Below are 72,089 nucleotides of genomic sequence, written 5' to 3'. Positions count from 1 at the left end.
CATTTCCTTGAAAAAAGTATGCAGCAGCCACGGTCTAACACCATTGTTCTCAACCCAATTAAACACCTCAATGGATCTAACCTCAATGCTTAGAAAGCTTTTACTTTTCCACCCTATCGCTAAAAAGCACATCGAAAACAATGATAATCGTGCCCACCTCAACTGCAAAGGATTATTTCGCTGCAACTGTTCCTGAGAACAATGCCCTTACCACCCCATCTGAGTCTTTTAACACCCCTCCACACCCGACTTCATCCTTAAACTCCACACCACATACATTAAATTTACCCAACCAAAAACTCTAAGGACACCAAAACCTGCCATTCAATCGCCAACTTCTAAACGGACAAATCCACCATGATCTCTCATCCACTCTTAATTCTTCTTATACCGATCTAATCCACATCAAAGCCCGCATCATTGAATGAAAAAACCAAAATGGACATTCTAGCCCATTTCCTTCCAAACACCAACTCATTCCTTATTAGCCATACCGACCAGCAAGCTGCAGACACACATTCACCGGATCTCTGATGCACAAGGACAACTACTTCCCATTTGGCTAAATAGCATGCCTTTTCGAATCAGAAACTCCTTAGAAGAAAGTCTCATCCATAAGAAATTTCTTGCTCTAGGGGCACCTTCAACTACCAAATTTTGTCAAAAGTGAAACGAAAATCACCACACCTTCTTTGATAAAAAAATTCAGTAAATTCCTCACTAAAAACTCTCCCTTGCATCATGAAACCAAATTAATCTATCCTCCCCCTCAAGCATCAACACCTTACTGCTAACAGCTTCCTTTAAAAAGGGCAAGCATTTTCAACTCCCTTATTAACGATTAAACGAAACGGTCTTGGAAATTCCACTCTCAGAGGCCTGACACCATACCATATAACCTCCCAGAACAATATCGTATAACCATTAGCTCTCTCAAACGACCCACTGCAGCTGCAAATCTAACATCAAAATTATTGACACCCCAAAAACTTCTAATTAAATCCCCTAATACTTCCTCTAACTTTGTCTCCTGTAAAAAGCATACATACATACAGTTGCCCTGTGCAATCTAACTAATCTACTCACCATTGCTACTTTAACTTCTACACCCAACCCCTAAATATGCCATTAAACAATTCTTATATCACCCAACCAAAAAATCCAAAAATCAGAAAATATCAAGAATAAAGACACACCTGTTGATGCATTGGAGTTTTATGATTTCTTTGACACCTTTGCTACTGATATTCAAGCCTCATAATATCCTCGATAACATCTCTTTCATCTCTCCTAACTCTTAACCCCAATTTCTTCCCTACTTCCCAGATCTGCTTTGCTTCCCTAAGAATTTCCTTCCCCCTATTGCTCATGTCTGAGTCCGACAGTGATAAATTCACAATTTTTTCTTCGCTCCTAGACTCTTCTCTGCCCTTTTCTTTTTTTCCAAATTCTATCCCTCTTTTGTTTTTCTTTAGAATTCAGCACCCCGTCTTGAATTGCTCGCATAGAACTAATTTTTTTTATTAAAATGCTTCATATTTCTTCTCCTTCAGATTATTTGTTGAAATTCTTCGTCAATCTCCTGACAAAAGCCCCTACCCCCTGTTTCTGGAACTTCTAAATTATTTGAAGATGTCTGTTCTGCTATCGGGATATTTACTTCACTCAAATGCTACCCTTTTTTTTTCTGATTGAGCCCACTCATTCTTCTACCACCAACTGCATATCTGAATTCCCACTTGGGCCCAAAACTAAATCCATACCCATATTAACAACATCCTCCCTAGCCCGATCCCCTGAGCCCGTAACCAATGTTAGACCCATATCAACTACATCCTCCCTAACCCGATCCCTTCTATTAACTCCAAAATCTTCTCCCGCTAAAATTCCAGAGCTACTAGCATCATGATCACCTTTATTAAATTCTCCCAACATTTTTTGACATTCTCTTTCTACTCTTTCATTTTCAATGTCTTTTTCCATAATTATTTTCGCCAGGATGTTTCGGTTGCCTTCCGGGAATTCTCAATTTTCAGACCAATCACCGATTCTGATTTTGACACACTTTCATCAGCCACCTCCTATCGGCTTTCCATATTCGAAGAAATGTTTTTAGATTCCTTTGACCATCCTTTTTCTCTTACACTGACCGAAAATTTAATATCTCCCACCTCTAATAATACTACTTCTTCTACCTTTTTTAATTGTGTGATTGAGATCAGCATCTCAATATTCTCAAAATTCTTTATTCGTGACAAATTCTCCTCCATCGACAGCAGAGTGCCCCATTTGCCAGCAACCCTTTTAAACGTTTCGTAATTCCAGCAGTGCATAGGAACCCCAAATATTTTGATCCATGTAACCCTATTAGAGAACACTATCTTTTCTGACCAAGATTTAATGTGAATGAAGAATTCCTTCAAATACGACCACTTTCTCTGTTTCAATATATCTAATAGTTCTTCGTCCGAAATCTCAATAAGGAAATAATTTCCTCTAATTCTCTTCACACAAATTTCACCAAGACCCATCTTCGCAATTCTCTCAGCTAAACTCTTTGTTTCACAGAAAGAAGACACCACCAAACATTTCTAAAGTTTCCACAGTAACTCATCCTCAACGTGTCCTTGTACAACTTTTGTTTTATTCGGCTCTCTTGCACTCAATTCATCTCCTATACTTCTTTCAAGCATGTTAGCTTTCCTTGCTTCCTCTAACTCCTTTTCAGCTTCCTTTCTTCTTGTCACATCTTCCACACCTTTATGTTTTGCTTCTTTGATTACCAATGTTTTACGTTGCATAGTTGCCCTCCTCCATATTTCTCTCCTGCCTTTAAATCTTGCTATCTTCACCCAGATTCTACACCCTAAAATCACAAAACCATTTAGTCGTGATATCGTCCTCTGAGCATCTAAGAAATTGATGAATCTAACAAATCCAAATCTTTTGCCACATTTACGTTTTTTCTCCGGTATGAAAGCATCGACCACCTTGCCATGATAAATAAATAATGTCCATAACCCTTTCCAATGCATAGTCACCGGAATATTGAACACGAACATCGTAATCTGATAATCACCCGATTCCATTATCGTGAAATATTTTTCAAATGTTAGCTAAAATCCTAAACCCTAAAACCCTAAACCCTAAACTTTAAAGTCCATTTTGCATCTAACGTTGGATCATCCTTATCCATCCAAGTCGACATCTGACTTTCTTCGTAACCCTATTCACCCCAGAATTCAAGATAATCAGATTAGCTTTAATAGTAAATTTTGAAGCAATCAAATCTCCATTCATTTATTCTTTTTCAAAGATACTTTTTATTAACTGAATTAATTACTATTATTGGATAATGAAAGTCAATCAATAATAACATAATATAATGGTTGTGCTTAATTATGAATAATTGGGTTGTAATCAAATAAAATCATGAAATAAAGTGGAATAATTACAGACTAAGACAAATTATTCATCGACAAATATTTAATTAGATGCATAAAACAACCCAATAATGATTTCTTGCCTATTGTTTCTCATTAATTATGACAATAAAAGTTCATCACAAGAATCATGTTTGATAGTATTATCTTTGGATTAATTACTAATGATCTGATTACTGATTTATGTAACATTACAACCCTACTTAATCTAGAATTTCAAACATGGTAAGCCTCTACTAATTAACATATCAATGAAAAAAAAAAGAAAAGACAGCCACTTTATAGGAAAGGTCAATGGTTAAAAATTCTATCAGAGTATCAAATCAATCAATTTAATCTATTAATATGTTGCATTAAATAATAATTTAAATATAAAATAAACATTAAATTTAATATATATTTAATAAAAGATGTATCTTTGAATTTTGACAGAAAGAATGTATTTTTAAATTTTAAAAATAATATTATTAAAAAATTATAATTTTAAAATAAATAGTAAAACAAACACAAAAGATAAAAATTATCTCACGAAATACTATAATCTTTAATATGTGATGAAGAGTAAAAGATTCAAATGTTTTCGCATATGATATTATTTAAAAGATAAATTAGTTTTTTTCAATTCTTTTAGTTTTACGTGTTTACAATTTCTATAGCTTTTTCAACCAGTTTGAAATTTTATTATATATTTTAATTTTCTATTATGTACGGAACAGAACAAGTCATTTATTATCCATGCAATTGGTTAAATCGGTTCTGATTTTCAAATTTTGGAGCTTTTAACATTTAAAAAATCCGTTCTTATTTTATGTTATGTACCAAACAGACATACATTGGATTTTATTCAACCATTTAAACTTCTTGATCCAATCCAATTTTTTGATATTAAAAAATTGAAAATTTTATTTATTCAATTAACTTTTCTAAAAATTCTGTAAATTTTAGACTCGAGGAATTCGAAAATGGATATTTAAAGATTCTAAACTTTTGCATTAACCAATATTGCCAAGGATTAAAACAAATATTTGAGGTATAAATATTGAATTTATGTGTATAACATTGTTTCTTTCTTTCTTTATTTGATGTTATATACTTGTTAATGTCAACAAGTATAAAATAATCATAAAAACACAAGGGTTTAAATACATAATTTTATATTTTCTTACTTAAAGAAAGGAAATGAAGATTGCAATCGCATGGAAAAAGCATATTCTTGCATGTTCCTTCCTAGACATAATCATTAAGCATTTTCCATCCTTTCTTTCTTTGGATAAACTACTCAGATAATTACACAAAGTTGAGAAAGCTTTTATTTTGCTCATCAATGTTTTATTATTAATTTCTGTCACCTTATTAGGTTAATTTTAAATTTTGTCATTTTACTATTAAAATATATTTGACTATCGAATGAGATATTTATATGGTCAATTTTATTAATATAATAATAAATACATTAATGGTATTATTTTAAATTTCTATTAAAAATTATTAAAATACATCTTCTACAAATTTTAAAATGTGATTGAAAAATGATGAGTATATATTATACCATAAATATGTTTTCTAACTATCTTTTAAATTTTAAGGACATTATATATTTTAAATAATATATTGATTTTTAAAAAATTAAGTATTTTATTATTTTTAATATTTTACAATTATTTTTAATATTTTATAATTTTTAATAATTTTTGAATTTTTTACAAATATATTTTTGAATTTTTTATATTTCTTGCATATTTAGAATCCGGACAACCTTAAAAGAATGTATAAACGTTGAAGGTTAAATTCGATAAAATTTTAAAAATCAAGACTAAATTAATAAAAGTGTAATTTAAAAGGTCAAAATTTATTATTATACCAATAAAAATTACTACGGCAACATTTCGTTTAGTGACTAAATAAAATATAATAGTGGAGTAATTAGAATTTGAAATTCACCTAATAAAATTGATGAAAATTACAAAAAAGTTCGATGAATAAAAAAAGAACACCTTAAAATTTGAGTGACTATCTAATTAATTTATCATAATCATAATCATAATCATCATCATCACCATCATATTTGATGCTGTTCGATGCTGAAAAAGTAGGGGACAAATGTCCCTAAATTTACAGCATTTTATTTTAGCGTGAGAAAAATAATGATCATCATCATGAACATCCTTCATTATAGGCTTAAAACAATTTAACATTTTCACCCTAGTAAAAAAGAAGAAGAAAAAAATTTCTCTATGTGAATTTTTCCACTTTCCCCAAAGTTTGAAAAACAATCTCTATTTAATAATTATTTTGTTGTACTTTTTTAATATAAATGAAAATATTTTAAGATTTATATTAGATAATAAATTTATATGACCTAATTTAGTGACTGTGCATCAAATTTAAGTAATTAAATTAAATTAATATTTGTTATTCGTATAAAATTTATATACAAAAGTTAGTAAAATATGAAGCAACAATTACTTATAAAATAATTATATTATTTTATTATTCTATTGTAGTAATAATTTTTCTTACATATGCTATTAAAAAGGGTTGAGTACAACATACTAATGCATATAGTATAATTAATAAAAAAATTAAGTTTAAATCTTAAAAATAATTTTATTAAAAAGAGTGAGCATAAATCTCAAAAAAATCTCCATTAATTGTAATGCAAACAATGAGGATACCTTAATTAAAAAAATTACATAAACCCAACTTATATTAAACTACTCAACATTTATTTATTTTAATTTTATTAAATTTAATCTTCAAATTTAAATTTTATAAAAATTAAATTTGACCTCAATTAAAAATTTAATATCTATTCCTTCGTGACTTCACCCATAATTCAATTTACAAGCATATAACAATTTTTCAATACTAATTAATAAACTTTTATAACATACTAAAATTAAAATTTTAATATATAACTATATCTCTCAAAATATATATAACTATATAAAATTTAATTCCATTAAACATAAATTTACACAAAATCAAAATAAAATTGTTATGTCTGGAAGGCCAAGAACCAACATTAGATAGAGATGTTGATTTCAAAAAATTAATAATAAGGAATGTTGACTTTTTTTATGCCTTTAAACATACTTCTCTGGTCTCCTCGATCATTCTCTTTGAATGCAGCTATCATTAATTTAATTTCTTTCTATTTTCCCAAGCTTATTATTATAACTATCATCATAAATATCATTATTATCTTCGTCTTCATCTTTACTGGAATCGCCACCATCATCAACCACAGCGTAGTCAAGCAGTCATGCCTATGATTTTCATAGTTATTTTTATTTTTATTTTTATAGTAGAAAGTTCATTATATCCAAAAAGAAAGCAAAATGTTGCTACAATAATACTGATGTCTTCCTACCCCACCAATATCTGTACATTTAAACCCCTGCTCCTAATAAGTTTTATGGTGCTAATTACAATGTGTTTGCTATTAACAAGCTTAATCTGTACAGTCTCATTTACATGGTTGAAAAGATCCTCAGCTTTTTGTTGAGTTCCTCCATGTAGCCTCGAAGTTCCATGTCAGTCTAATAACAATTGTATGAAGACTTTTTCCATTTCCATTAATATACACCCATTGGGTCATCCCCTATTGGAAGAATAGGTTAAAATGTGTAACTCATTAATCTTGATCAATGGCGAGCACAGAGGTTCTGTATTTATACCGATATAATCGGTAATGACTAATGTAAAACAAAATACCCGAATCACACAACTACTGCTAACTACTTAACCATTTCGTAACTACAATACTTACTCTTACATCCCCCCTTCAGGCTTTCGACAAAGGGAATCAGCAGGAACAACATTCATATGATCTTGATAGCGAGTAAAGCCTCCTATGGTTTATGGTTTAGTCAGCACGTCAGCAACTTGATCACATCTAGTAACATAATTTACCTGTAATTGCCCACTAAGCACCCTTCTCTTGAATAAAATGCATGTCAAGCTCTACATGCTTAACTCGAGCACGTAAGATGTCGCACTAGATTATTGGTGTACCAGTGACCTTTACTCCTATCTCATCAAGCAATAAGCAATACCAAGTTAGTTCAGATACAACATTTGCTAAGCTATTATATTCAGCCTAAGAGATGGACCGAGACACAACACTTTGTTTCTTTGACGATCAACCAATTAGATTATCCCCAAGATAGAGATAGAAGCCAGAGGTGGACTTACGATCTTCAAGTGAATTGGCTTAGTCAGCATCAGAGAAACCCGTTAAGGCCACACTGGATAGTCAAAACACTAGTCCATTACCAATTGTGCCATGAATGTACCGAAAGATTCGTTTAACAGTAGTCCAATGAATATCATGCGGCAAGTGCATATATTGGTTGATTTTGTTAATAGCAAACGATATGTTAGGTTTGGTCAAGCATAGGTATTGCAAGTTGCCGATAATTTGTCGATACAAGGTTCCATCTAGAAGAGGGGAGCCAACCAGAGATGTGAGTGTAGGAGAACTTACCATAAGAGTGTTCACAGGCTTGGCATTTGCCATGTGAGCTCACTCAAGTAATTCACGAGTATAATTTTGTTGAGACACATGCACGAATCTCCATATCCTGTAACTTCGAGACCGAAGAAGTAATGTAGCTCCCCTAAATCTTTTAAAGTGAACTTCTTATCAAGGCCTTGAATCACCAGTTATAATTATATCATCCACATACATAAGAATGAGCATATTACTAGATGAAGTGTGTTTCAAAATAACGATGGATTGGCTCGTGAGGTCTGGAATTGCAAATTTTGAGTTAGAAAGCCTCTTGGTTTCTCAAACTAAGCTATTGATGCTTGTTTGAGTCCATATATTGCTTTGTTTAGTCTATAAGCTAAGGGATTCCCATCGCTATCAGGAGCTGCAAATGGAGGAAATTGTTTCATATAAATTTCCTAATAAACCATAAAAAGTAACATGTTTTTAATCCCATTCTTAATGTGTTTTTGGATGATTTATTATGTAAATTAGTGAATTTGATTCTTCTAATCCTTTAAATTCATGTTTCTATACTTAAGCGAGCATAGGGAAGTGAAAGGAGTAAAAAATGGGCCAAAATCAAACAAAAAGAGCTGTTTTCAGGATCCACACGGCCTGGGCATTTCCACACGGGTTGGGCACACGAATGTGTGAGCCACATGGGCTGGCCACACGCCTATGTGCCAGCCCATGTTAATTTCACACCTATTTCTCTTTTATAAGGAAAAAGCCAATTTTTAGGGATTCTGAGCATTCTAAAGTTTATAAATACCTAAAAGAGCATGTAAAGAAGAACGAAGAAAAGACTCAGAATGCCATCGGATTCATTTCAGAAGTAGATCTCCTTCAAGATTGAAGATATCTATTCAATTTCTTTAGAAATTTTATAGGGTTTTATTATGTCTTATTTTTTTCCTAACTTTGAGATGATGTTATTCTAGATTATGAACTAAATTTCTTAGATACCTAGGGAAGATGAAACCTATATGAATTTTATTATTTGATTTCTGAATTACATGATAAATACTTGATTATTGTTCTCAATTATGTATGCTTATTCCTTGTTTTAATATTTTTAGGATATTAATTCATGCTTAATGTGCTTATTTCAGTGGAGTAAAAGTCTCTATTTAAGAGTAGATCTAGCATAATTGAGTGGAGTTGCATGCAATCCTAGGAATAGGATGACATAAATCTACCGGATTAGAGTTAAATCTAATAGGGGAATCCATAGATTGAGTTAATGTGACAATAAGGGTTTTAATTAGAAAGAGATTTCAATTAATCAACCTAGAGTTAGTTGTTTTTACTCTCGAAAGAGATATTAACATAATTTAGGGATTTCTATGGATCAAGGTGCAAATGAATAAATCGTTTAATTCATATTCAGAATAATAAGTGAAGTCTAGGTGGATTCTTTGTTAAGTATTGCCTATCTCATTGGTTCTATTTGACTGATTTTCCTAATTCATTCTCTGTTGCGATCTTAGTAATTATTTTAGTTAATTTTAGATTAAAAGCAATTCCTTCAATTTATCGGTTAGATAGTAATAGAATAGTAAGTACTAGTACTTTTAGTCCTTGTGGATACGATATTCCCGACTCACCATAGCTATACTATTATTCGATAGGTGTGCTTACCTTTGTTGTAATTTTAGTTAGTTTAGTGACCATCATGTCCTCAGCCAATTTCTGTTTAATAACTCATTGTTAACACCCACCTGACACAACTAAAGTAAGAATCGTGTGATTTGTGTTGGCTTTCACAACAAGACTAAACGTCTCATTATAATCTAGACCCAGGGCTTGCGAGGATCATTGAGAAACAAGGTAAAGTTTATTACTGGCAATATTTCCATCTAGATTTGTCTTGAATTTAAACAACCACTTGCAGCCAACAAGTGATCGATCAGGTGGCAAATGAACTAAATCCCATGTATTATTTCTGCTTAATGCTTGTATCTTATCATGGATAGCTACCTGCCACAAGGGAATGGCCATGGCCTCATGAATGTTAGCAGTTGTCATAGAGCTGACAGTGGTAGTGTACGCCTTTGGTTTGTATGTCCTGAATTTGCTTTGAGTTACCATGGGATGAATGCTACTAGTAACAGAAACCTGTTGGACAACATTAGAAGAGGAAGCTAGCCCTCCAACAGGATCCTGAATAGTAACTATAGAAGGCACACTTGTACCAACTGATGAAGAAAGCGGACCTGAATAATGTTGATCAGTAGTTGATCCTGTTACACATTGGGGAGATACAAAAGGGTCATTAGTTGGTGACATGGAAAACCCAGAAGCTGAGGATGCAACTAACACAACTTGAGTATTTACTACCAATGAAACCACAATCGAAAGTGTTATCACCTAGATTTTAGTATCTGGTGCTAAAGTGAAGGTGGGAGCGGTGAACTTAGCAAAAGGAAAATACACTTTCATCTTAATGCACATACTAGGGGATGTAAACTTGGCTAGACTGATCCAAACATTTATAACCTTTGTGATTGGGAGCATAACCCAGAAAGGTACAAAGTGTGGACTTGTACTGAAGTTTGTAACAATTATATAGTCAGAACAAGGGATAATGAACACGCCCCAAAAGCTTTAAGTAGGTGATATTCAGGTTATCGACCAAAGAGCTTCTCAACTGGAGAGATCCCATTCAACAGCTTCGTAAGAAGCGTATTGATGAGATGAACAATAGATAAATTAATCTATCTAAGACAAGAAAGGCAAGGATGCTTACTCTAGCAGAACCAGACTGATTTCTACGATTTGCCGATGACGTTGTTCCACTAGGCTATTTTGTTCAGATGTGTGAGGGTAGGACAAATGATGATCTATGCCAGAATCCTTGAGATACTAGTCAAAGCTCCTAAACTCTCGACTATCATTAGTCTAGAGTTGTTTGAGCTTCATTCCTTATTGTAACTCAGCATGTGTTTTGAAGGACAAAAATGCTTCCAAAGCATCTAATTTCCTTTTAAGAAAATAAACCCAAATGTGCCTTAAAAATTTCATTCACAAATGAAATATTGTAACACCCCGTACCCGAGTCCGTTACCGGAGTCGAACACAAGGTGCACACAGACTTAACTTAATTGTTTTCACAGTCCATAAAAAAAATTTCCAGACTAGCTGGTTACTGCATCACTGTCGCCTTAAAAATCATATCTTGAGTTTTAAAGCTCGAAAATCAGTTTTGTAATTTTTCCCTGAAACTAGACTCATATGTCCATCAACATATTTTTTTCTAGAATTTTTGGTTGGGCCAATTAGTACAGTTTATTAGTTAAAGTCTCCCCTAATCCAGGGTTCAACTACACTGACCTTTACACATTACGAATTGGATATCTCCCTGTACAGGGCTTCAATACTGATTCCGTTTGTTTCTATAGAAACTAGACTCAATGAGGAATCTATACATATATGGCATGACTCCTAATTATCTCTGGTTAATTTACAATGAATTTCCAAAGTCGGAACAGGGAATCCAGAAATAGTTCTGGACCTGTTTCACAAAAACCTAAATATCTCTTAACATACAACTCATATGACCGTTTTGTTTCATCCATATGAAAATAGATTCATCAAGGTTCATTTAAATAATTTATTCACTATTTAATTCCATTCCTGCTATTTTTAGTGATTTTTCACATCCACACCACTGCTGCTGTCAGCATCTGTTTTCAGGTAAACTTTACCTATTTCGTGGTTTCCATGGACCAACTAGAGTTTTGTCATACATAGGCCCACTGTAACACCCCGTACCCGAGACCGTTGCTGGAGTCAAACACGAGGTGCTAACAGACATAATACATTTATTTTCACAGTCCATAAAAATTTTCCAGACTAGCTGGTTACTGCGTCACTGTCGCCTTAAAAATCATATCTTGAGTTTTAAAGCTCGAAAATCAGTTTCGTAAATTTTCCCTGAAACTAGATTCATAATTCCATCAACATATTTTTTCTAGAATTTTTGGTTGGGCCAATTAGTACAGTTTATTAGTTAAAGTCTCCCCTAATCTAGGGTTCGACTACACTGACCTTCACGCATTACGAATTGGATATCTCCCTGTACAGGGCTTCAATACTGATGCCGTTTGTTTCCATAGAAACTAGACTCAGAGAGGAATCTATACATATATGGCATGACTCCTAATTATCTCTGGTTAATTTACAATGAATTTCCAAAGTCGGAACAGGGGATCCAGAAACCGTTCTGGTCCTGTTTCACGATAACTTTAATATCTCTTAACATATAACTCATATGACTGTTTCGTTTGTTCCATATGAAAGTAGATTCATCAAGGTTCATTTACATAATTTATTCACTATTTAATACAGTTCCTAATATTTTTAGTGATTTTTCACATCCACATCACTGCTGCTGTCAGCATCTGCCTTTAAGGTAGGCTTTACCTATTTCATGATTTCCATGATTCAATTGGCCCTTTTTGCATACATAGCACAAAGTGTGATCATGATTAACCATTCCAATGGCTAATCGTTTCAAAACAATTCCGTACCTCATAATGATCAACATACAAACGATTATAGTACTATGCTAAAACGATATAAGCCATTTTCGCATGGCTATCCAAGTTTACACAAAACCGAAAGGTACATGACCTACAACAAAAGGGTAGTCCTATACATGCCATTTCAAAGTTCAACCAAAATTGTACCAAAAAGGGGCTTTGATAGTGTGGGAGACTTCGACTTCCTAAAATCCCGAGTCCGATAGTGACGAGCCAAAATCTATAAAAGAGAACAAAGAAACGGAGTAAGCAATTTATGCTTAGTAAGTTTTAAGCAAAACAAAGTGTTCTCAATCACTATCATTGGTCATTCATTTCAACTGTTCGATGAAGTTAATCTAGAGCTTCATCTCGATCTATAATGTCATTAAACGCAACACTTGGCTGCCACATATATACTTTGAATAATAATGACCTAGATGGTCAAATATTTCCAAAGCACATTCTTCATCGATTATCAGCTTTCAATAATCCTTTCCACTTGTTCATAATCACATCCATACTTAAGCTTACAAATCATAATCCTTACCAATTAGATCATTCTCATATTTGGAGTTATAATATTAATCACATTTACCTACCTCTTTGATACCGATAATTCACCTCGAAATCACTCCACCGATGAGTAAGTGATACGCACTGAACATCTTAAATACATAATACTTATTTGATGGTAACTTAATGCAGATACTCAATATCAAAGTCTTACTTGAATCCTAGCATTTAGCCGTCGGGTCTTTAAAGCTCGGATATAGTACGAGCACGGCCTCACGGACATTAATCGAGATAATATTCTCGCATAAAGCTGCGGGGTTTTAACCCAGATATAGTCACCACATATAGTCATCGGGCCTTAAATCCCGGATTTACATCACAGAGTTACATGCATATTGATTCACACGTTATAGCATTCACATCGACTATCATATTTGTAATTTATTTATCTCATCAAATATCTAATAAAACACACCTTCCGCCGTTTGTCATTTGGCCACAATATATATATATATATATACATCTCATACATATCTCACATTAGCCATTTGGCTTTACCACATATCTATCTCATACACATTTCGCATTAGCCATTCGGCCTTACCACATATATACATGTTCACATTCATCACATTGGCCATATATACATGTTCACATTCATCACATTGGCCATTCGGCCTTATCACACATACGCATGTTCACATTCATCACATTGGCCATTCGGCCTTATCACACATACACATGTTCACATTCATCACATTGGCCATTCGGCCTTATCACACATACGCATATTCAAATTCATCACATAAAATCCTAAATCAAAATATAAATTTTCATGTATTCACATCACAATTATCCAAATATACTTCACATACCACATATACTTTCACGTATACACTTTGTCTTGGCTGAATCTACATCTATCATTTTCATATTTGAATACTTATAAACTTACAATTTCATAATTTCTAATTCACGTATGGGTTTAATCAAGAGCTTATGAGCAACTAAAACAAGTTTTATCAAGGTTTGCAACATAATCTCAAATTCAGCACAAGCTGTTTTTCCTGAGCAGTAGTCAATAAATTATTTATAACTGGAGCTACAAAACTCCAAATCAATTGCCGTTAAATTTCCCTGAATGTAGACTCATGTATATTTCATCCATAAAATTTCTAGAATTTTAGGTGTGGCCAATCAATACCAGATTTTTCTTAAAGTTTCCCCTGTTTCACTGTTTGACTAATCTGACCACTCTTCACTACGAATCAAATTTTTCATTGTACAGAATTCATAATGTGTTTTATTTGATTCCATTTGAAACTAGACTCATTAGGAGTCTAAGCATATAAATCTTATCTCATAACCATTTTGTACAAATTATAATGATTTTCCGAAAACAGAACAGGGATTTCGAGTCATTCCGACACTGTCCCGCACAACTTTAAATATCTCTTTATAGGAAATATATTTGCTTCCACGGTCTCTTTTATAAGAAACTAGACCAACTAAGCTTTGATTACATATTTTATTCAGCCTATAATTCCACACCAACAATTTATAGTGATTTTCTAAAATCACATTACTGCTGCTGTCCAAGCAATTTATTACAATTTGCTCTTAAATTTCCAAGTCCAAACACTTATGAACTTACCATTTGAGTTCAAGACATATCCTGGCCACATCATATCTTATTAAATCAACTCATTATGTCCTGTTATGATTGAATTTACTCAATGATTAATCGCTTAAAACTTATCTCGGATGTGGTCGAACGATTTTGGCGGCTATTCGATCACTTTTTCCCTTCCTTATCCAACTTTGATCCTCTAGGCTCTTGAGCTAAATCAAACAAATTTACTTCTCAATCAAACACATACATACGGCAACCATATACATTTCAAAAACCAATTCATTCAGATCATTTGTCTATATATTAGCTTTTAGCATATTTGATCATTAGAGCGACCTATTTAACTTTCAAGCATTCATTTCTAATTTTAATTAAACAATGCCGAATGCCATTAACTACCAATGCCACACACACACATGTGCATAAAATTCATCCATACATAACCTATAGCTCATTCAGTCATTCATCTCTCAAACCTATCAAAGTTTCATGTCAAACTTCCTGGCGAATACACATAATTGAGCAATTTACCAATTTACCCCTAATATTATGCACTTTTACAATTTAATCCAATTTTCTCAAAACACAAAATATGAAGAATTTGCATATACAATGCTAGGGCCGAATGTTCACTAAGCTTATATAAATCCTCCATTTCACTAATTTCACAATCTAGTCCTTCAATTTAGTATTTTTTCAATTTAACCCTAAATGCTCAAAATTACCAAAATCCCAATACCAAAATGTTAATCTAACACATTTATTTTATTTTCTCACATCAAACGTAAATTTTATCAAACTATTAACAATGACACTTCATGAATATATCATCAATTTCAAAATTTCAAGCATGGGCTTTATAGTATTCAAAGCAACTATCTCAAAAGTGTAAAAATTAACAAAAACCAAACTCAAATCACTTACCTAATTGAACATGCAAGGACCGAAAATATCAAAGCTGAAACTTTCTTTTCTTTCTCTTAGTTTCGGCCAAATAAAAATAAATGAAAGATGAACACTTTCATCTTTTATTAAATATAATATATTAACATATATTAAAGTATACCATAATGCCATAAAATATAACACACAATTCAAGTCATTAATCCATGCATATTGGTCGGCCACCAATTCCTATTTATGGCCAAATTGCAACCTTAATATTCCATAATATAAAAACAATCATAAATTGGCCCTTATACATTAACCCTTAAATTTTCTATTTTACGCGATTAAACCATTTTTTATCAATCGACCTCCAAACACTAAAATTTTTAAACGAAACTTTAATACCATCTTTTTGCCACTTTGTAAATATTTATAAAAATATTTACGACTCAATTTATAGAAATGAGGTCTCGATACCTCATTTCCTAAACCCACTTGACCTTAGGGTCATACCACTTGAACTTAATAAATCACTTATAAAACAAATATCACAATATCAAAAATATTTTTAAAAATCACAATTAACTCGTAAATATTAAATATAATATTTACAAACCTACTCGTCGGGTTTGGTGACCCCGAAACCACTGTTCCAGTTAATCCTAAAAACGGGCTGTTACACCCACCTATGATCATGTTTAGCCATTCCAAGGGCTGATCATTGCCCAACACTTCCATTCCAGTCCATAGTCACATCATGAAACCATATATACATACATAAACACAAATGGTCTAATGCCATACTCCACTTCTACGAGCCATTTTCGCATGGCTGTACACACACACATCACAAAACGTACTCGAAAAACAGCAAAGGGTAGTCCTATACATGCCATATCCAGAGTTCAACTAAAAGAGTACTAAAAGGGCTTTGATAGTGTGGATGACTTCGACTTCGATGATCCCGAATCCGATAGTTAACGAGAAAAATCTATAAAACAGAGAGCCAAAGCAACGGGGGTAAGCATTTTAATGCTTAGTAAGTCTCAAGTAATGAAATCAGCTTTGACTAAAGTATTACATTCACATAGCTAAATGGATCACTTTAGTAATACACATTCTCATAATCATACTTACTTCACACTTCATCAACATATACACACACAAGGTATCAACCTATCTAAGAGCCGAAAGTTCGTTAGTCGATTGAACGAATATTATTTCAAACGAATCAACTTTTCCGATGCACATGCAAACATACCTTATCATTTGGGTTTTTCGAGTGTATTAATTGAATATATTGCAGCACAAAACGCTCACCATCAAACCAAGTTTCTTCGGAATTTAACCGGATATAACCACAAGCACAATTGCCTTCGGGTCTTAACCCGGGTATAGCAACTCGCACAAATGCCTTCGGGTCTTAGCCCGGATATAACAACTCGCACAAATGCCTTCGGGTCTTAGCCCGGATATAATCACTAGCATAAATGCCTTCGGGGCTTAGCCCAGGTATCATTCAAATGCTCATGCACACATATATCAATAATCACGACACATCCATATTTCACTTTCGTTACTAAGGCTCAAACACAAAACATTTATCAAACCTTTCCAATTTCGGCTCAATAGCCACACACAAAGAACATGATTTCAATTGACTTTACAATGTAGTCCCTACGCACATTCGGCTATCCGCCATAATATGACAAATCATTCAATATAATTCAAGTAGGGTCATTACTCGAAGACTTACCTCGGACGTGGCTGAACGATTTCGATGGCTATTCGATCACTTTTTCCTTCCCCTTATCCAACGGTGGTCCTCTAAGCTCTTGAGCTAATTCACACAAATTTAACTTATTAAAATCTCATTATGCTAGCTTATGGCCGAATATGACAAGGAGTTTAAATGGTCATATGGCCACCCTTTAGCTCGAATACACAATGGTCATGCACATTTTTAATTACATTAAGCAATTCAATACAATTCATTCAAACATCAAAGAGAAGCTCAAGGTACTTAGCGCATATATCCATTAGACATTAGAGTCACATGTGTACGAAATCACGAATCGAATTCAACATACTAGCTAATATTTCCCCTTAGCGAATTTCTAAGTCAAGCTAAAGCCATCAATAGGCTACCTAAGGCGAATATACACATCAACATATGTATTCGTTCATGTGGCGAACATACACATCTATGTTGAGGCCGATTTCAACACTTGATACATTCTACAAGTATGGTCGCTTGTATCGACTAAACACCATTTTGTTTCAAGTTCAAAACTAGGCTAATACGCACATATACACTAGTAAATCAAACACTAACATTTGTACTTCACCTTACTAGCACTTCTCATTCAAATAACATGAACAACGACCATAGTTTTCTTTTACTTCCTACCATGGCCGAATGCCATACAACACCATACCATGCATCATTACAAGCTTTACTTTTAGCATGCAAATGACATCCACAAATCCACCTTAGCCGAACATTACCTTCATGACATAGTGAAGATTTGAACCATGGGCTAGTTAGAACTCAAGCTAACTACTAAAACATGCTTGAATCTCATGGCACAACATCAAACTTACCTTAACTTAGATGAAAATATGGCTGAATATCTTCAACTTTTCTCCTTTCAAACCGGCCAAGAAGAACCAAAGGATGAAGCTTTTCTTTTCTCTTTGTATTTTCTTCCTAGTTTTGGCTCAAAGAAAGGATGAACAATTTTTTTTTCTTTCTTTTCCTTCAACTCACGGCAATGGGGGGGGATCACACACCTTCTCTCTTTTTTTTTTTCATTTCTTTATTCCTCACCTTAGTTTAATTTTTCCTCTTATATTGCACCAACAAAACATGTCTATGACATGTTTTGCCCATCCTCCCTTGTCATGGATGGCCACCACTTATAAAAAGAGGGGTATTTGACATGCAAGACCATTGTTTTGCATGCATGCTTTAATTAGTCATCACACATTTCCTATCCTACTTTCAAAGTTTACTACTAGGTCCTTTTAGTGAAATTCACATTTATAACCCTAAATCAAATCATCAAAATGTCACACACGAATTAACACATATCATAGGCATCAAAATGAATATTAAATTATTTTTGTGCCTCGGTTTTGTGGTCCCGAAACCACATTCCGACTAGGGTCGTTTTAAGGCTGTCACAAATATAATATTGGCGAACAGAAGAATAATAAGGGGCTAGCCCCCACAAATAAACAACAACCAATTCTAAAGAAGTAGAGTACAAAATATTAGTGGCAACAAATGGCAATCTATAATGCCTAGTTCACAAGCATTACATAAGGAGTAGGTCTTATTTCTAGGAATTTGAATATTAAAAGCATTTAATACTTAGTTTACAATAGGGAGTGATGGATAACCAAGCTGTCTTATTTCTAGGGACTGATCAACAGCTGCATACTGAGCAACAACTGTATGTGAAGCAAACAATGCAAAAGAAGGGGCGGCGTAAGATGAAAACTAGTACAAACCATTTTTCTTAATGCCTCAAAAAATATTTGATGAGTCTTCATGTCCTTTATAAAGCAATGATTCAAATAAAATTCAAAAAAAACTTTGTTATCCTTAGCAAACTTTGAAACTGACAGTAAATTTTTGTGATTTTCAAGTACATAGAATAGATCTTTAAGCAACAATGAATCAGGATCAATAGGAAAAAAAGAGTCACCAATTTGAGAGATGTCAATGAAGTGACCATTACTTATGATCACCTTACTTGACCCATGGTACAGACGAGAGTCGATGAATTGGGAAGGGTCACTCGTTATATGTGCCGTGGCCCCATTGTCATGACACCAGGCAGGGTTAGCCATAATAGGCGAGGTTGTTAATTGTAGCGCCCCAATTTTATCAAATCTTGAAATCCTTGTTAAAATTATTTTTATGTGGTTGTGACATAAATGAGTGTCCGTCTTGGTGGTTTAGTGCTCTGGGAGCGTCTGGGAAGTCATGGGTTCAAACCTTCGCTTGAGAAAAATTTTACACCTAATTGAATAAACCCTGTCTTTAGATAGTGGGGTTCTTAAATAAATATGGTTATATTGTGTCACAAAAAGCTGGTTGGTTCAGGGGATAGTGCCATGTTACTGCAGCTAGAAGACTTGAGTTCGAGTCCTGCTGCACGCAAAAGGGGTGTTTATTTTGCTGCTATACCGTGTAAGAGATTGAGTGGCAATAGAACTCTGATTTAGTAGGTGTTTGGAGTGTTAGATGGGGAGAGGAGTGTCTGGCTGAATTTAAAGAGGAGTGGGAAAGGAATTTGAACTGGTCAAAGGAGAAATTTGAGGAGATAATTGTAGAGTGAATCGTGGAGTAAAGGAGTGAGGAGTTGTCTGCTGAAAGTAGGATTCTCCTTGTGCCAAAATCGGTTTTAGGCAGCTAGTGTTGAAACTGTTTAGTTCTTACTCTTTCTTTTTAGGTAACAATTCCTCTATGGCTTTTTTCTCTCATTTGGTTGTGCCTTTGGTAGCCGAACATCTCCTTGGCCATTTGGGTTTTTACATTTTGTGATCATGGTTTCTTTTGATTATTCTCTTGTTAAGCCGGCTCATTTTCGTATTTTTTTTAGCTGATCTCTCTCGTGTTAGCACTCTTTGGCCAATTCTCTCTTCCTTTTTCCTCCCAAATATTTCTTCCCTCTCTCAACCCTTTGTTTCTGACCTTTTGCATCTTGGCCGCATACTGTATCCTTCCATCATTCAATCGCTCCTCCTTTGGCTGAATTTTTTTCTGGTAAGTTTTTTCCCTATTGTTTTCCCTTTCGAATTTACGTGGATAAAATCGTTTCTTTCTTCTGCTTCGTGTTATAATCGCTACCCACCTTATTTTCTATTCCAGATTAATTCTCTCTTCCACCGATTTCTCTCCTTTTGATATTGTTGGTTCCACACTACGTGAGTCAAAGTGGTAAGTTATTTGGTAATGGTGGAAGTCTAGCCTTAATCGGTTGGGTTGTATTATTCGTTCTTTTCTTTAGTTCCTAATATTTGGTCCTATCTATTGGTGTTTGGTAGCTATTAATCGTATCGAGTAAGGTTTATCTTCAAAGTTGTAGACTACGTTCGTTTAGAGTAATAAGGTAAACAACATTTTTATGAATCAATTGTGTTGGTTTAGTTTAAGCATATCTAACATTAGTTGTGGAATGATCAATGGTTTTAGGTGCAAGTTCGTCCCATGAGGAGTACGCATCTAGAACCCAAACAGGTGTGTAACCATCCTGCTATTAGCATATATCGACAGAGAGCCGAAAAGCTGAAAAGTAGGCTATTGACACTACACGGGTGTGTGGCCACCCGTGTGGCAGGCCATGGTGTAAACCATGGCCGTGTGGTCAATGAAGCGACCATGAGCGTTTTCATGGATTGTCGCGATATTGGGCCATTTTGGGCTGAACTGGGCCGTATGGGTCTATCATGGGAAAATCGCACAAAAGTGTGATAAGTATTGGGCCAGCGGTGTAAACCACACAGCTTAGGTCATTTTGGGCTATCTGAGCCCTAGGCCCATTATCACTGATTGACTGTTAAGGTTACACGGGTCGCTTAAGATGACTATGGACCTACTGTTGGATCTGTAAGTATACTTAGACCCCATACTTATGAAATGACCATTATACTCTTGTAAGGTAAATTGACTAAAATACCCCTGTATTATGTATGACTGTTTTTGAGCATGACATTTTCTGCATACACGTATGATATTATGTTGCATTACATGGGGTGGGATATATGATGTTGAAGGAAGTGTACTGATAGGCTATAAGCCTATTACTGGTAGTTCTGCTGCAATTATTGTTTTAGTACTACAACTGGTACAACTTGGTGTGTAGGGTTGGGTGGGTCGATTTAATCCCCACATGGTATGTAGTGCTGGTACAGAGATGGTGTGTAGTGGATGGATTGGGTAGGGTTCTTTGTTTGCATACTTCACTGAAATGGGCTCAAGCCCAGACTTCTACTATTACTGCTACTGAACAAGGGCCAAAGGCCACTAACTGGAACTGAAAGGGCTTAGGCCCAGATTGCACTTACTCTGATTGTTTGCTATTATGGGATTTCACACATTGAGTTTTCGTAAACTCACCCATCTGTTATCTGTGCAGGAAATCCTCAGGCTTAGAAGGATCGAGCTGTCAGAAGACTCGGTGGTGGCCATTCGACGTAGTTATTTTATTATATATTATAATTAAGATTTTATTTTTGGGTTTTCAGTATGTAAAAAGGCCTCTTAGGTTTTAATTTAATTTGGGGATTTAATTACTCTATTTTACCTGTTAGTAATAGGACTCAAATTTTCAAGAGAATATAAACAAATGTTTTTTTCGAAAATACCAAGTTTACACAAACACGTTTTGAAAGCTTCCGCAACAAACACCGTTTTAAAGATTAATAACTAACTATTATAATTAATATATTGCTAAAACAACATGAGTTTTCACAATGAACCAGACATCCTAAACTTTTGTTAAGAACCTAAAGAACATTTTATTTTTTCCACGAAATCTGTGTTTTAACACTCCAATGTGACATCACGGATTCGGCCGTAACGTCTAGGCTGGGTTTGGAGTGTTAGTGGTATCAGAGTCAGGTTGCAAAACTAGTTTATGGATTTGGGTTTTTCAAAAATGTGAAAATTTTAACAACGTTATTTTAAAATGGTTTAAAGTGATTATTTGGGTTTATGTTTTACTGAAGGAGTGGTACACCGAGTCTCTGCACCGATCCTGTAAGTCTTTTGATTGTTGGTTCTGAGAGAATAATATTGAAATGTTATTACTAGAAACTACATTAGGTAGTAAAACTATATTGAAACTCTTTAGTTAGAGTAAACTACGAACTGTAGTAAGACTACAAACTGCGAAAACAAAACTCTGAAATAATATTGTTCATAAGATATCTGTAATAAAAAACTGGAACAATAAACTGACTGGCATAAAACTTTTAATACAGATAAAAGTGCGATTAGATAATGAGCACTAGAGGTACTCATGGTAGAGGCCGCGACAGTAGCCGTGGAGGTGCTCGGGCTGGGTCTTTGTCTTCTGGACACAAGCCTAATAAGGAAGTTAGAGAGGCACCAGCTTTACCTATGGCTAAGACAAGGTCTCAAAATTGAGCAGCTGGGGATGATGCGTTGTCCCATGTAACACCCCAAACCCGGCCTGAAAGTTTGGGTCGAATCTGGCATGTCACATTGAAGTGTTTTTCGAAAACCATGTTTCCATTAAAAACCCTTCTTAATAATTAAAAACTTATACCCTTTTTAAACCTTGTTAGAAAACCTCAGTTGAATAACATTCTTAACAACTTTGTAAAAATTTTGGTAGTTGCAAAAGCTTAATCTAAAAACAATTGCAGATACGTGATGTTTTGAACAACAATAGTTGCTTTGGAAAACCGTGTTCTAATACTAGCAATTATAAGAACAATAAATAAAATTCCAAATTTGAAATCCATAAAATTACAACGGCTTTACTACAACCCATGTAAAAACATTTAAAAGTAATAATCAAAACTATAAAATAAACAGTGTGTGTGGCTTCCTCCGAACCCCTCGCATCCGATCCGTCTAAGGTTGAAATTACGAAGGTTAATAAACGGGTGAGTTTATGAAACTCAAGATGAAATCCCTACTATAAAAAGGAGGAACAAATCATATAAAAGAATTAAAAGTTGGCCCACCCTACTTACGATTTCATGATCGCTTAGGCCTTAGCCCATTATAACAGACAAGACCGGATGGGCTTTAACCCATTACGTATAAGAAACATTGTCGAACTAGATCGTAATCAAAATCGTAATCGAATTAGAATTAGGTGACGTAATCGTAATCGTAATCAGATGTCGTAATGTAATCAAAATCGAATGGGAATGCAATCCCAACCCAAATTTATAACCAACCGCTACACTCCACCCGCACAATTTCTACACTCCATGTGGGGAACAACTCAACCCACCCATCCCTACACTCCACGGTTGCAAAGATTGTCGCTTAGATATCGATAAGTTGAGGCAAAGCCTCCAAGACGTGGTCAAGCCACTTTCAAGATTTCCTCCATCAATATAGCCCATAACCCATGCAATGATATAGATGTCATGGCATACAACATACGTAATCGTAATATCATGCCCATATTTGAATCAAACAATCACAATGAGTCATTCATATCACCAACATATATTCAAAATCAAATTCACAACCACACAAATCAAGTTAGTCACTTGCCCACAAGGGCAAAACAAATATTTAACACTCTAGGGGCAAATGGTAATTTTACCCCACAAGGGTATCTCTCTAATTCTACCTTACAGAGTATTTCAGTAATTCTATCCTACAGGGGTATTTAGGTATTTCTACCCTACAAGGGTATTTCGGTAATTCTACCCTACAGGGGTATTTTAGTAATTCTACTCTACAGGGGTATTTCAGTATTTCTACCCTACAAGGGTATTTCGGTAATTCTACCCTACAGGGGTATTTCAGTATATCTACCCTACAAGGGTATTTCGGTAATTTTGTAAATCGAGGGTAAAATAGTAATTTTGTAAATTGAGGGAAAAACAGTAATTCTACAAATCGAGGGTAAAATGGTAATTCTATAAATCGAGGATACTTTGGTAATTTTACAAGTTGAGGGTATTTCAATAATTTTACAGGTCGAGGGTATTTCAGTAATTTCACAAATCAGGGGTATTTTGGTAATTTTACAAACCAGTGGTATTTTGGTGATTTTATAAGCCATTCTAGTAATTTTACAAACCAGGGGTATTTTGGTAATTTAGTAAACTAAAGTATTCTAAACAGGGATAACAATACGAATAGGCCTAAAGCCCTTTCTCAGCCCAAATGGGCCCACACGCTCGTGTGGCCCTTTTAGCCCAAATCTAGCCACAGATATGAGATTCACCTAGCCTAGTCCAATATTTACTACACAATCAAACAACTTATCCAATTGGGCTGTGAGGCCCATTGGGCCCATATGGCCCTTTTCGCCCATCGCGTCCAAGTAGCCATCCTACGCCTAGAGTAGTGAGAAATACACACTTGATTGGAGACTGGAGTTAATCCACGCCCGAGCACTCTTAGTGGCGCCTAACCCAACCGAAAGCACGCCATAAAGCGAAAGGGATCACCAAGAAAGGTACCTTTACTCTCCTCATGGTTCTCTATTTAAAGCCGACCAGATCCACTCTTATGTTAGCTTCCGATGTGGGATCCCTCCATCATCATAGTTTAAATTCAACACCAACTCTTGCCGCCACCTGTTAGCAAAATAAATGCTCTTTGATTGCCATGAGTTTCGAACCCATGCCTCCCCTTAAATGCTCCATACGGTACTTGCCACTAAGCCACAAGGCTTTTTGTGTCACAATTTCTCCTACAATATTCTTAAGGCCTACCTACTACACCCAGGGTTTGATTCACCTTAAACCAAAATTTTTGCTAGAGTCCAAGTTTGAACCCAGGACTTCTCCAACACTTCTCAGCACCTTAACCACTAAAACAAGCCTTCAACTACGAAATTTTCACGCACAACAGAATATTATAAGCTGCCTTCAACCGCTCCCATGCTCAAGGCCCAAAACTTCTAGGCCCAAATTCAGGGTGTTACATCCCAAGCAATGTTGAGGATTCTGAAAAGGGTCGCTGGACCTAGTGTTGGTTTTGGTGGCCATGGGTTGGTTACGGAACGACTCAGCAGATATATTCAGGGGTATTGCTGGAGTTGCCCCTAATGTGGCTGAATATTGGATAGAGGCCATAGACAGGATCATGGATGACCTTGACTGCACCCCTGATTAGAAACTAAAAAGTGCAGTATCTCTACTGAGAGACGAGGCTTACTAGTGGCGACTTACCGTCAAAGAGGGCACTCAAGCCGATCGATTGACCTGGGAGTTTTTCAAGACTACTTTCTAGGCTAAGTATATGGGCGCCAGCTATGTGGATACCAGTAGGAGGGAATTTTTGAACTTAACTTAAGGATATAGGATAGTGGGTGAATATGAGGCCAAATTTTTACAATTGAACCGCTATGCTCGGGGGATGGTGGCAACAGAATACGAGCGGTGTGTTTGATTTGAAGATGGCCTCAAAGATAGTCTAAGGGTTCTGATAGCTCCTCATAGGGAGTGGGATTTTGCAGTATTGGTTGACAAGGGAAAAATCACAGAGGATGTGACTCGCGCTGAGCGCCAGAACAGAGAAAAGGGTAGAGGTAAGAAGGATGCTGAGCCCTCAAATTCTTTTCAGAGGTTTAAGAAATAGCCCAGAGCTAATGGGCCAGTCAGAGTTAGGGCCCCTGTTGTTGCTGCTACTTCTGGACCGCAGTTTTGTGCTAATTGTGGGAAATGCCATCAGGGTGAATGTTGGAAAAATATGGGGGAATGTCTGAGATGCGTATCATTGGAGCACCATGTCAACGATTGTCCACGGAGGCCCGAGCAGATACAAGCTGTTGGTTTGGGTAATGTACAACGGGGTGGTCAGCAGCCACCGAGAGGTCGAGGTCAGGCCAGGGGTAGAAATGGTATGGGCCGTGGTCGTGGAGTACCAGGCAGAGGTGCTGGTCATACTGAGGCAAGGTAGTCGGCGCTAGTTTATGCTGCATGTCATCGAGAGGACAGAGATTCTCCAGACATCATTATGGGTATGTTCTTTATTCATAGTGTACCTTATACTGCATTGATTGATGTTGGGTCTACACATTCATAAATAGCATGCTCTGTGTCTAAGATATTGGGTATTTGGTTGAAAAAATTATGGGTGAGATTACTATTGTAAGTCCGCTGGGGTAGTCCATTTGGATAAATAAGATGTTTAGGGATGTTCCCTTGGAAATACAAGGAGTGGTCTTTTTGGCCGAGCTTATGGAGTTTCCTTTTGGGGAATTCGACCTAATACTGGGCATGAATTGGTTAGTTAAACATCGGGTAAGCTTGGATTGTGCCACTAAATGGGTTGTACTGAGAACTGGGATAGATGAGGAGGTAGTGGTAATTGGAGAACGATAGAACTATTTGAGTAATGTAATTTCTATGCTAAGGGCCGAGAAATTAGTTCGCAAGGGTAGTGAGGCGTTCTTAGCCTACGTCAGTGTTTTAGATGTTGGGGAATCTTGGGTAAAGGATATCAGGATTGTTGAGGATTTTCCGAATGTCTTTCTTGAAGAGTTACCGGGGTTATCTTCAGAACGTGAAGTGAAGTTTGGGCTTGAGCTCCTTCCTAGTATAGCTCCGTTGTCCATCGCCCCTTACAGAATGGCACTGAAGGAGCTTGTGGAGCTTAAGGCCCAGATTCAAGAATTATTGGATTGTGGGTTTATCCGGCATAGTGTGTCTCTGTAGGGAGCACCGATCTTGTTTTTGAAAAAGAAGGATGGACCCATGCATATGTGCATTGACTACAGACAACTGAATAAGTTGACCATTAAGAACAAATACCCTCTACCAAGGATTGATGATCTGTTCAACCAACTGTAATAAGCGTCGATTTTCTATAAAATAGATCTCTGGTCGGGGTACCACCAACTGAGAGTTAAAGAGGCCAATGTGCATAAGACGGCGTTTAGAACTTGTTATGGACATTACGAGTTCCTAGTAATGCCTTTTGGACTGACAAATGCACCAGCAACTTTTATGGATCTGATGAACAGAGTGTTTCAACCCTATCTGGACCGATTTGTTGTAGTGTTTATCGACGACATAGTGGTTTATTCAAAGATTGATGATGAACATGATGAACATATCCGGGTAGTTCTGCAAATCTTAAGGGAGAAACAACTGTACGGCAAGTTCAGCAAGTGTGAATTCTGGTTACGTGAGGTAATGTTTCTTGGTCATGTGGTATTTGCTGAGGGGATTAGGGTTGATCCTCGGAAAATTGAGGTTGTTTTAGATTGGACGCAGCCCAAGACTGTGTCAAAAAATTGTAGTTTTCTGGGACTGGCTAAGTACTATCGAAGATTTGTAGAGGAGTTCTCGCTGATTGCTGCACCCTTAACTAAGCTACTACATAAGGACGTGCCCTTTAACTGGGCTGATGCCTAGTAAGAGAGCTTTGAGAAGCTAAAGAAGGTTCTGACTGGGCTGATCGTCGTGGGGCACGCTCGTGTGCCCTAATTTTTTCCCGTGTGTTTCGCGAATTTTAAATTTAGGTGTGTATGACATTCACCCCATGCCCGTGTTCTTTGGGCGCATGGGTGCACACGGCTGTGTCACATGGTCGTGTCTTGCTTCATTCACTTCTCTGATGCCCGTGTATAGTAGCCCACACCCGTGTTAGTTTGATAGTGTCGACCACAGGGGCTGGGCACGGGCGTGTTGAACGCCCATGCTAATTTGACAGGTCCGCCCACGGTTTCAAGACACGGGCGTGTCGCACGCCCGTGTTGGTTTGGCAGTTTCGCCCACGGCCTTATTACACGGCCGTGGCGACTTATCGCATCTCGTGTTGGGGAAAATTTTTTTTCCCTATTTTTACACGGCCGTATTGCACGGCCGTGTCTCCTCCAGTGGTGTGTGCACGGCCTAAGGTACGCCCGTGTACCTGGCCATGTGGATGGGAAAATCCTGTGTTTCAAGACTCAGTTAGTAGGTTAAATGTGAAAAACTAGAATTTAAATAAATCATTACTGTTAGTGCTCGGGTTGCCTCCCGAGAAGTGCTTATTTATAGTCTAAGCTTGACTTACCTTTCTGGTGTGTGATCATAGTGGCTCGAGGAGTTTACACTCCTCATCCCTGCTATCTACTTTACCAATATAAGGTTTAAGATGAGTATTGTTTACCTTAAAAGTTTCAAATTTGGGGTGAATTACCTCGACTGTACCATATTGGAAAATATTGAGTACCGTGAGAGGAATTTCTTCATTAGGTTCAGAAATGGTAATGTGAGGATCTGCTGCATCTAGTAGTACTTTGTCTCCAACCTTAAGTTGATTTGGTGATGTATTGAGCTTGTCCTGGCTTAGTTTCAGTTTATCGGGTGTTCTTAGTTTCTGTGTCTGCCATTCATCTAGTTCCTCGATTTGTAGCCTTGTTCTTCATAGATAGGTCCTTTGTTGTTGCTTGAACATGGCTCGTGTAGGTTCTTCACACTTATTTCCTGCAAAGTCGGTTGCACCACACGGTCAGTTTTAGTAGAATGATTTACACAACCCCCTTCAATTTTTGATGTGTTACTCGAATTACGAGCTTAAAGGGTGATTATTTCGTCTCCCACACGAAGTGTGAGTTCACCTGTGCGAACATCAATTATTGTTCTAGCGGTTGCTAAAAAGGGCCTCCCTAAAATTAAAGGAATGTTACTGTCCTCTTCTATGTCTAAAACAACGAAATCAACGGGGAATATAAATTTGTCAATTTTAATGAGTACATCTTCAATAATCCCCATAGGAAATCTAATTGTTTTATCGGTTAATTGAATACTCGTCCTAGTTTGTTTGGGTTTCCCAAGACCTAGTTGTTTAAACATTTTGTAAGGCATGACATTGATATTAGCCCCTAAATTAGCCAAAGTATTATTTATGTCTAGGCTACCAATTAAACAGGGAATCATAAAACTCCTTGGATCTTTTAATTTGTTGGCCAGCTTATTCTATAGTATGGCTGAGCAAACCGCATTTAGCTCCACATGCGGCCCCTCATCCAACTTCCACTTATTTGTTAAAAGCTCATTTAAGAATTTGACTGCGTTTGGCATCCGTGAAAGAGCTTCAATAAACGGTAAGTTAATATGTAAATTCTTTACTAATTTAAGGAATTTACTGAATTGTTCTTCTGTGCGGTCTTTCCTTATTGTGTTTGGGTATGGCACACGAGGTTTGTACTCTTTACTTACCGATTTCTGGTCGTTGTGGTCCACCTCACCCTTACCTTTACTTACCATAGTTTCTTGCCTCTGTTCTGGTTCAGGTGCAACTAACCCTTCTTCATCTTGAATGGTAATTGCATTGATTTGCTCCCTTGGGTTAGATTCAGTGTTATTCGGTAGGCTTCCTTGTGGTCGTTCAGATATCAGTTTAACGAGCTGATCTATTTGAGTTTCAAGCCCTTGGATCGATGCTTATTGATTTTTAAGTGCTGTCTCGGTATTCTGAAAATGAATTTTTGACATCGAGATGAATTTTGTTAGCATCTCCTCAAGGTCAGGCTTTTTCTCTTGTTGGTAGAGTGGTTGTTGGAAGCCTGGAGGTGGTGGTGGTCGCTGATTTCCTTGGCCTCCCTATGAGAAATTTAGGTGGTTCCTTCAACTTGCATTGTAAGTATTACTATAAGGATTATTTTGAGATCGAGAATTATTACCCATGTAATTTAACTGCTTGTTCTCCATGTTGTGGCAATAGGGTGGGTAATCTGGATTGCTCAATCCACCTCTACTTGCTTCGCACTGTATTACTGGGTGAACCTGTGAAGAACTAAGAAAATAGTCAATTTTCTTATTCAAGAGTTCTACCTGATTAGATAGCATTGTGACCTAATTGACGTTATAAAAGTCGGTTGCTTTTGTTGGCTTTGTCCTCATGACTTGCCACTGATAATTATTCAGTGACATCTCTTCTATAAATTCATAAGCATCTTCAGGTGTTTTATTATTGATAGTCCAACCAGCGGCTACGTCAACCATTTGTCGAGTTGAAGGATTTAGGCCATTATGAAACGTTTGAACCTGTAGCTAGAGTGGTAACCCATGGTGAGGGCATCTTCTCAAGAGGTCTTTGTATCTCTCCCATGCATCGTAGAGTGTTTCTAAATCCATCTGCACAAAAGAAGAGATATCATTACGTAATTCAGCCATTTTAGCAGGCGAAAAATATTTTAATAAAATATTTTCGGTCATTTGTTCCCTAGTAGTGATTCACCCTCGTGGTAACGAATTCAACAACTGTTTAGCTTTGTTTATCAATGAAAAAAGGGAATAATCGAAGACGAATGGCGTCATCAGAAATGCCATTAATTTTAAATGTATCACATAGTTCCAAAAAGTTTGCCAAGTGCGCGTTGGGATCTTTGTCCTGCAAACCATCAAACTGAACAAATTATTGTATCATCTGAATTGTGTTTGGTTTCAATTCAAAAGTATTTGCAGCTACAGCAGGTCTAACTATGCTTGATTCAGTTCTGTTAAAGAAGATTTAGCATAATCATACATAGTGCGTGGAGCATGATTCTGATTAGCAGCAATCGTTGGAGGTAGCAAATTTTCTTGGTTTTCATCCATCTCCTCGGTTGTGGTTGAAGTATCGTCCTCTTGTTCTTCCTCTGTATATCGTAAGCTTCGCCTTATTTCTCTTCGGTTTCAGTAAACTATGCGATCAATCTCACTATCAAACAGTAATGGTTCCGACGGGTTTCTTCTAGTCATACATTATAAAAACCTGCCAGGAACGAATAAAATAAAAATTAGAAAACAAAATAAAAATTTAAATTGTAAATAAGGTAGAATGGCTAAAGTAATAAAAATCAAGTGTTCTTAATATCCTAGTTCCCCAGCAACGGCGCCAAAAACTTGATACGTGATATTCGCGACAGGTTTTAAATATTTATAATTAATTGTTCTTGAAACTAACTATTATCACGATGAAGGCAAGTGTACCTATCGAATAGTAGTATAGCTTTAGCCAGACCGAATTGTCAAAACCAAAGGAACCAAGAGTGCTAGTAATTACCTTTTTTTTATTATCTAGCCTAAAAATTTAGGGATTTAGTTATCTAAACTAATTACTAAACTAAGAATGCACAGAAAGAAAACTTGGGAAAAAACTTTTGGGAAAATTCGATTGGTTAAGACAATACCTAAGGAAAAATCCACCTAGACTTCACTTGTTATTTGACTCAATCGATTTATTTATTCATTTGACTTGATCCATAGAAATCCCTAAGTTATATTATTATCTCTCTCGAGACTAATAACGTCTAACCCTAGGTTGATTAATTGAAATCTCTTTCTAATTAACGCCTTAGTGTTGCATTAACTCGATCTATGGATCCCCTTATTAGGTTTCACCCTAATCTGGAAAAATCTTATCACCCTATCTCTAGGTGTGCAATTAACTGCGCTTAATTATGACAAATTTAGTCTTAGACAAGATCTATTCCTCCTCTGAATAAGATCATTAACTTGAATCAATATCCTGGAATATTTTAAAACAAGAATTAAGAACACATAATTAAGAACAAGACAAATATTTATCATACAATTCAGATAATAATAACAAGATCCGTCTTAGGTTTCACACTCCTTAGGTATTTAGGGGGTTTAGTTCATACTTATGAAAGAAAACATCTCAAAAGCATAAAGATAACAAAACATAAAAAAACCCAAAACTCTTGAAGGAACTTGAAGGGAGATATTTAGTCTTGATGATGAATCCGGCTTTTGAGATGGGTCAATTGGCTTTCCTTAAGTAATTCTCTACTTCCTACTCCGCGTCCTCCTCCTAAGTGCCTCCTTAGGTGTTTAAATAGGTTTTAGAATGCCTAAGAGCCCTCAAAATTGGCCTTTTCTAAATAGGGTTATACTTGGGCTCAACAGGGACACGCCCGTGTGCGATTACTCCAACCCGTGGTCAAGGCTGTTGTATAGGTACGGGCGTGTAGTCTACCCGTGTAAGTCGTGATTCGATCCTGCCAAAGAGACAAGGCCGTGTGACACGCTTGTTTGAGGAAGTCCAAGTCGTGTTGATTTCCCATGTGGGTCCATTTTCTCCGTTTTCAGCCCGTTTCTCGCTCTTTTTACTCTCCTATGCTCACCTAAGTATAAAACATGAAATTAAAGAATTAGGAGCATCGAATTCACCAAATCTAAGGAGAAATCATCAATAAATGTGTTAAGCATGGGATAAAAATATGTATAAATTACGGTTTATCAACACGGTTGGACTTCAGTACTACGTTGCATCCTCAGGCAGATTGTTAGTTAGAGAGGGTGATTTAGATACTAGAGGACATGTGAAGGAGTTGTGTAATTGACATCCAAGGTAGTTGGGATGATTATTTGTCGCTAGCAGAATTTTCTTACAGCAATAGCTACCAGTTTAGCATATAGATAGCACCTTACGAAGTGCTATATGGTCGTTGGTGTCGCACTCTGTCATGTTGGACTGAGTTGGGTAAGCGGTGTGTTCTGGGTCTTGAGCTAGTATCTGATACCGAGGATAAGGTCAGATTAATTTGGGATCGACTGAAGGCACCATCGAATAAACAAAAGTCATATGCGGACCTGAAGCATAAGGAAATTGAGTTTTTTATGGGAGATTCTGTCTTTCTAAAGGTCTCGTAGTGGAAGAAGGTGCTGAGATTTGGGCGTAAGGGAAAATTGAGCCCAAGATTTATTGGGCCTTACTGCATTTTGAGACGTGTAGGACCAGTTGCCTACCAGTTAGAGCTACCTCTGGATTTAGAGCGAATCCATGATGTGTTCTACGTCTCTATGCCGAGATGCTACCGCTCTGAACCTATGCATGTTGTGCCGGTTGAGGAAATTGAAGTTAGACCAGGCCTAGCTTTCGAGGAGGAGCCAGTTTAGATTTTGGATCATGAGGTAATAGTCTTGAGAAGGATATCAATCCCATTAGTAAAATTTCTTTGGCGGAACCACAGTTCTGAGGAGGCTACGTGGGAACCCGAAGAGGCGATGCGGCAACAATACCCTCATCTGTTCTAGCAGGTAAATTTCAAGGCTGAAATTTTCTTTAAGGGGGTAGAATTGTAATGCCCCAATTTTCTCAAATCTTGAAATCGCAGTTAAAATTATTTTTGTGTGGTTGTGACATAAATTAGTGTTTTGCTTAGTGGTTTAGTGCTCTGGGAGCGTCTGGGAAGTCATGGGTTTAAACCTTGGCTTGAGCTAAATTTTCCTCCTAATTGAATAAACCCTGTCTTTGGATAGTGGGGTTTTTAAATAAATATGGTTAAGTTGTGTCACAAAAAAGCTGGCTGGTTCAGAGGATAGTGGCATGTTATTGCAGCTAGAAGACTGGAGTTTGAGTCCTGTTGCACGCAAAGGGGGTGTTTATTTTGCTGCTGTGCTGTGTAAGAGCTTGAGTGGCAGTACAACTCTGGGCTAGTAGGCGTTTGGAGTGTTGGAGGGGGAGGGGAATGTATGGCCCAATTTCAAGAGGAGTGGGAAAGGAATTTGAACTGGTCAAATGAGAAATTTGGGGATATAATTGTGTAGTGAATCGTGGAGTAGGGGAGTGGGGAGTTGTCTGCCGAAAGTGGGATTCTCTTTGTGCCAAAATCAGTTTTAGGAAACTGGTACCGAAACTGTTTAATTTTTTCTCTTTCTTTTTCAGTAACAATTCCTCTGTGGCTCTTTTCTCTCATTTGGTTGTGCCTTTGGTAGCCGAACATCTCCTTGACCATTCAAGTTTTTGCATTTTGTGATCGTGGTTTCTTTTGATTATTCTTTTGTTAAGTCAGTTCTTTTTCTTTATTTTTTTGGTCGATCTATCTTATGTTAACACTCTTTGGCCGATTCTTTCTTCCTTTTTCCTCTCAAATATTTCTTTCCTCTCTCTACCCTTCGTTTTTGACCTCTTGCATCTTGGCTGCATACTGCATCCTTCCATCATTCAATCGCTCCTCCTTTGGCCAAATTTTTTCTGGTAAGTTTCTGCCTTATTGTTTTCCCTTTCGGCTTTACGTGGATGAAAATTGTTTCTTTCTTCTGTTTCGTGTTATAATCGCTACCCACCTTATTTACCATTCCAGATTAATTCTCTCTTCCATTGATTTCTCTACTCTTGATACTGTTGGTTCCACCCTTCGTGAGTCAAAGCGGTAAGCCATTTGGTAATAGTGGAAGTCTAGCTTCAATCGGTTGGGTTGTATTATTCGTTCTTTTCTTAAGTTCCTAATATTTGGTTCTATCTATTGATGTTTGGCCGCTATTAATCTTATCGAGTAAGATTTATCTTCGGAGTGGTAGACTACGTTCGTTTGGAGCGGTAAGGTAAACAAAATTTTTGTGAATCAATTGTGCTGGTTATAGGTTTCAGCATATCTAGCTTTAGTTGTGGAATGATCAATGGTTTTAGGTGCAAGTTCGTTCCAGGAGGGGTATGCTTCTAGAACCCAAACAGGTGTGTAACCACCCTATTATTAGCATAGATCAGTAGAAAGCTGAAAAGTTGAAAAGTGGGCTGTTGACACCACACGGGCGTGTGGCCGCCCGTGTGGCAGGCCGTGGTGTAAAACATGGCCGTGTGGTCGACGAAGCGACCATGAGCGTTTTCATGAACTGCCGCGATATTGGGCCATTTTGGCCGAACTAGGCTGTGTGGGCCTAAAGGGTCTATGGGCCCCAAAGAGAAAGTCACACAAAAGTGTGATAAGTATTGGACAGCAGTTTAAATCACACAGCTAAGGCCATTTTTGGCTATATGGGCCATATGAGCTTGTAGGCCCACATGTGCACGCAGTATGGGCTATATGCCCATTATCACTGATTGACTGTTAAGGTTGCACGGGTCGCCCAAGACGGCTGTGGACCTACTGTTGGGTCAGTAAGTATACTTAGACCCCATACTGATGAAATGACCATTATACCCCTGTGACGTAAATTGACTGAAATACCCCTGTATTATGTATGACTGTTTTTTAGCATGACATTTTCTCCAAACACGTGTGATATTATGTTGGATTACATGGGGTGGGATATATGATGTTGGAGGAACTGTACTGATAGGCTATAAGCCTATTACTGGCAGCTCTACTACAATTACTGTTTTAGTACTGCAACCGGTACGACTTGGTGTGTAGGGTTGGGTGGGTCGATTTAATCCCCACATGGTTTGGAGGGCTGGTACGGAGATGGTGTGTAGAGGATGGGTTGGGTAGGATTGTTTGTTTGCATACTGCACTGAAATGGGCTCAGGCCCAGACTACTACTGTTACAGCTACTAAACAAAAGCCAAAGGCCCCTAACTGGAACTGGAAGGGCTTAGGCCCAGATTACACTTACTCTGATTGTTTGCTATTATGGGATTTCACACACTAAGTTTTCGTAAACTCACCCATCTATTATCTATGCAGGAAATCCTCAAGCTTAGATGGATTGAGGTGTCGGAGGACTCAGTGGTAGCCACTCGACGTAGTTACTTTATTATATATTATAATTAAGATTTTATTTTTGGGATTTTAGTATGTAAAAAGGCCTCTTAAGTTTTATTTTAATTTGGGGATTTAATTACTCTATTTTACCTGTTAGTAATAGGACTAGGATTTTCAAGAGAATATAAACAAATGTTTTTCTAAAAACACCACATTTACACAAACACGTTTTGAAAGCTTTCGCAACAAACATAGTTTTAAAGATTAATAACCAAATATTATAATTAATATATTGGTAAACAACATGAGTTTTCAAAATGAACTAGACATCCTAAACTTTTGTTAAGAACCTAAATAAGATTTTTTTTTCTGTGGAATTTGTGTTTTAACACTCCAATGTGACATTACGGATTCGGCTGTAATGTTTAGGCCGAGTTTGGGGTGTTACATTAACACAAAATTTGTTGGTATGGGACATATAGCTCCTACAGACACACAAGCAGCCTTGGACGAGCTAGAATAACCAATACCAAAATGGTGAGAGTGAAGCCCAAAATAATAACATTCAGATGATCCATGGTGAGTGTAAGACATATAGGATGATTCAGGCTGGCGACTCACATGAGAAACTGACCCACTGAAAGATGAGCCTATATGCCTAATACTTGAATTTGGGTTTGCATCTTCATCCTTATCATGGGTGGAGTCATATGTAAAAGCATCGATAGGTGACGTGATAGATTTTTCCATAAATTTGACATTGTTGTTGTGTTCCACAACCTAGTCGTTCAATGTGACCAAAAAGCCTAGCATACAATGGGAAAGCCGGTGAAAAAGATTTGTTGGCCTAAAAAAGATTGGCCGAGAATAGGATGTGAGGAAAATGAGCTTACTGTCAAGCTTTAGCACCGAGTAACACCATTGTAATACCTTGTAAATCAAAACAAACCTGACTTGATCTGTAGTATCTCATTTTTCAGGGGTTTTGGGACCACAATTTCGATATGTGAGGTCATTTTTTATTATTTAATTAATCTTTATGGATTTACATTAGAGTTGTATTAAATTTTGCTAAAGAAATTTTAATGTTTTCTTAGTTAATTTAAGAAAAGGGACTAAATTGCAACAGATGTAAAACTCTAGCTATAGTTAAATTATAGTGATTAAATGGGTAATTCCTATAAGTGGGGTGGTTTAATTGAAAATTATACCATTCATGTTTTATATGGGCAGTTAAGGATATAATTTAGTTAAAAATATATGTCTAATTAAAGGGTAAATGTGTAAATTAATAAATTAACTAAAGAAGCAAATTAAATTAAAACAAACATCATCTTCTTTAGTGGAGAGTTCCACCGGAACTTTGAAGGAAAAAATACCATTGAAGGGCTTAGGGAGGTTAGGCCATAGTCTTCATTGCATGTGAGTTCTTTTGAGCTTTTTCTTTTTTAAAAATTTTGTGTTTTTGGGATCATTGCAATTAGGCCCAACTAACCTATAGCTTAGTTTTTGAAACTGTTAAGAATTTTGAAATGTACCATTGATGAGTTCTTATTGTTTTAGATGTTAATTGATGAAATGGAGGTTTCAGTTGTTGATTAGAATTAGTTTATTAAGTAATTTTATTAGTTTTTGAGTTAAGGATTAATTGGATAAAATATTAAAATTGACATGGTATTCTTGTGAATTTTGAATAGTTATGGACTGTACTAATATAGGAATAAATTTGGCTAGTATGGGTATGTAACAGTCCGGTTTTGACCGTAGTTGGAATAGTGGTTTCGGGACCACATATCCGAGTCAGAAAAATAGTTAAATATTATTTTCTGTGCTTATGATGTGTGAATTAGCATATGTGAAAGTTTCGTCTAAAAATTCGATTGTTTGTTTGCTCAATTTGATAAAAATACCTAATTGCATAAAATGTAAAAGTTGCTTGCTACTTGTTAAAAGTGTTTATTTAATTTGGCTTTATAAATGAGAGGTCCTTATTATGCAATTTGACCATTGAGAGTTTGAATGGACATAAATGGGCATTACTTAATGGATTTAAAATGATGTTAATAAGGCCATTTTATTAAAATGTATATTAATATGTGATTAATAAAACAACGCTTAAAATTTGTTCATCCATTATCATTCATAGCCGAAATTAGCAAAGAAAAAAGAAAGAATAAAAACTTTTAGGGTTTCGGCACTTGTGGTTGTGATTAAGGTATGGTTTTTGATCCGTTTTTGATAATTTTTACGTTTTTGTAATCGTTGCTTCATATACTATCAAGCCTATGCCTCAATTTCTAATTTTGATGATGATTTTGAAATGTGCCATGGATGAATTCATGAGCTTTATGTTATTAAATGATGAAATATGAAAGTTTGATGTTGGGTTTATATGTTTTGTCTTTGGATTTTGACGATTTTGTGTAAAATGGGCTAAATTGTGAAAATTTTAAATTGAGGGACTAAAATGTGAAATAAATGAACTATATGGACTTATATGAACCTTATAAATATTTGACCAACATGAGTATATGCAAATTATGTGTATTTTGCGATTTTGTGAATTAAGGACTAAAGTGTCAATTGTGAAAATGTGAGGGCTAGTTTACAGAATGTCCTAAATGTGTGTTTGTGAATTGTTTTGAATGAATGTGTGATTGAATAAGTTAAATTTGAATTTATATAGATCAAGAATTAAAGAAAACAGAGTTAGATCGGGAAAAGTCAAAAGTTGTCGAGGAACAAACTTCATTCATTTGAATCCATACGAGGTAAGTCAATATACATTAAATATGTTTGAATTGAATTCTTATGTTTCATGTGATATTGAATTGTGATGAATGAATGTTCGAGCTAAATATGTGTTGTTCGAAAAAGTATTGACAAAGTTCTGACGTCCGAAAAGCCCCGTAAGAACCATAGGAATAGTTAGGATACATATGTCATGATATAAGATTTTCGACTTGTGTTATCGTGGAAGACCACGTCTGGGACGTTGGCATCGACTTCTATTTTGAGTGTAAGACCATGTCTGGGACATTGGCATCTTATCTGATTTCATGTAAGACCTTATCTGGGACAATGGCATCGATGTTTGATTACATGTATGACCACGTCTGGGACGTTGGCATTGTATATGCTTTCTGAGCTATCCGCGTATCCTTATGTTTCCGAACGGTTCAAACAGGCATTCCGAGAAAATGAATGAATAAGTGAATATATATCTGATTCAGGTATGTTCGAATTGTGTACTATATTTGAAAATGAAAGGTAAGTATATGTGCAAATGATGATCTATGATCTAAGTATATGAATATGAGGTTTGTGTTGGTATTTGGCTCCAAAGTATAACTAAATTGATGATGTTATTATGCTTTAAATGATAAGTTTAACTGTAAATGGCTTACTAAGCTTTTGAAACCTTACTTTGTATATGTTTGCATTGTTTTATAGATATCGAAGCTACTATGAGCTAGGGGATTATCGAGGATCGTCACCACACTATCGAACCTTATTTTGGTACTTTGAAAATGCATGTATTAAAGTATGGCATGTATAGGTTAGAAGTGTTTAGATTATGTTTTGTGATTGTATATATATAGCCATGTGATATGGCTTGGTATGGATGTGATTATGATATGGTTTTGGTGTATGAATTATGAGGTAATATTATATATTTGGTGTGTTTATGTATGAATATAAGAAATGGTAAGATTGGTCAACTTTTGGCATGTGTTAGCTATGGTTATCCATAAGTTTTGATCATGAAATTGAAACATATGTTTGGTATGATTTTATTTTAGATTTGTTATGATTTGTTGATGTAGTAAGATAGAAATTTGGTTGTCAATGTTATGTCATGAATGGATTATGTTTTGGTTGTGAATTGTTCATAAAATGTTGTGCAAATATGTTTGGTTTGGTGCTTGTAGGTTTGACCCAATTGGGGTAGCAACTTGGCTATTTAAATGGCCTATTTTTGTCCACACGTTCAGAGACAAGGGCGTGTGTCTCAGCCGTGTGTGACACATGGCTATGTTGCACGGTCGTGTGTCCTCTGGGGTACCCTACAATTGTAAGTCAGGCTTAAGTACAGCTAAGGCACACGGGCGTGTGGCTAGCCGTGTGGCCCGAGTGAGTTTCGACCATGGCCAAAGCACACAGGCACGTCTTGCGGCCGTGTGAACAAGTCAGTCTGTATGCCCTGTTTTGACACGGTCTAGACATATGGGCATGTCTAAAGCCGTGTGAGGCACATGGCCTGTTCACACAGGCGTGTGACCTGTACTTGTTTGAAAAATGTTTAGATTTTGGAGAAATTTCTGTATATGTTTGGTTTAGTCCCAACCCCTTTCTAAAGCATGTTTAAGGTCTCGATGACTTAGATAAGGGACTCTATATTGATGTTGATCTCTGATGCTTTGATGATTATGAAATGAATGTTAAATATTACGATTTGTCTAGTAATGCCTTTAACCCTAGTTTGGCGACAGATACGAGCTAGGAGTGTAACACCCCTTACCCAAGTCCGTCGTCGGAACAGGGTACGAGGTATTACCGAACTTAAACATACACATTCATGCAAAAACCGGGCCATAAAATCTCTTTTAATTCAAAACCTATCAAACACATGCATTTCGTCCCTTATTTGGGTCTACGAAGCCCAAAACATTCATCGGAATAGATTCGAGACTAAACCGAGAACTTTGAGAAGTTTCAGGAAAACTTAAAAAATTTTCCCATGAAATAGGGTCACACGCCTATGTGGATATAGGGTCACGCTTGTGTGCCTTTGGCACGCCCGTGTCCTTAAGTCGTGTAACTCTCTGTATATGACATCAGCATGCACATCGAACCATACAGCCGAGCCACACACCCATGTCTCCAAGCCGTGTGTAACACCCTGATTTTGGGCCTAGTCGGAACAGTGGTTTCGGGACCACAAATTCGATGATGAAAATTTTATTTTTTATTATATTTTTATGGTTTACGATTTCACGAAATAATTTCTTGAAAATTTCGTTCGAAAATTTTGACATTCGGGCACTTAATTTAGTCAAAAGGACTAAATCGTAAAAAGTGAAAAAGTTGAGTTCTACATACTAGAGGTGTCCAGTTGTTATGAAATTTTAAATTGAGGGTCCTTAAATGGTAATTAGACCATTGGTTAATTGCTGGACAAAAATAGACATGAAATGGGTGTAATAAAATATTTTTAAGTTAGGGGTATTTTGGTAAACCAATAATTAAAAGAATAAAAAAGGGAAATAAGCCAAATTAGCTATCATCTTCTTCATTCAACCGTTTCTACCAGCAACAACCATGGTTAAGGTTTGTTCAAACTCCCAAGGTCGATTGTAAGTGCTCCTTAGCCCCGTTTTTAAAGTTCTTTACAGTTTTGAAATCCAGGTAACTTGGTTAAGCTTATTCTAGCAATAATTTAACCTAGGGTTTATATTTGGAAAAATACCCATAGGTGAAATCTATTTATTTTAATGTTTTATGGTAGAATATGAAGCTTGAAATTGTGTTAACAACTTTTACTAAGCGATTTTATGTGAAAACGAGTAAAACGACATAATCGGTAAAAATACCTAATGTTCATAAGTACATGTTAGAGTGTGAATTTGATGTTGCTATAGAAGGGAAAAATTATTAGAATGTCATAAAACATAAGAAAATAGGATGAAGTTTAATTTACGAGCCTAGGGGTAAAAATGTAATTTTCACAAAGTTTAGGGGCAAAATTGTAATTTTGCCAAAATATGATTTTGGGTCAATTTGAATAATGTGAGTGCTAATTAGGCTATATTTTTAATGATAGAGCAAGGAAAAGTAACGAAAATAAATTTGGAGTTTTGTAGCTCCAAATATGAATGATTTAGTAACTGTAACTTGATAAAACAACTTAACCTGAACATGTGTAATTGTACAATTATAGTGTTTTATCTTGAAAAGCATGTTAGTAATTGCTTACTAATTTCATATGGACTTACTAAGTGTAAAGCTTACCCATCCTCTCGATTTCTTTAGTATTTGCAGGTCGGCTCAGGGTTGGAGATCGTCGGAGGCAAAATCACACTATCAAACTATCATTTTTGGGAGAATTAATTTAAATATTAGAAATATCAAGTGAGTGGCATGTATAGGAAGTTGTTTTGTGATATGTATTATTATGACTTTGACCATACGTATCAGTCTGCATTGAGTTATCGTATATGATCATGAGATGTGGTCCCTATTCATTATGGTTTATAAGTTTAATTAATCATGCCATGTCCTATATTTTGATGTGATGATATAGTTAGCTTTGTTTGTTATGCATGATTGGTAATACATCAGGTAAGTTAAATGCAGGCCAATGGATCATGAATTAAATGGAAATGAGTAATGTTGCCTTGAATATGAATGTTTAATGGACAAATTGATAACTACATTATGATGGTATAAAATGAGAATAAGATTTAGCATGTCTAGTTCTAGTTAATGTAAGAATGTATGTTATATACCGAATGGTAAGCAAATATGTTTAAAGTAAATGATATGTTATTGCATGATTATGGATGTGTAAGTGCTCATTTATGCCACCTTATATTTCTTTAAATATGAGTCTATGCATGTGTTCGAAAAGTTTTGAATTAAATGAAATTTTATGGCCCGGTTTTCGTCTATGTGTATGGTTAAGTCTGGTAATGCCTCGTACCCTGTTCCGGCCTTGAAAATATTCCAAGATAGATATCAGATAACATTCTCATATAACAAGAATTTCATCAGAAGATAGATAGCCACTATAATACTTTTGAGAACAACCATATCTTAAAATATATCAAGAGAGACAATCATCATCTACTCACTATGACTTCCATACTCAGACATCCCAGGTTTCAAATATTATTCCTCTAACTATTTCTGTCATCACAAATCCCATATCATTACACTTTCTCAACCTCGTACTTGAGTAATTCGATTTACCAAAGTACATTTCTTCTCTAACTGTGACAGTGCATAATTCACATAATCTTTATGTCAACCTAATAATTTTCTAGCTCTGGCTTACTTATCAACTCATTCTCAATCTCTAATCGTGTTTATAGATATTTCTCCACTGAACTCTTTGGTTTCATACTTGTGAATTTATTCAGCGCAAATCTCGTGAAATTCCATCACAATACACCACTCTGGTAAGGGGGTGAGGTCGTAGGGCCTCTGACTCGACTCTCATATACATACACATGTAACACAACTTTCACCATCATAGCAACATCATCAAAATCATATCATTCATTTTAGACAGACCGACATTGTAACACCCCAAACCCGTGACCGTCACCGGATTTGACCACGTGGTGTTACCGGCTTACTTCCCTTTATTTGTCTCTCTCGAAATATTTGATTTACTTCCCAGGCGAGCTAGTTAACTGCATCACTGTCACCTTAAAGTCATATCTCGAGTTCCAGAACTCGAAAATCAATTCCGTCAATTTTCCTGAAACTAGACTCATAATCCCATCTACACATTTTTTCTAGAATTTTGGTCGAGCCAATTAGTACAGTTTATTAGTTAAAGTCACCCCTGTTTCAGAGTTCGACTACACTGACCTTTGCGCATTACGACCTGGATATCATCTCGTACAGAGCTCCAATGATCATGCCGTTTGTTTCTAATGAAACTAGACTCAAAGGGGAATCTATGCATATAAGGAATGACTCCTAATTGTTTCTGGATAATTTATAGTAAATTTTCAAAGTCGAAACAGAGGATCTAGAAACTGTTCTGGCCCTGTCTCACAAAATCTCGAATATCTCTTAAAATACGACTCATATGGTCGTTTCGTTTCGTCCATATGAAAATAGATTCAATTTCATAATTTATTCACTATTTAATTCTACTTATACTATTTTTAGTGATTTTTCCATCTCACCTCACTATCTTCTGGCAGCATCATTCACATCAAGCAAACAATGACTATTTCATAATTCTTCCATGGCCAACTATTTCATCATACATAATACAACTATGGCCACCTTATCAAAATTAAGGTTTCTAAGGCTCGTGACTATAGGTTTTAGGATCACACTCAACTGACCACATAGGCCATTTTCGCATGGCTTAAAGTTTACAACCCACAATTCAACAAAACAAAATAGCCTATACATGCCAAATGTTCTCCTAGTTTAACTACGAAGACAATACCAAAAGATTTCCAGCCGGTATGATGACTTCAACGACGGTTCCGAGAACGCATAAACGACACGAGTCCAAGAGACCTAAAATGGGTGACAAGAAAACACCGAGTGAGTTTATAACTCAAGACGTCATAAGCATTCATCAACCATCCATTAATAAAATTATCACAACATGAAACGATAAACGGCGCTAGGTACTCCATCCATATCAAAACTATACCATAATTCCTCGGACCTTTCGGTTCAATCTCATACCAAGTCATACATCCACATTTCATATTCCGTACAATAAGATATTTGAGGCATTTTCACACACCAACTCATTTTCACCATAATCATACAATTGCAATCATCACATAGATTTAAAGCTTACCAAGCTCAACCCCGAGCATGAGCATATTGCCTATTCGTCATGAGCTCAAGGTACTTACCCGATCTGCTGTCCGGATTAACTCGATAATGTCGCACACTCAAGCCAATTGTAATGCAAGAGCATATAGTGAATCCTCACACTTAGTGCTATAAAATCAGCTCGCACACATAGTGCTATATAATCAAATTCGCACACTTAGTGCTATAAAATCAGCTCGCACACATAGTGCTATATAATTTGAGCTCGCATACTTAGTGCCATATATTTCCAGCTTGCACACTTAGTGCCATTCTCGTCACCGCACACATTTATTGCCCGCACACTTAGTGCCGAAAGCAAATTTTCTACACTTTTCACTATCTCTTTTACATTCAACAATATCATCTTTTCATACACATACATTCGTATATATTTCATCTCATTAAACACAATTGCATAGATATTACGATCATTTAATCAATAACAAATATATGCTTAATGACTTACCTTGTGTTAGGTAAAACGGTTCCAACTCAACTACTCGATGCTCTTTCCCTTGCCTTTGCTTGATTCTCCCCTTTAACTTCTTGTGCTAAATCAATAAGTTAACTAGTTTAACTGTCTTGCTAAATATTTATATCAAAATATTAATAATTTCATAGCATAGGAGACACATGACAAATTCATATATTTCTACTTTATGCTTTTGAGCTATTCGCTAATAACCTTATGCAATCACCATACTATCAAGAGTCCAATCACACATGCATATCCATACTTGGGCATTCGGCAATCACCCTTGTTAATTTCTCATTTTCAGTCGGTTATATGTATACGTAATCCTAAGGTAATATTACGAATGGGCTTACATATATATGCATCTATGGCCGAATGACCAAGCTCAACTCGACATCACATATGCTCCTTATTGATGGTCGAATATGTATATATATATATATATATATCAACTATGCTATCACCTTTAACTCATCAAATCACAAAATTTTATCTCATGAACACTTGACCCATTTCTCATGAGAATGAAACAACAAATAAGATGAACATCCCATTTTACCCCATGTGGCCGAATGCACCATTTGCTACCCAACTAATGATTTCACAATTCCAACCTCATTTCAACCTCTACTTATGCCATATAACATGAAAACAACCTCTACCCCTAACTCTTGATGTACGGCTTAGTGCTCCAAATCTCCATAGTAGTCTTGAGTTTCTTGACATTGTTAAAAATGTATGCAACAATTGGATAAACATGTATAAACAAAGGTTTAAACAACACTTTAAGACTCACCTCCAACTAGCAAAAAGGGTTGCCGAACTTCATAAATGAAGACCTCTCTATTTCCTTCCCTTAGTTTCAGTTTTGGCAAGATGGAGAAGAAGATGAACACTCCTCTTCCATTATCTCTTTTATTAATCTCTATTTCTCATCTATTTTAATTTTACTTGCCAATATAAAATGATAAACAACATAACTTGGTGGGATGAAGCCTTGCTTGGCCGGCCACTTAACATGGATTGGGCATTTTGACATGCAGATCCAATCTTTCCTATTTTAATACTATTTGGTCCTTACTCATTTACCTATCATAATTCTCCAAGTCTCTCAACTAAATCCTTTCAAGCAAAATTCACATTCCTCCTATAAAATTAAAACATCAAATTTTTATACAAGTACTATCACACATATAAGATATGCAAATAAAATTTTAAATAAATTTTATGACTCGGTTTTGTGGTCTCGAAACCACTTCCCGACTAGGGTCAGTTTGGGGCTGTCACAGACATTCATATTCGTTTTATGCCAACTTTCCAATTATCTCATTTAGACAAGTATACTCATACATGCACTCTATGAATTCTGAGTAGCTTTACATATCCCATTCATTTAATCAAACCAGTAATGTATATAACATCGTAAGAGAGCCAACAAACATGGATAAGTATATTCCAATCTGTACTTTCATTGCGCACATCATCGTATGCATATCATTACAAACATGTAAATCAATCCAAGCAATTTAACACTTACACTTAAACTATGTGAATTTGCCAACCATATTCATTCAAATAAGTATACATGAACATTCTTTCTACCTGTATTTTTAGTAAGTTATCTAAACACATGTATTCACTCTAACAAATCAATCATGTACACCATGGGATTATCAATCAATCATAGATAAGCTCATTATACCATGTACACATTCTATTTTATGTTCCTCATATCACAAATATGTACATATACATTTCACGAATTCTTGTTTGTACCTTTCCGAGTTTCAACTCTTCATAACTGCACTTTATATTATATATGTGATCGGGTGTAGCTCAGTTGGAGAGTACCTTGCCCACACAAGAGAGTTCTCATTCGTGCCGGGAGACATCACACTATCACAAACTATGGCATGTATAGCTAGACTCTTACACGTGCTAGGTTAGTCCGAGAACCTACTAAACCATGCTCGGATACCCGTAAAGGTAACACCTCTTACCCATGTCCACCACCGGAACAGGGTACGAGGCATTACCGGACTTAAACATACACATTCATGCAAAAATCAGGCCATAAAATCTATTTTAATTCAAAACCTTTCAAACACATGCATGCTGTCCCTTATTTGGGTCTATGAAGCCCAAAACATTACCGGAATTGATTCAGGACTAAACTAAGAAGTTTGAGAAGTTTCAGGAAAACTTAGAAAATTTTCCTATGAAACAAGGTCACACGCCCGTGTGCCTTTGGCACGCCCATGTCCTCAGGCCGTGTAACTCTCTGTTTATGACGTCAGCATGCACATCGAACCACACGGCCGGGCCATACACCCATGTCTCCAGGCCGTACCCCTCACACGGTTGAGACACACAGCCGTGTCTCAGCCCGTGTGGCCAACACTTAGGCTATTTTCCAATCCTTCATGTTACCCATAATCTCTTACAACCTTATGCACAACAAAGTCACAAATCATGGCATCATTTTAGTGATTAAACACTCTTTATTAAGACATATCCTTAACATTAACATGTCCTCTTACAAGTAATGCATCTACTCATGAAATATCAAGTCTAGATTCTTTATTTCACATTCATAAGACTTGTCATTTTGATAACCATTTTTACTATTATACTCTAGTTACCAACTTATCCATCAAGCACTCATGTTCAAATCATTCTCACGTTCTGTTTATATCATGCAATTACTACATAACTATGACCACCTCAATTGGTCATAAAGCATACATCCAACACACATGTCATATTACTAACCATGCAGGGCAAACAAACATAATCACATTATAAACATTAGACATGACATGAATAGCTAGGCTTACAAGCCATAATCAATATAAACCACATCTCATGGCCATATACATATAACTCAATATAAGCCAACACATTTGGCCAAAGCAAAATAATACATGTCAATTAACTAGATCCCTATACATGCCACTTACTTGAAATTTCTAATATATACTTCATTACTCCAAAGGTAGCTACTTGATAGTGTGATGCTGCCTCCAACGATCTCCAACCCCGAGCTAACCTGAAAACACTAAAGGAAAGGAAAGGAAGGGAGTAAGCTTTATAGCTTAGTAAGATCGTATGAAGATAATAAGCAATTTATCAACTTGCTTCTCATTGTAATACAACCCTATTTGCATTTTTACTCATGTTCTAGTCAAGCTGTTTTTTCAAATCACATTCACTAAATCATTTATATCTAGAGCTACGGAACTCCAAATTAAGTTCCAATAATTTTCCCTGAAACTAGACTCACATTTCTTCTTACCATAAAATTTTCAGAATTTTTTGTTCAGTCAATTAGTACATTTTATTCCTTAAATTTATCCCTTTTCGCTATCTGACAGTTCTGACCCCTCTTCACTAAAAATTAATTATCTCATACGGGACTCGGATGAGTCTATTTGTCTTGAAAATAGACACATTAAAAATTCTAAGCATATAAATTATAACACATAACTATTTTTGTACAATTTTCAATGATTTTATCAAATCAAAATAGGGGATTTCGAAGTCATTCTAACTCTGTCTCGCAACAATTTAAATATTTTATAAAATGAAACTCTTTTGCTTACACTGTTTCTTTTATGTGAAAATAGACCCATAGGCTTTAATTTCATATTTTATTCAGCCTCTAACTCAGTTTCCACAATTTTTGGTGTATTTTCAAAGTCGGACTATGGCTGCTATCCAAAACTGTTTTAGTGTAAATTAACGATACTAAGTTTATCACACCATATTAATTTATTTTCACCACATTGGTAAGGTTACATATTAATACATCATAAGTATAGACCTATAATCACAAGGTCATCACAAAATCATTCTCATAGGCATGAATTACCTATTTACATCTTCACCAAATGTGCATCATAAACTGAAATCATTTCTCATGAGCTTGGCATACATATCTGTGTTACTCAACATGCTCATATTCATTCCTTACTAATCATATAACATGAATTGAATTCACATCTCATCAATTTCATGTAAGTACCTGTACCACTCACAATATGGTCATACTGTAACTCTCACCATTGAACCATTCAGAAAGCTATCAGATATTCACAAAGCCTCAAACATAGGGTATAATACCGATGCCATGTCCCAAACATGGTCTTGCACTAGCTCATCCATCAAGTCGATGCCGTGTCCCAAACATGGTCTTACACTGACTATTGAAATCGAGCCCGACGCCATGTCCTAGACATGGTCTTACACTAGCTCTTACATATCCGTGCCAAATCCATGTCCTAGACATGGTCTTACACTGACACATCTTGTAGCCGATGCATGTCCCAAACATGTCTTACACTGGCTTACATCTCGAGGCCAATGCATGTCCCAGACATGTCTTACACTGGCAGACAAATAACCTGAATGTCATGGCATGAATATCCGAATTGTTTCTTAAGGTTCAAATGGGAATTCTACTATCTCAATATTCATCAAACATAATCGTTTCCACAACCAAGCAATTTATGCTATATCAATTTAAACATATATAATAACAATATAGTTGTACTATTTACATACAATTTACTCGTTTCAATGGAATATCATATTCCATCAAATCTCTAAGCATTCAATCAACACATAAATGTTATTTACATTTGACATCACTTCCTCATATACAATATCATCAACCTAAACTTTAATACAATCATGGAAAGATAGATTTTTAAATATAATAAGAATGGCATAAATATCATGCTCATTTAATCACACGGACTTACCTCAATTGAAATTTCGGCTAATTATTCTCTTTTTGTCCATAACCACGCACTTTCTCGATTTAAGCCCAAATCTCGATTTTATTTATCTAACATGATGAAGTTCACTTATTTAATCACTAAATAAATTTGGACAATCAAAATTCACATTTTTGGAAAAATGACCATTTTGCTGCCAGACTTTCGCAAAATGACCATTTCACCCTTAGGCCCAAAAATTAATTTTTATCAAATTTCTGTAACACCCTGAATTTGGGCCTAGAAGTTTTGGGCCTTAAGCATGGGAGCGGTTGAAGGCAGCTTATAATATTCTATTGTGCGTGAAAATTTCGTTAATGAAGGCTTATTTTAGTGGTTAAGTGTGCTGAGAAGTGTTGGAAAAGTCTTGGGTTCAAACCTGGACTCTAGCAAAAATTTTAGTTTAAGGTGAATCAACCCTAGGTGTAGTAGGTAGGCCTTAAGGATATTGTTGGAGAAATTGTGACACAAAAAGCCTTGTGGCTTAGTGGCAAGTAGAGTGTGGAGCATTTAAGGGGAGGCATGGGTTCGAATCCCATGGCAACCAAAGAGCATTTATTTTCCTAACAGGGGGCGGCAAGAGTTGGTGTTGAATTTAAACTCTGATGATTGAGGGATCCCACATCGGGAAGCTAACATAAGAGTGGATGCGAAGCTGGCTTTAAATATAGAGAACCATGAGAAGAGTAAAGGTACCTTTCTTGGCTGATCCTTTTCGCTTTATGGCGTGCTTGTTTGGGCTGGGCGTCGTCTAAGAGTGCTCGGAGCGTGGATTAACTCCAATCTCCAATCAGGTGTGTATTTCTCACTACTCTAGCTGTAGGATGGCTACTTCGGGCTACGATGGGCCGAAATGGGCCATGTGGGCCCAATGAGCCTACGGGCCCAATTGGATAAGTTGTTTGATTATGTAGTAAATATTGCACTAGGCTAGGTGAATCTCATATCTGTGGCTAGATTTGGGCTAAAAGGGCCACACGAGCGTGTGGGCCCATTTGGGCCGAGAATAGGCTTTAGGGCCATTCGTATTGTTATCCCTATTTAGAATACTTTAGTTTACCAAATTACCAAAATACCCCTGGTTTGTAAAATTACTAAAATACCCTTGGTTTATAAAATTACCAAAATGCCCCTGGTTTGTAAAATTACCAAAATACCCTTGGTTTACAAAATTACCAAAATACCCCTGGTTTGTAAAATTACTAAAATACCCTTTGTTTATAAAATTACCGAAATACCCCTGTAGGGTAGAATTATCGAAATACCCCTGTAGGGTAGAATTACCGGAATACCCCTGTAGGGTAGAATTACCGAAATACCCCTATAGGGTAGAATTATCGAAATACCCCTGTAGGGTAGAATTGCCGAAATACCCCTGTAGGGTGGAATTACTGAGATACCTTGTGGGGTAAAATTACCATTTTGCCCCTAAGGTGTTAAATGACTGTTTTGCCCTTGTGGCCAAGTGACTAACTTGGACTGTGTGGTTGACGAATTTGATTGTGAATATATGCTGGTATATGAATGACTTGACTGTGATTGTTTGATTCAAATATGGGCATGACATTCTGTATACATGACATGTTGCATGGGTTGGGATTTTGGGATTTTGTACGGAGGAAGATCTGATCTATTAGGATCGCATGGTTGCTTGACGACTGTGGATCCACCGAAGGCTTAAGAGCCGTATATTCGTACTGATTTGATAAGGTCGCATGGGTCACCCAAGACGACTGTGGACCGATCAATGACTGAGTGCCGATCATATTTACCCGGTGCTGTGTGCTGACTATATTATGTCGCTGATGGCTCTGTGCCTAACATGATACAGCTACCGATGGCTTAAAGCCTTCTGATTATGGCTTTATGTCAACCTACATATGGCTTTGTGCCAACCTGATTATGGCTGTGTGCCAAACGTATTTGCCTAAGGCTATGTGCCAATATATGGTTATTGACGACTCTGTGTCGATCACATTTACCTAGGGCTATGTGCCGGTTATGTTACTCTAGTCGATGGCTATGTGCCTAACATAATGCGCTTATCGATGGCTTTATGCCACGATTCGCTAAGTGGCTTTGCCACATTATTCGCTTCGTGGCTATGCCACAAATATCTGCTCGTGGCTCGCCACAATATTCATATCTGGTGACTCACACAACATCTAATAATCGAGCAAAGAATGCTACAACCGTGGAGTGTAGGGTGAGTGGGTTGAGCTATTCCCACATGGAGTGTAGGGCTGGTACGGTGGAGTGTAGCGGTTGGTTATAGGTGGATTGGGTTGGGATTGCATTCACATTCTGATTTTTTATTCATTACACGATACTAATTTGATTTTGATTCTATTACCCGACATCGATTACGATTCGATTCGTCACCTAATTCGATTCGATTTTGATTCTAGTTCTAATAATGTTTCTTATTCGTAATGGGTTAAAGCCCATCCGTATCGTCTGTTAAAATGGGCTAAGGCCCAATTGATATTGAAATCGTAAGTAGGGTCAGCCAACTTTTAATTCTTTTATATGACCGACTGTTCCTTTTATATAGTAGGGATTTCACATGAGTTTTCATAAACTCACCCGCTTATTAACCTTTCGTAATTTCCACCTTAGACGGATCGGGTGTGAGGGGCTCGGAGGAAGCCACACACACTATTTATGTTATAGTTTTGATTATTGCTTTTAAATGTTTTATGTGGGTTGTAGTAAAGCCGTTGTAATTTTCTGGATTTCAAATTTGGAATTTTATTTATTGTTCTTATAATTGCTAGTATTAGAACACGGTTTTCCAAAGCAACTACTGTTGTTCAAAACATCACGTAACCGCAATTGTTTTTAAATTAAGCTTCCGCAACTGCCAGGATTTTTACAAAGTTGTTAAGAATGTTATTCAGCTGAGGTTTTCTAACAAGGTTTAAAAAGGGTACAAGTTTTTAATTATTAAGAAGGGTTTTTAATGGAAACATGGTTTCTGAAAAACACTTCAATGTGACATGCTAGATTCGAGCCAAACTTCTAGGCCGGGTTTGGGGTGATACAATTTCCTTATTATCCAAGCCTAACCGACCAATTATTACTCCTATGAAAACCCCAAATTTCCACTATTTCACACAATTACAACCTATTTTATAACTTTTACAAAATGGCCCTTTTAGGTGTTTTCCATGAAAGTCCTTTCAAAAAAGTTGTTTATTACACAACCAAGACTTATATTCTTCCATAAAATTTCAGTTAGCAACACACATGCTTTCATGGAAAAACCCTAAACTCCAAACCATTTTGCAAAATAGTCCCCTCAATAGCTAGATTAAGCTTTAGGGGTCCCCAAAATGTAAAAATCATCAAGAAAAGTCATCAAAATCACTTACTTTCAAGGGACGGAAGTTGCTAAAATTTTTAACTTTCAAAACCCCTATTTTGCTGGTATTTTCGGTGGGGGAAGGAAGAAAGATGAAAAGATGACATCTTTTTCTTTTTGTTTTATTTTAATGCCAAAAAAAGCTACCTAATACCCACAACTTTGACTTTTCAAACTCTCTCTCTTTGGCCAGCCGAGCACCCTATTTAGGGTTTCACTTTAAACACCCAAAAAATTGGTTCTCTAGCTATTTAACATATTTAGCTAGCAAAACAAAACTTTTTCCCTTTATGCGATTTAGTATTTTTTTGCAATTAAGCATGAAATCGCTAAAATTATTTCACCAAAACTTTCATGCACTCATATAATCATGTTATAACACATAAATATCATTAAAAATAATTTCTCCAGCCCCGAAACAGTGGCTCCAAAACCACTATTCTGACTAGGCCCAAAGTCGGGCTGTTACAAGGGCTGTTACAAGGTATTTGACAAATTTTGCTAAATTTGGAGATTTTAAGTTTAGGGACTAAATAGTGAAAACGTAAAATTTTAGTGAAAATGTACGAATGATGAAAAGTTAAGAGTCATATGTATTGAATTGAATGTGAAATGCATGCGAATTTAATAGATTGTATTTAATTACTCTATAGGTCAAGACTTGAATAAAAAAGACAATAATCGAAGAAAAGGGAAAATTACAAAGTAGTCCCTACTTTAAGATTGGAAGTGAGCGTAGGTAAGTTCATAATGAATTGTTATGTGAATGTAAGTTACTTGTCATTATATTATTTTTTTCTACTTAGCTGTCCGTATGTATGTGAAATTCCATTAGTTATTTATATATTGGTGTATTGCAAATAAACACATATGAAGTTGAGAAATTGATAGTAGCATTTCTTGGAGCTGCATATTATAGATATGAATGTAATAAGTTTATTTTATGTGTTTGAAATTAATGAAGTGCCTCTGAATGATGGAAAAGTATTTAAGTAATGAAATCATGTAAATCCCCCGTTGAACATAGTAATAGCGTAGGATATAATTGGCATGCCAATAGGGTTAGTATGTGCGCTTGTACGGGATTTGTACTTTGGTGCCTCTGATTGCACATTCGTGCCCCTATCTACACTTCGGTGCCTCTGTTATGCATCTATGATACCTCTAGTGTGGTATAGTTACCCGAGTATCTGAGTCGAGTACTTAGTTCATCTGGCTACATGTTAATGGAATGTATAGTTTACTTATGTTCTTAAATGTTGATGCATATTCAAGATATTAGCAAGTGTTAAATGTTCAATGTACTACTTGTTTATATGTGAGTACATTTCTATTGATAAATTATTGTTTATGGAATTGAAAATTTATTTGAGAGGAGAATTATCATGGTATATTTTGATAAATGATCAAGAACTAATTTGAGTTGTGAATGTGTATTTGGCTATCAGGAATTGTAAATTATCTTTTTGTTTTTTTATTTCAATTAAGGTAAGTTAGTTTGATGTTTTAAAACTATGAACTTACTAAGCTTCTTTAGCTTACTTATATCAATTTTGGTTCTTTTGTAGTTACCAAACTTGAGGATTGATCAGACGGATCGACTGGAAGCTCACACTATCCAGCTATTTGGTAACTTTTATATTTCATTTTGGGATGTGGCATGTATATAAGTATTTTTTTGTGAATATGTAAATGTTATTTTATAATAGTTATTCTAGTGAAATGGCTAGTTTTGAATGTATTTATTTGAAGTGTTTGGGTTGTAATCCTTAAGACTATGTTTTAGGTTATGATGCACATTATGGTAGCTTGATGAGAGTTTTTATATTTGGGCCATTGTGGTTGTAGGTCTTTGGAAGATGGTTTCTATACCCCTAATAGATTTCCAACAGTTGAGGTTGTTGGTGTAGTGAATATGACCGTTGGGGATGTAAAACCAGAGCATTTATTTCATCTGCAACTACGAGTGTCAATACCAAATAAAAGGGTATCGATAATTTTTGTAATAAATGCTAATTCAGTGACCGTTGGGATTTATTAATCGATACCAAAAAAAATGTTCTAACGATACTTTTTAAAATAGGTACCAATACCAGATCGATACTTTGTAGGGTTTATAAGAAACATAGTTCTATTTTGGTTTCGTTTTTAAGAAAGGTATTGATTATTTCTAGAAAGTATCGATACCAAAAAAATGGTATCGATAATTTTTAGGGTTTCTAAAATAGAATGCATGTTTGGTCTCTATTTTTCAAAGGGTATCGATAATTCCAAATATATTGATACTTGGCCATCGATACTTTTTGGCCTTGAGCAATTTTGACTTGTTTGAAAATCATTTTGATGTGCTAAAATGATTTTAACTTGATTGAAATCATTTTCACTACTTGATTTTAAAATTGTTTTAAAATTTTCTAAGAGTTTAATGTAAATATTCAAATTTTATTTCTTAGACTTCAAATTTAAAAATCATTTTTCAATTTTAACTTATATTAAAACACACTTCAATTTGCAATATCAAAATTTTTATCAAATAAAGTTTGATTTAACAATCTCTCTCTTTTTGATATAACAAAACATTTGGTAAATTTATTTTTGAATAACTGCTCCTCTTTAATAAAAGGCATTTTAAATTTGAGGCTAAAAGAAAATTTGTCATTCAAGTTAGCATTCATTTCTACTTTAAGGAAAATTGGTCACAAAAATTTGCATTTAATTATCATCAAAGAATAATCAACCCATTTACCTTAATTAAACTTTTCTTCTCCCCATTTTTGTTATATCAAACATCAAATAAAGCTCAAGGAGAAAAGAAGTTAGTTCATCACAAGAGATAGATAAAAGCGAATGAGTAATGAACTGAAAGAAAATTGCATCTTAAATTACAAAGAAAGAAACAAAGTGCAATAAAAACAAAGACATAGACTTAAACATAGAAATAAAGGTGCAGATGTTATACAAATAAAATGTATGTCCTAGAGCTACTGTAATCATCATGAGGAGGGGAGAAAGTAGTAATAGTAGAAAAATGTGAAATGAGAGATGCCATTTGAGACTCTAAAATAGATAGCTTAGTGTTCATGTCTTCCCTATGAGATCGAACCTCTTCTTAAAGACCTCGAACATCATTGCTCAAAGAGTGAATGGCATCAATTATGGCTTAGAGTTCATGTCTTCCCTATGAGATCGAACCTCTTTTTGAAGACTTCGAACATCATTGCTCAAAGAGTGAATGGCATCAAGTATGGCACTATTAACCTTAAAAGACGGTTGAGTAGCATGTGAAGAAGAAGCCAGTAGAGGAGCGAGCTCGGGTGCTGGAGCATATTCAAAAGTAGTGTTAATGTCATCATTTTTAATATCTACCGGATGATCGTTCTTAATCCGCATACCAGTGTTGATATCGAAATGATATCCTACATGATGAAGGGCCCTGTAACTAATTGGTTGGTTTGAGGTAACGAGGGTGTCTCCATTTCTATTAACCCCCTTCCAATGGCTTTAGTAATGTCATTGAAAATTATTAGGGCAAGGTTGGGACGCCTATCAGATTTAAAGTAATCGAGCCACCAATAATTAGTGTTTCAAAGCTTGACATGCTTTTTGATAGGCCTAAGGCTCCAAGTGAGAATGAAATGGGGGATACGATCATGAAGATTAAGTCAGATGTTGATCTAGACTGAATAAAAAGTGCGGGATTAAAATAACCCTTTTCATCAAAGTTACCTCCAGGAAGCAAATAAAGATAATTGCCAAACTCATTGACAATAAGGCGATAGGGGTTTTCATTAAAAATGATGTGGTGGCTGAAACAATATCGCTAAGCTCATCATGTTCGAGTTTGGCGTTTGAAAAGAAAGCACAAACAAGATTATGGTAAGTCGAAGATGAAATATTTAAAAGTTCCATCCAACCTCAATTTTGTAAAATAGGGAGATAAACAAAAGTAATAGCCTCTAACATGGCTAAATCCACTTTCCTAGACTCACAAACCATTTTTAAGGGCGAGTCCAACTCACTAGATGTATGAGAAGATGATGTATTGGTTCTAGGTATTTTCTTAAGGGCCATACTAGCTAAAAAGACACTTAGAAGCACTAAAACTCAATGGAAAACTCTTTAGGAAATTTTATCAATCACTTGGTGGGCAAGGGTTTTGGGTAAAAAAATTAAGAAAACCTTTAAGAATAGGTGACCTCTTGCAATCAAACATGATATTTGGAGTCCGTGAGAACTTTTCTAGGCGCCGTTCTTGGCTAGGCTAACTCTTAATAGATAGAAAGATAGAACGCAGACGGGTATCAAACTATTAAATACTAGAATTTGTCTCCCGCTAATCTTCATTCGAGTCAAGTCTCTCTTTCTTATTAAAGGAAGCTTAAGATTGGCAGCTTCAGATGTTTGAGGATGTTAAAAGACCAAGATTTGTCAAAAAAAATAAAGAAATTTAATAAAATTTGGAGAGGATTTGTGACGATTTCAGTGGGGGGAATTTTTAGGTTTTGAATGTGTTAGAAAATTGGTGCAGACACCTAAATACAGCCCGTGGTATCGATAGTTTTTCATGAGTATCAATATTTTTAAAATGATATTGATACCAATTTGCGATTTTGTTTTCCAAGTGCAGTGAAAAATGTAAAATAAAAAGTTTTGAGTTTGTAGAATTCTAAGGGTCCTAATATGAGTCTAAAGGCATCCCCATATGTTTCATATACATAAAAGTACAATATACAAGCATAATGCATATAATTTATAATTCAATGAGTGCAAAAACAACATAAAAACAATTTAAGCTTGATAAATAAGGTTAAAATAGATAAATTTCACATATAAAACTCCCCCTATCTTTCTCCATATAAGAGTCATGAATATCATACTTATCAAGCTTTTTTTCACAAAAAAATTAAACACATAAAAAATTAAACAAATTCAAGGTAAAGTGGTCAAACCTAGTTCTCTCCTAAGTGTCCAAAATCTTTCAATATCTAAAGGTTTTGTAAAAGTATCAGCTAATTGATTTAAGGTGTATATATTCTAGAACAATTTCACCTTTTATGACATGATCTCTAATGAAATGATGTCTAATTTCAAATTGTTTAGTTCTAGAATGTTGGATGGGATTTTTAGTGAGGAAAATAGTACTAGTATTGTCACACTTGATAGGAACAATGTCTACATCAATTCCATAGTCCTTAAGTTGTTGTTTCATCCGTAAAACTTGAGCATAACAACTACCAGTAGAAATATATTCTGGTTTAGTAGTGGACAATGCAACATTAATTTGTTTCTTTGAAAACCATGAAATTAGTATGTTGTCTAGAAATTGACAAGTACCAGAGGTGCCTTTCCTATCTAATTTGCAACCTCCAAAATCCGCATTCGAGAAAGCATGCAAGCTAAAGGATGAGTCTCTAGAATACCAAAGACCTAAATTTGAAGTGTCTCTAAGGTATGTAAAGATTCTCTTAGAGGCTTGTAAATGTGATTCCTTATGACAAGATTGATATCTAGCACACAAGCATGCATTAAACATAATGTCAGGTCTACTTGCGGTAAGAGAAAGCAAACCAATCATTGACCTATATAATTTTAAATCAACACATTTACCTTTCACATTTTTATCAAGCTTTGTAGAAGGGCTCATAGGAGTAGCTTGTGGTTTGAAAGTGCCCATCTCAAACTTCTTGAGCATTTACTTTGTCTATTTAGCTTGATTTATGAAGATGCCATCCTTTCTTTGCTTGATTTGAAGTCCTAAAAACAAATTTATTTTCCATCATGCTCATCTCAAGCTTACATTGCATTAGCTTAGAAAATTCTTGACAAATAAGATCATTAGTAGGACAAAAAATAATATCATTGACATAAAATTTGAACTACCAATAAATCTTTTTTTTTAATAAATAGTGTTGTGTCAAACTTCCCTTTATAAAAACCTTTTTTTTTAATAAGAAAATTTGATAATCTTTCATACCAATTGTTTCAAACCATATAAAGCTTTTGGAAGTTTGAAAACATGGTTTGGAAATTTTAGATCTTCAAAACTGGGTGGTTGTTCAACATACACTTCGTCATTTATAAAACCATTTAGAAGAAAAAAAATTTTAAATCCATTTGATATAATTTGAAATCGTTAAATCGTGAAAAAGTTAAAAGATTTCTAATGACTTCCATCCTAGCAGCGGGAGCATAAGTTTCATAATAATCTATTCCTTCCTCTTGAATGTAACCTTGAGCAACAAGTCTAGCCTTGTTCCTCACTATGTTACCACTCTCATCTAGCTTGTTCCTAAAAACCTATTTAGTACCTATAGTAGATTTATCACTAGGTCTATCAACTAAGGTTCATACTTTACTTCTCTCAAATTGATTTAACTCTTATTGCATGGACAATATCCCATATTCATCATTTAATGCTTCTTTGATATTTTTAGGATCAATGCATGAGATAAATGCAACATACTTACAAGTATTTCTAAGAAAAGATCTAGTAATTATCCATTGGGATGGATCTCCCAAAATCATACCATCCTTCGCATAGTTGAACTCTCTTGGATGAGTGACTTCCCTTTCCTCAATTGAAAGTTCTTCAAAACCTTCTTGTGTTTGTTCTTAAATATTTTCATCTGATGAGTGATCCTCTTTATCATTGTTAAAAAATTCTAAATTATCATCATCAACACAAGAATCCTTTCTAGAAGGAAGATTAGAGTCATAAAAAGTAACATGTATAGACTCTTCTATTACTAAAGGTCTTTTGTTAAAAACTCGATAAGCTTTAGAATTTAAAGAATAACCAAGAAAAATTCCTTCATCACTCTTTGCGTCAAATTTACCATGATTATCTTTGATATTATTTAGAACAAAACATTTGCATCCAAAGGGGTGAAAATAACTAATGTTAGGCTTTTTATTTTTGAAAAGTTCATATGGAGTTTTCTTTAAAATATGCCTAATCCTCACTCTATTAACAATATAACAAGAAGTGTTTGTGGCTTCCGCCCAAAAATATTTTGGTAAATTATTTTCACAAAGCATGGTTCTAGCCATTTCTTCTAAAGTTCTATTTTTCCTCTTAATAACTCCATTTTGTTGAGGGGTTTTAGGTGTAGAAAAATTATGGCTAATTCCATTTGAGTTGCAAAAATTTTCAAAACCAAGATTTTGAAATTTGGTTCCATAGTCACTTCTAACATAGTGATAGAGTAACCTTTTTCACTTTGACTTATTTTTGAAAATGTGATGAATTTTTCTAAAGCCTCATCTTTAGTACTTAAGAAAAGAACCCAAATATATCTAGAATAGTCATCAACAAGCACAAAAACATATTATTTTCCACCCAAGCTAGTTATCCTAATTGGACCAAACAAGTCTATGTGAATAAGTTGAAGAACTCTACTAGTTGATACATCATTAATAGGTTTAAAAGAAACTCTTTTATGTTTATCCTTAACACATGCATCACATATTTTATTCACGTCAAAATCAATTCTACGTAATCCTCTTACTAAGTCATTTTTAAGTAATTTATGCAATATGCTCATGCTAGCATGTCCTAGTTTTCTATGCCATAACAAAGAGTTATTCTCTTTTTTAGCAACAAGGCATAAGTTAGAGTTATGCATATCATCTAAATGCACCATATATATATATATTCTATCCTATGTCCTACAAGCATAATCTTATTAGAAGCAATGTTAATAACTTTACAACCTCTAGACTCAAATATGACATTGAAACCTTTATCACATAGTTGACTAATACTTAAAATATTATGCTTAAGATCGTTGACATATAAGACATTTTCAATAATAATTGAAGAGTTTTTACCAATAGATCCTATTCCTTCAAATTGTTTTGTAGAGTTGTCACCAAATGTAACTTCTCTTCCACTTTTTGGCTTCAATTGATATTGTGACTCTTGTCACTGGTCATGTGTCTTGAGCATCCACTATCGATGTAACACCCCTAACACATATCCATTGTCGAACTAGGGTTAAGAGGCATTACCAGACATATCGGAACATTTCGCAATCATTTCACAGTCAACAGCCATACATTATCATATCATAGTCAAATATCAATATAAAGTCCCTTTCTTAGGTCAATGAGACCTTAAACATGCATTAGAAAAAAAAAGGTTGGGACTAACCTGAACACATATAATTTTGTAAGTTACAAAGGTCACACGCCCATGTGAGTAGGTCGTGTGCCTCACACGACATTAGACACACTCTTGTGTCTAAGCCGTGGCGAAATAGGACATACATACTAACGTGTCCACACGGCCACAAGACATGCCCATGTGCTAGGCCTAATGAAAATTAGGAAGGCTACTGACTTGGGTTACATGGCCAGTCACACACCCATGTGTCTAGCTTGTGCTCAAAACTGATTTGGCCACATGGCTTGGCACACGTCCGTGTGTACGACTGTGTAGTCTTCCCAGACTCATTTCGAAATGGCCTTCGAGCAACATGGAAGTGACACACGCTCATGTCCCTGCCCATGTAGGCGAAAATAGGCCATTTACAAGGCCAACTTGCCACCCAAATTTTGGTCCTCCCTACAAGTTCAAAACCAAATCATTTCATACTAAATTTCAACCAATGCATAACCAAAACATACATCATTCATGCTAGATCATTATCAACCAATTTCAAAGCCTATTTTTTTTCTAGTATTTTATTTACTAGCGTGTTTATTTACTAGCGTATTTATTTACTAGCGTATTTGCTCTTTCTTTCCTTTTTTATTTCTATAGTGGAGATAGTCGCATCGTAATGACGATCACGACCATATTATTAAAAGCTTGTGGTAAGAACGGGTTTCGTTCTAGTGCTCGAAAATAATATTCTAAAGCTTTTGTATGCTCTCCATTACTTGTGTGGATAAGGCCTATGTTGCTTTGAGCCGGAAATCATTGTTTGCATTGCATGTGATGAATACTCAATTAGTTTTGTCTGGTGATGGTTCAATTTTAGCAGGATTGAAAGTAAGACCATTATTTTTACAATAGATTATTGATGCTCAGAAAGTTGATAATGAGATAATAGAAAAATGAGCTCAGTGTGCTTTGGATTTTGATTCTGAATATCGAATTGATAATGACAATTGTTTGAGATTTTGAGGTTAGATTTGTGTTTCAAGAAATTCAGAGTTGATTCAGATGATTTTCTCATTTATCTGTACATCTGGGTAGTATGAAAATGTATAATGATTTGTAATAGCATTACTGGGGGCCTGGACTGAAAAGAGATATCTTCTACTTTATTTCGAAATATTTGAGTTCAAATCTTTCTGAGTCATCAGATATTTTAAACTTTTGTGATTAGAATAAACATGACATTTCTCACCAAACAAATAGTGGTGCCAAAACTTCAAAGCAAACATAATAGCCGCCAATTCCAAATCGTGTGTTGGATAATTATTTTCGTGCGGCTTTAACTGTCTCGGGGCATAAGCTATGACTTTGCCTTCCTGCATCAAAACGCATCCCAGACCGTTCAATGAAGCATCACTATATATTCAAATTCTTTACCCAATTCTGATTGTACTAACACTAGAGCCTCTGTCAATAGGGCTTTCAACTAATCAAAGCTTTTCTGACACTGTTCAGACCAATCGAATTTCACATCTTTCTGAAGCAATTTCAACAATGGACTAGCAACCATAGAAAAGCCTTTCACAAATCGTCTATAATAATCGGTGAGTCCTAGAAAACTATGGACTTTAAAAACATTTTTCGAAGGCTTCCAATCTAAAATAGCTAAAATTTTGCTCGGATCAACTCTGATACCAGATGCTAACACAATATGTCCCAGAAAATCAAATATTTGGTAAACTTCGTATACAGCTGCTTATCACGCTAAGTCTGTAGCACTAATCTTAGATGTTCGGCATACTCAGATTCATTACGAGAATATATCAAAATGTCATCAATCAATACTACAACAAATCTAAATAACGTTTGAAAATTCTGTTCATAAAATCCATAAAAATAACAGGTGCATTCGTTAATCCGATAGGCATCACAAAAAACTCATAGTGTTCCTACCTCGTTCGAAAAGTAGTTTTAGGAATGTCTGAATCTTTTACTCGCAACTGATAGCATCCCGATCTCAGATCTATCTTTGAAAACACAGTAGCTCTTTTCAATTGATGAAACAAATTGTCAATTCAGGGCAGAGGATATTTGTTCTTGATAGCCACTTTGTTCAACTGATGATAATCAATTCACAATATCATTATACCATCTTTCTTTTTTACAAACAGAACAGGAGCACCCCAAGGAGAAAAGCTCAGTCGTGCAAATCCTTTATCAATCAACTCTTGCAATTGAGACTTTAATTCTTTTAACTTGGTCGGAGCCATTCTATACAGAGCTATCAAAGTCAGAGTAGTCCCCGGTATTAATTCACTGCCATACTCAACTTCTCGAATCGGAGGTAATCCTAAAAGTTCTTCAAGAGACACATCAAGAAATTCATAGAAAACAGGCACTGATTCAATTTTCTTTTCTATCACTTTCGAATCAATCACATAAGAAAAATAGGCTTCACGACCGTTTCTCACATATTTCTGAGCTAATGTCGAAGAAATCACTTCCGATAAACAATTCAGATCATTAGACTCAATCAGAATAATCTCATCATTCTGACATCGTAAATCAATAGTCTTCCATTTGCAGTTTACAATAGAATCGTGCAAAGTTAACCAATTCATACCCAGAATTATATCAAATTCGTCAAATGGTAATAACATCAAATTGGTCAGAACATGAATCTCGAATCATCAACGGATAATTCTTACACACTTTCTCAACCAAAACACACCAGCCTAAGGGGTTCGATACTCTAGTTACAAATTTAGTAGACTCTACAGGCGAAATATAGAAGAATGCGTTGACTCGAGATCTATCAATGCAATCATAGAAGTATCGTAAAGAGTAAAAGTACCAGTTATAACTTCGGGAGATGAAGCTTCGTCACGAGCTCGACTGGCGTAGGCTTTGGCGGGTGTGCGAGTCCTAGATCTAATAGTCATATATTTTATAACACCCCTAACTCGTAACCGCCGTCGGATTAAGGTTACAAGGCATTACCAGACAGACAGAACATTTCGGACCAATACAGAATCACATATATTATTTAACATCATTTCATAAGCAATCATCTCTAAACATAGTCTACTAGACCTAAAACATACATTTAAGGAAATGTCGGAACTAAACCAAACCCATTTCGAATTTTTAGAACTCAACCAATTCTTTCAAACTGTTAAAGTCACACTCCCGTGCAACTAGCCCGTGTGTCACACATGGGCACTAGACACGCCCATGTGAACCAGTCGTGCCAAAAATAATTCCTATACTAACTTTTTCACACGGCTAATAGGCACATCCGTGTACTATGGCCGTGTGACATTTAGCTAGCTACTGACTTTAGCCCATGGCCATATGACACGCCCGTGTCCCCTGACCTTGTGGCACCAAGCAAGCTCGGTTTAAGCCAAATTTGCCACCCCTTTTGGGTCCAATCCTACAAGCAATAATATACAACATTCAGACCAAAATTTCCAACCAATTCCATGCTCAAAATCTGCTTCATTATAACAAAAACATATTAGCTCATAAAACACTACAACCATACATCATTTGGCACCATCAACCAAATACCAAAATTTATATACAAATTTCATTTGATAGCCAACTCCTATGGCATAATATATACACAACAAAAATTATATATATAGACCTTCTAGCCTATACATGCCATACTTTAAAATATGCACACTTTCAAAAGTACCAACATGAGATCGAAAGTGTGGTGACGATCCACAACTATCCCCGAGCCTTCAGCAGCTACGATAACTGTAAAATAGACAGTAAACACACAGAGTAAGCTACAAAGTGCTTAGTAAGCCAAGTACAATTGGTCTTATTACTAAAGCATACAAGTACAATTTAACCATAAAGATTCATAACGATTTCATAGAATAAATCATAAGCTTAACCATGCTCCTTTATTGCATATATATCATTCTTCATTTCCAACTTCCATACATATTTCACAGAGACAGAGTCTTTCGTATTACGATAAAAATGTAACTGCATAGGTTATACATTTCATATACTCATTCTCATATTTCATACGCTATCATCAGACAATTTCGAAGCGATACAGATACTCATAAACAAGTACAATGCCAACGTCCCAGACGTGGTCTTACATGTAATTCAATATCAATGCCTCTGTACCAAATAGGGTCTTACACGAAATCAGATACGATGCCAATGTCCCAGACGTGGTCTTACACATAAATCTCAAATCGAAGCCTGTGTCCCAGACACGGTCTTACACGATATTTCAGATCGAAGTCAACGTTCCTTTGGAAGCATACCAATACTTTTCAGATACTAACATATTATCAGAATCTACTCAAAGTTCATTCATCAAGCTCTCAAGGCCGTCCAATATAGATTATAGTTTATATGCGCAAAATTTAGTCAATTTAACATGTAATTGTAATTTGACTTACCTCGTACGAATTTCAGATAAAACGAGTCGACTATTCAACTATTTTGGACTTCCCCTGATCTAAGTCCAATTTTCTTTATTCTTGATCTGATACAATACAAATTCAACCATTCAATCATTCATTTCATTCAAAATAATCCATGATAGCTCGAAACTCTTCAGCCCCATACTTTCTAATCTTATCAACCGGTGGTCTACTCAACTGAATCGGACTCACCGACGGTAAAACAGGAATTTGAAAAGGATTAACTAGGGGTGGAGGTTGTTGTACAGTTGGATTGGTTCTAACATACTGAGTGAACCAATCATTCATCATCTGATAGAAGGCTTGCTTAGCCTCCCTATCACGGCTACTTATAGCCAGTCGTGAATCATCTTGCATCGTCCCTTGTGTGGGAGCAGGCACGTTACTTTCAACATCGTCAGCTACAGCTCTATCGGGATCCATTCGCTATATAAAGGCACATTTCAAAGTCAGGAGTCATCACACTATCACAGATTCAGATATATGGCATGTATAGCTTGACTCACAAATGCAATGGTAGTCCTAGAACCGACTTAAATATAGCTCTGATACCAATAAAATGTAACATCCCCAACCCGTAACCGACATCGGGTCAGAGTTACAAGGCATTACCAGACAGATAGAACATTTCGGACGAATACAGAATCACAAATATTATTTAACATCATTTCATAAGCAATCATCTCTAAACATAGTCTATTAGACTAAAACATACATTTAAGAAAAGGTCATAACTAAACCGAACCCATTCAGAATATTTAGAACTCAACCAATTCTTTCAAACTATTAAAGTCACACGCCCGTTCAACTAGGTCGTGTGTCACACACGGGCACTAGACACGCCCATGTAAACCAGTCATGCCAAAAATAGGTCCTATACTGACTTTTTCACATGGCCAATAGGCACGCCCGTGTACTATGGCTTGTGACATTTAGCTAGCTACTGACTTTAGCCCAAGGCCATATGACACGTCCGTGTCCCCTGACCTTATGGCACCAAGCAAGCTCAATTTAAGCCAAATTTGCCACCCCTTTTGGGTCCAATCCTACAAGAAATAATATACAACATTCATACCAAAATTTCCAACCAATTCCAAGCTCAAAACATGCTTCATTATAACAAAAACATATTAGCTCATAAAACACTACAACCATACATCATTTGGCACCATCAACCAAATACCAAAATTTATATACAACATTTCATTTGCTAGCCAACTCCTATGGCATAATATATACACAAAAAACTTATATATATAGACCTTCTAACCTATACATGCCATACTTTAAAATATGTACACTTTCAAAAGTACCAACATGAGATCGATAGTGTGGTGATGATCCTCGACTATCCCCGAGCCTTCAGTAGCTACGATAACTGTAAAATAGACAGTAAACACACATAGGAAGCTACAAAGAGCTTAGTAAGCCAATTACAATCGGTCTAATTACTAAAACATACAAGTACAATTTAACCATAAAGATTCATAACCATTTCATAGAATAAATCATAAGCTTAACCATGCTCCTTTATTGCATATATATCATGCTTCATTTCCAACTTCGATACATATTTCACAGAGACAGAGTCTTTCATATTAAAAAAATTAGTATGATGCAAACATACCTACATAGGTTATACATTTCATATACTCATTCTCATATTTCATACACTATCATCAGACGATTCCGAAGCGATACAGATACTCATAAACAAGTACAATGCCAACATCCTAGACGTGGTCTTACATGTAATTCAATATCGATGCCTCTGTCCCAGACAAGGTCTTACACGAAATCAGATACGATGCCGATGTCCTAAACATGGTCTTACACGTAAATCTCAAATCGAAGCCTGTGTCCCAGAAACGGTCTTACACGATATTTCAGATCGAAGTCAACGTTCCTTTAGAAGCATACCAATATTTTTCAGATACTAACATATTATCAGAATCTACTCAAAGTTCATTCATCAGGCTCTCACGGCCGTCCAATATAGATTGTAGTTTATATGCATAGAATTTAGTCAATTTAACATGTAATTGTAATTTGACTTACCTCGCACGGGTTTTGGATAAAACGAGTCGACTATTCAACTATTTTGGACTTCCCCCGATCTAAGTCTAATTTTCTTTCTTCTTGATCTAATACAATAGAAATTCAACCATTCAATCATTCAATTCATTCAAAATAATCCATGAACACATATTTAGTGCACTTTGCATTTTAGCCCTTACATTTTCACACTTTGACAATTTAGTCCATTTTTCACAAAATCACAAATATGAAAAAGTTCACCAAGACTATAGCTTGGCTGAATATACATGGCTTCCATACCAGCCCAAATAACATATTTAATTTGCAATTTAGTCCTTCAAAACCTCATTTTCACAAATTAGCCCAAATAGCTCTATTTCATCAAAATTCAAAGACAAAGCTTAATAATCTCACACGTATCTTTCATAATCCATATAAAAACATTACAGAGCTCATATAATCAACAATGGCATTTCATGAAATCTTTAACAGAAACAGAAATTTAGACATGGGCTTTGAAGAACACGAAGCAACGATCACAGAAACGTAGAAATTATCAATTACGGACAAAAATCCATACCTTAATCAAGGATCAAAGTGCCAAAACCTAGCTTGTTCTTTTCCTCTCTTTTTCTTTTGTATTTTTGGCAAGGATATGCATGAATGAACAAATTTTCATGCATTTGTTTTATTTAATAACATATATTACCTAATTACCTAACCATCCTTTAAAAATTTATCTATTTACTATATTGCCAAACCATGTCTCCCACTATCATATAATGGTCTTATTGACATGCAAGGGCCTCAACTTTAACAAACCATATCACTTAGGCACTTTAGCAACTAGAAGGCAACTTTTACAACTTAAGCGATTTGGTCCTTTTTGCGAATCAAACACAGAAATAGACAAATTAAATTACAAAAATCTAGCAGATATAAATTCACATATCACAGACACATAAAATAATATTAAAATATTTTTCAAACTCAAATTTGTGGTCTCGAAACCCCTATTTCGACTAGGGTCTAAACCGGATTGTTACATATTTAGTTCCCCTCTGGCTAACACTCACATTACCCGTATTTCTGGGCAGTCTACCTGTAACATCCTAAAATTGGGCCTAGCCAAAATAGTGGTTTCGGGACCACAAATATGACATAAAAATATTTGTTTTATGATTTTTATGAGGTCTAGGAAATGAAAATAAGCATGTGTTAAAGTTTCATGAAGAAATTTTAAGTATAAGGTGTCCAAATTGTAATTAGGGACCAAATTGAATAAATTTCAAGGTTCTAGAAGTAATTTGTATGAAATTGCTTTGGATCATAAATTAGGAGGTCTCAAAGAGTAATTTGCCCAATTTTTTACTTTTTTGGACAAAAATGGGCATGCATGGAAAATTTTGAAAGGTTAGTAAGGAAGGGCATTTTGGTCATTTGGTAATAAATGAAATAAAAAGGGAAAATCAAGCAAAAATTCATTCATCTTTTTCTCCATAGCTGCTGAAATTTGCATGCTCTCCATAGCTAGGGTTTTCAACATTTTCAAGCTTAATAGTAAGTGCTCCCTAGCTTCATTTTTAACGTTCTTCGTGTTTTTGAGATCCTCGTAACATGCTCTCTCTATTTCTACCTATATTTCAAGCTAGGGTTTATGTTCAAAAATTTACCCATGCATGAGATGTTTGTGTTTTGATGATTTATGGAGGAATATAAGAGTTTAAAGGATAGTAAACAACTTTTACTAGGTGGCTTTTCATGGAAATGGCTTAAGGGACCATTTTGTAAAAGTTGTGAAAATAGGTAGAAAAATGTGAAATGAAAAAAAATGTGGGCTGCTATAAGTAAGAAAACTATTCAGCTAGTCTTGGGTAACTTACAAATTTCATACATTACACTATACGAGCCTTAGGACTAAATTGTAAAAGTGTGAAAGGGTAGGGGTAAATTTGTCATTTTGCTTGGGGGTGAGTTTTAGGCCGAAAATGAACAATGCAAGGTATTAATAATTTATTTTTACTAATGTAGACCTCAAGGAACCAATTCCGGAGGTCGACCATGGAAAACGAAAGGTTTCAGGATAACCGAAATACGAACCCGAAGCAATTATTAGGTAAGTTTGCATAACTCGAATGTAAACTGTTTAAATTGCATTAAAAATGTATATTCATGTATGCATTATAGTATTGATAATTATTGTGAAACAATGTATGATCAATATTGTGTTGACAAATGTCCCGGTTGAATAAAAAGGATATTCGATGGATTCTCGAAATGAATTGACGGTAGAAAGGATCTAGCCCGAACGGGTGTTCCTTTAGTGATTGAGCCCCCCGAAGAATAAGTGTGCTGAAATGGATTTAGCCTGGACGGGTAATCCGATTAGGTTTTGAATTTAGCCTAGACTGGTAATTCAGATCCGAGTTCATTAAAGCACATGTCATTGTAAGGGATTTAGCTTGGAGTGGTAATCCCGACCTTACTCTATGAGTTTACATATTGGGGGATTTAGGCTGGACTGGTAATCCTACCATAAGAGCGATCACTTACATGATTTAACGGTAAATGAGATATCCATCGAGATTCCGAGAAGTTCAATAGGATTAAAATGAGGAACGAAAATAAAAATGCTTGAAATGATGAGCTCATCTAAGATTAATGTTTAAATTGTATAGACATGAAACTAACATGATGATTGAGTGTACGTGATAGGGAAATTAGATTATGCATGTTGAATGCATATTTAATATGGTTGTATGGTAGATAACTAATAAGTTTACTTTCCCATTATCCGAACTTACTAAGCATGTTAATGCTTACCCCCATTTTCTTTTCCCTTGTCTTACAGAGCTTACGAACTCAGGAAGATTGGAAGACGATTGGAGAAATCATCACACTATCTAATTGTCCTGCTTTGGTATATAGAAACTTTTATTTTGTTATAATGGCATCTATAGGATTTTTAGTTATTTTGTTATATGTGTTATTTGGCTAGCCGATGTAAGGGTTTGAATGATATGGTTATTCATTTTGTATATGGCCATGAGATATGGCTTATTTTGATGTAGGTTGTAAACCTACTAAATGTGCATGGTTATGCTTGAATGTTTCATGTGAATGCCTATTGTGTTACACCATGAATAGATATGTGAAAAGTGGCCATATCACTTGGAAATGGTTTAGGTCATAATGGACATGAGTTATAAAATGTGCCAAGTACAAAAATATGTGATTGCTGAAATGACAACCCTAACACAAAGAGGGTAATATTATCATAGGATAAAATGGGACATATAGCAACATGTATGGCCTTGGCCAAGAAGGTTTTAACAGCACACCTATGTCATGTTAGTTATTTAAGGAACATGAGAGTGTGAATGGATCTTTGAAGGTGACTAAAGGCTTGGAAAAATAGCCTTTAAAATGGTCCACACGGGTAGACACACGGGCATGTATCTAGGCCGTGTGTGACACACGGCCCGCTCCTTGGCTGTGTTGCTCAGCCGTGTGTCCCCTGCACCTAAAATTTTTAGGTCAGTTTGTATGGTAGTAAACACACGGGCAGATACTTGGCCATGTGTCTCAACCGTGTGGAGGACACGACCTAGGACACAGGAGTGTGCCTTGGTCGTGTACATCTAGATGAATGATGACATCATAAACAGAATTTTTGGGTTTTTTAGACACGAGCTATGACACAGGAGTGTCTAGGCCGTGTGAGGGACATGAGCCAGAGACACGGGCATGTGTTCAATAGTGTGAAAACCCTTGTAGGTTCGAAATGAAGAATAAATTCCAATAATTCAACATGGGTAAGGGACACATGCATGTTCCCAAGCACATGGGAGTTTGCATTGTCTCCACACGGGCGTGTGAGGCATAACCCTATGAATTTTTATAAAATTTTCTTAAGTTTTGGTTTTGTCCCAAATCGCTTTTAATGTATGATTTGGACCTAGTAGGTCCATAATGGGAACAATAAGATTTTGTTTGATTGGTTTTAAACTGAAATAAAATTTTATAGCCTGTATTTTTTGGAAATGTCTCGTTTGTGTATGGTAATGCCTCGTACCTTGTCCCAACCTCAGGTACAGGTAAGAGGTGTTACACTACCTCGAGCTGTATTGCCACTCGACCTCAAATTTTGCACAATCTCTTGATCTACAGATTTAGGACATTCATGGATAAAGTGATCTAAGGATCCACATCTAAAGCAAGCTCGGTCATTCAATCTATAACTTCCCAGATGTCATTTACCACAATGTCTACACTCAGGTCGATTGGATCGAACATTTCCAACACTTGCAACAGAAGCAGTTGGAGCCCTTAAACTCGAATGCGATCTAGTACGATCTATACTTGAATGTCTCACATTAGCCATTGAACGGTTATAATCATCTCAGAATTTCTTTGACGCAGACTGAAATGGTTTACTTGCAAATCTCTTTCTCGTATCTCTGGCTTCTGAGTCAGCTTTCTTTTTCTCTTTCCTGAGTTCTTCAGCTTTACATGCTTGTTCAACAAGCACTACAAATTCTTTTATTTCTAGAATCCCGAGTAACAACTTGATGTCTTCGTTCAAACCATCTTCGAATCTATTGCACATTGTTGCTTCGGTCAAGACACATTCTCGTGCATACTGGCTCAATCTTACAAATTCTCACTCGTATTCCATAACAGACATA

At 35.7% G+C, this 72,089-nt stretch overlaps 1 protein-coding gene and 1 non-coding gene across 2 annotated transcripts; one reads left to right on the top strand and one right to left on the bottom strand.

Annotated features, from left to right (window-relative positions):
* Positions 1-2,591: 2,591 nt before the first annotated feature.
* On the bottom strand, positions 2,592-3,089 carry LOC108481700 (uncharacterized). Its single transcript, XM_017784797.1, has one exon. It carries the CDS (start codon positions 3,087-3,089, stop codon positions 2,592-2,594), a length of 498 nt encoding a protein of 165 aa, XP_017640286.1.
* A 27,143-nt stretch (positions 3,090-30,232) lies between these two features.
* LOC128282164 (small nucleolar RNA R71) lies at positions 30,233-30,338 on the top strand. Its single transcript, XR_008272402.1, has one exon. It is a non-coding gene; the product is annotated as a small nucleolar RNA R71 (small nucleolar RNA).
* Positions 30,339-72,089: the final 41,751 nt, after the last annotated feature.

This window comes from Gossypium arboreum, chromosome 1, assembly GCF_025698485.1.
Source record: "Gossypium arboreum isolate Shixiya-1 chromosome 1, ASM2569848v2, whole genome shotgun sequence".
Lineage (NCBI taxonomy): Eukaryota > Viridiplantae > Streptophyta > Magnoliopsida > Malvales > Malvaceae > Gossypium > Gossypium arboreum.
This window is presented reverse-complemented; position numbering and strand designations above follow the sequence as displayed.

Coding starts and splice junctions, on each gene's coding strand:
- LOC108481700 (XM_017784797.1), bottom strand. CDS start 3,089: ATGGAATCGGGTGATTATCAGATTACGATGTTCGTGTTCAATATTCCG.